The sequence below is a fragment of a genome, unplaced genomic scaffold (assembly GCF_019419815.1).
Source record: "Pyrus x bretschneideri cultivar Hongxiangsu unplaced genomic scaffold, Pyrus_bretschneideri_v1 Contig26, whole genome shotgun sequence".
NCBI classification, from domain to species: Eukaryota; Viridiplantae; Streptophyta; class Magnoliopsida; order Rosales; family Rosaceae; genus Pyrus; species Pyrus x bretschneideri.
Genome location: NW_025999568.1, coordinates 2,496,129 through 2,568,217, shown reverse-complemented (window position 1 = coordinate 2,568,217; position 72,089 = coordinate 2,496,129). Strand labels below are relative to the sequence as shown.

Below are 72,089 nucleotides of genomic sequence, written 5' to 3'. Positions count from 1 at the left end.
ATACTTGCGGGTGATAGAGTAGAGTGGGGAAGCTAACAATATGTCTCGTTGTGAATAAAAACACCAGGAAGCTGAAGCCCATTGCAATAGTTTGCCATGACCACTGCAAACCATTAAAACTTTGATGTTAGTGACACTAAATTTATAATAAACACAGTCAAAATTCAGAATTTGACCGGAAATGTTTTTGTACAAGGTGCTTTACTCAGTAATACTTATGGAGTATAAATTTTTTATTAAAAGTTAAGTACCTTTTAATATTCAAGAGAAAACAATTTCTCTCGAGTATGTACAAAGTCTACAGACACTAACGCCGACACTTATTTAATCGTTGGATTTAATCTAACTACTTAGTTTAACTAATTAAGTTAGATTAAATTTAACAGTTATTTCAACGGTTAAATGTGTACTAAAGTTGACAAATGAAAAATATATAAGAGAACATTAATAAAATGATGCTTTTCTAGGATGTACAAATTGACTTGAAATTCTCCCCCAACTAATGCAATGGAAACATAATGCAAACAAGTGACAGATTCTTCAATTAAATAATTGAAAAAGGTACTTGGTTAAAATAAAAGTATCATCCAGATATCTACCAATTTTATAACATAATCTAATTTACATGTATATATTTGAACCTTTGATGGCAATCAGAAAGTATATAGCCTTTTGTTATAAAAATATAGCACCCCACTTTGATTGATTTTTATTCCATGATGTTGCTTGCCATTAAGTCTCGAAATGTTAATTACACTAGAACAGTGAAAATGGTAATTTAGTCACATGGATTTTTTCTCTTCCTAAATATTTTTCGTCTTCATTTATATTATATAAAATGATAGTCATAAATAAAGAAGGACATGTAAATAGCAATTTTTTTTTTTTTTTTTTGTGATTATCGTTTTTCTAAAATAAATAAATACTTCCTTTTCTAAGAAAAAGTTGAGTCGTTTGCTATTGTAAAAAAAGGTGACCTCTCCTGTGTGGGTGATAACGGAGGACATGACAGAAACAAATTGCATTTTGGTAGTGAAGTGAACAGTTCCAAGCAACCCTTTGAAGACATTAAACTACACATAGATGGTAAACTTCCCTTCTCTCATCCGTGAAAGCCCTTCTCTCCGCCGTGAGAGTCCCACCTTTGTGTGGGTTCGTTAGCATCTCTGAGCCGTCCACCGATTATCGATCCATAGTTTCAAAAGTTGAACTCAACCAACTACCTGATCTCCATCTTTACTCCCCTTTTACTCCATGGGTACAATCCCAACCACCAAAGCGATAACCCCTTTTCCATTAACCTCTTTCCCAGAATTTATTTCTTCCCTACCAAAACCCTTAGGGTGTGTTTGTTTGAGCTCGCTAGCTTTCGCTGGCTTGGACTGGATTATGCAGTAATCTAGTCCCATGTTTGTTGACAGTTCGGGACTAAGTTTAATGAGATTAGAAGGGACTCGCGGGGACTAACTCCCTCGCTAGCAAACCCGTCGAGAACCATGGGATTAGCAGGGACTAACTCCCTTGCGTCTTCCGCTGCTTCTATGTTCACAAACTCCGAGAGCCATCATCATTCCCCTTCGCCAATTCCCCCTTCCCCTCTTCCTCTCTCCTCGCTTTCTTCTCTTTCTGCTCCGCCGAGATCCGAGCTCAGCTCGAACTTGGCCGCGACGACGACAGTTGCTCCATCCTGATGGTACTGTAGTTATGCTGCTGCGACGACGACTCAAAAGCAGTCGGCTTTTCCTGCATAGAAGATATTCTAAGCACGCTTGGGAATCGCTGCAGGTCGGTTCCGCCGCTCCAAAGACTTGCGGCTCTGATTGAATCCACAGAATTGGAAAGCTCCCCCTAGTTGGAATCTTGCACCAAACAAAAACCAGAGAAACCAAGCTCGATTCTTCGTTTTGCAGAATTTTTTTGGCAATTAATCAGAAAAAAAAAAAAAAGGAAAGGGAAGGAGAGTGTGGGACGGAGAGAACGAGGGAGATAAAGAGGGAGAAAAGGATGGACGCTTCCAGAGAGAGGGAGAGTATTATTAGAATAAAAAAGATAGAATTAATTAATATAATATTATTAGATATGAATTAAAAAATATAATATTGTAGTTTGTTATTATCCTTCTTTTTAGTCTGACACTGCACCAAACGCTTCATTAAGTCAGTCCAACTTAGTCTAATCTAAGCCAGTCTAGCTTAGTCCCTAAAGCTAATCCAGTCCGAGATAGTCCGGTGCAACAAACGCACCCTTTTTAACTTATTTCTCAGCTTCCTCTGCACTTATACCCTACTTATATCTCACCTAACCAATGCTCGTTCTCTGGCCCCTCCGTCTGATTTATCCCATCTGGGGTCAGAACTAGGTCTGCGGGTATTTTCGCAAGGATGATTGGAAGGCGGAGAAGAGGGACTCTACCTACAAGATGTAATTACACAAATAATTCGAAGAAAGATGGGAGATTAATCCCACAGTGGGGTGGGAATGATCATAAATTCCTCCCACCAGATCCTGGCAAGGGAACAAAGTCACAAAAGCCACTGAGGCAAGCTTCACCAACAACAAGAGCCAACTACCTAAGAATAATTAATGGGGATATTAAGGAAGAGGAATGTTTCAATACAGGGACTCTATTGAAAGAATAAGCCGTCCTCCAGCCGTCAAGCCGTCCTACAGCCGTCCTACCTTGTCCTACCTACACACTAGCCGTCCTACAGTCGTCCTACCTTGTCCTACAAGCCGTCCTACAGCCGTCAAGCCGTCCTACAACCGTCAAGCCGTCCTACAGCCGTCCTACCTTGTCCTACCTACACACTAGCCGTCCTACAACCGTCCTACCTTGTCCTACCTACACACTTGTATCATGTATATATATCCTTGTAATCTTGTAGAGAAACATAATGAGAAAAAGCATTCTCTTCCATATTTACCACATGGTATCAGAGCCGGAACCTTAACCGGCCTGACTCCATTGTTGTCCCTTCTCTTCTTCTGCACATTCGTTTCGATAATGGCAGAAGATAATCTTTTTGGCTCAGAAGCTGAAAGCTTCACAGCTCCTCGCCCTAGTTTTGCAGAAGCTGAAGTCAACCAAAACCAACGTTTGTGTTCTGTGTTGAAATGAGTTTAACTATCTTCCATGGTCCAAATCAATATCTCTTGCCCTTGGAGGAAGATCCAAACTTGGATTCGTCAATGGAAGTATTAAAGCACCTGACGTCGCATCACCGGAGTATGAAGCACCTGACGTCGCATCACCGGAGTATGAAGCATGGCTGTGCAAAGACCAGCTGGTCATGTCGTGGCTCCTCAACTCCATGAATCCTAAGCTGTCTGAAATTTTCAGTTTTTCAGAATCCTCTAGTGCTTTTTGGAAGGCAGTCAAGGACATGTATGGAAATCAAAACAATGCTGCTCGAGTGTTCCAGCTTAAGAGGAATCTTGCAAGTCTTCAACAAGGTGATAAATCATTTGTTCATCATCTCGGTTGCATGAAAAACATGTGGAACGAACTAGAAATGTATCGACCACACACTATCGATGCTGCCGTACTGTTAAAAAGGTCCGAGGAAGACAAAATCTTTCATTTGCTTACAAGTTTGGGTTCTGAATATGAAGATCTTAGAAGCCATATTCTAATGAATCCCGAACTTCCATCATTTGCAAGTGTTTGCACTACTATCCAGCAAGAAAAAGTACGCAGAAAAGTCATGAATGTTGACGTAAAACCTAGTGTGTCTGAGGCTAGAGCTTTTGTGACAAATCACAAGTCATTTGGAGATAAAGTATACAAGGGAAAAAGGCCAGATCTGAAGTGTCTACATTGTAATAATGTTGGACATCTAATAGATCGATGCTGGATATTGCACCCTGAGTTGAAGCCAAGGTTTGAGAACAAGCTTTTAAGAGATCATAAGGGCTCACACGCTAGACCACATACAAACAAGTACCATGTTGTTGCTGCTACATCCATCGGTGGGTCGATGAACTTTACAGCCAATCCGGCTGACTTGTTGAATAAGTTCTCAACCTACCTTCAAACCAGAAAAGAAAGCACAGGTGAAACGTCGACTGGGGAAAGTCAAACTGCTCTTCTTGGACAGTTTGCAGGGTTCTTAGCTGAATCTGGTCATGTACCTTAAGGAGACATTCCAGGTATCATGTGTGCTCTTTCAACTGCTCTAAATGTTAGTCACTCTCATGATTTTTGGATTATAGACTCAGGTGCCACAGATCACATGACAAATCAATATTCTAAGCTATACGATTTTGAAAGCCACACTAAACCATCACTAGTTTCTGTAGCAAATGGTAGAGGTGTGCCAGTTCTAGGTAGAGGGAAAGTTAAACTGATCTCAGAAACTGTTGAGTCCACAGCGTTATATGTTCCATCTTTTCCTTTTCAATTATTGTCCGTAGGAAGGATTACAAACTCTCTAAACTGTTGTGCAATTTTTTCCCCCCACAATGTTGTTTTTCAGGATCTAGCCACCAAGAAGCTGATTGGTGAAGGTCACTACCTAAATGGGCTGTACTATTTTTCAGATGACCTCAATGTTCCAAAGGGGTTCCAAGTCAGCTCAAACCTAGAACATCGGTTGTGGCATCAACGCCTAGCCCATCCCTCAGAATCTGTGTTGTCTACGTTGTTCCCTAGTTTATGCAAATCCTCCCTTGTATGTGAAATTTGTCATTTGTCAAAATCTACTAGACTCCCATTCAATTCTTCCATGTCTAGGACTAGCAAGTTGTTTGAGATGGTTCACTCCGATGTTTGGGGACCTGCACCTCTAGAGTTTTTTTATGGTTATAGGTACTACGTTATCTTTGTTGATGATTTCTCAAGAGCCACTTGGTTGTACCTCCTAAAATTCAAAAGTGAAGTTATGGATGCTTTCAAGGACTTTCATAATCTTGTCATGAACCATTTTTCGTCCCAAATCCACATACTAAGGTCTGATAATGGCACTGAATATACATCCAAAAATATGACTAACTATTTGAGCACCCATGGAATTATACATCAAACAAGTTGTGTAGGTACTCCTCAGCAAAATGGAATTGCCGAAAGGAAGAATCGGGACCTACTTGAAAAAACCAGGGCGCTAATGTTGCAAATGAATGTGCCTAAGAGGTTTTGGTCTCAAGGAGTTCTTGCAGCCACCTACCGTATCAACAGACTGCCTAGTCGTGTTCTGGATACAAAATCACCATCTGAGGTTATGCATAACAAAAAAATTAATCTTTCCCATCTGAGAATCTTTGGATGTACCTGTTATGTTCATATTCAATCCCATCACCGAGACAAGCTTGATCCCAAAGCTGTCAAGTGTGTTTTCATAGGATACTCCTCCACCCAAAAAGGGTACAAATGCTACAATTCGTGCTCCAAGAAGATGTTTGTCTCAAGAGATGTACGGTTTGATGAAAACCAACCATATTTCAACAAATCATCAGATCAAAATCGTCAGGGGGAGCATTTCCTAGATCTCTTCCCATTGCCAAATCCAGTCGAACCAAGTGACTGTGTCCATTCACTACCTTACAACCGGGACTCTCATGCAACTCTTAATGACAACCTGCTTATTGGAGACGACACTGAAGCCTCAGAAGCACAAGTAGTTCCCCATGACCATAACACAACATCTATACAAGAGAGTGGAGTTGAACCTATTGTGATCCCAGCTCAACCCCGCAGGAATCCGACTCGAGATCGACATCCACCATCAAGGCTGCAAGACTATGAAACTTACCATGCAAGGTACCCTATTCACAAGTTTGTAAATTACTCCAAAGTCTCTCACTCTCATGCAGTTTTCCTCAGTAAACTGTCCTATGAAAGTGAACCAATGAACTTTCAAGAAGCCAATTGTCAAGTTGTGTGGAGGCTAGCCATGGAAGAAGAACTCAAAGCCTTGAATGAAAATAAAACCTGGAGTGTAGTTCAACTTCCCAAAGGCAAGAAGGTGGTAGGCAGTCGGTGGGTCTATAAAATCAAGTTTAATTCTGATGGCTCAATTGAACGACACAAGGCAAGATTGGTGGCTCGCGGTTTTACTCAAACTTTTGGAGTGGACTATAAGGAGACATTTGCTCCCGTGGCTAAGATGAGCACAATAAGGGTTTTGTTATTTGTTGTAGTGAACCATGAATGGCCATTGTACCAAATGGATGTAAAAAATGCTTTTTTACATGGAGACCTCGAAGAGGAAGTCTACATGCAACTACCCCCGAGTCATCCACAAGCACAGAATTCAGGTATGGCTTGCAAGCTTCATAAGTCAATCTATGGCTTGAAACAATCTCCTCGTGCCTGGTATGCCAAACTGAGCTCGGTACTTGAAAATTTTGGGTTCAAGAGAAGTCATGCTGATTCCTCCCTGTTTGTTCGAATAGGATCAGTTGGCAAATTAGTTGTACTAATCTATGTTGATGATATCATCATCACAGGTGATAACATTGATGAGATTCACACTCTTAAACATTCTCTTCATCAACAATTTGCCATTAAAGACTTAGGAGTTTTAAAATACTTCCTTGAGATTGAACTGGCCACTTCCCCCAAGGGACTTTTTTTGAGTCAAAGGAAATATGTGATTGACTTACTTTAAGAAGTGAAGATGATGGATTGCAAACCAACTCGTACTTCTCTTGATAGCAAATTGAAGTTGGACTTGACAGGAGAACCTCTCAGTGATATCAGTTACTACCAACGATTGATGGGTAAACTTATATATCTCACCATCACCAGACCGGATATAACTTACGCCGTCAGTCTTGTAAGCCAATTCATGCATGCACCCACTGAAGCTCATTTAAATGTTGTTAAAAGAATTCTCAGATACCTCAAAGGCTCTATTGGTCAGGGAATCGTCATGAAAAACAATGGTCATACTCAAATCATTGCCTACACCGATGCTGATTGGGCAGGGAATGCTATTGATAGAAAATCCACTACTGGCTACTGCACGTTGGTTGGAGGAAACCTCAGGACATGGAAGAGCAAAAAAATAAATGTAATTGCTCGCTCAAGTGCCGAAGCTGAGTATAAAGCCATGACTTCCACTGCATGTGAACTTATTTGGCTTAAGGGCCTTCTCTCGGACTTGGGGTTCTCAATCAACACACCTATGTCTCTTTTCTGTGACAATCAAGCAGCTATGCATATTGCCTCCAATCCGGTGTTCCATGAACGCACCAAACACATTGAAGTTGACTGTTACTACGTTCGGGAACAAGTCCAGTCCAAGGTAATTCAAACCACATTCACTCGAAGCCAAGATCAACTTGCTGATATTTTCACGAAGTCTCTTGCTTCTCCTCAGTTTCAAAGTCTGCTCTCCAAGCTTGGATCAATTAACCTCCTTGATCCAGCTTGAGGGGGAGTATTGGAAGAATAAGCCGTCCTACAGCCGTCAAGCCGTCCTACAACCGTCCTACATGAAGGAATATTTGTGAAAAACATGTTCATTTAAGCAACATCAATAGCATGCAATTAACAATTAAAGGCGGAATCATGCTTGTATGCACTTAAAAACAAAACATTTACCCATGAAATTCAAAGCCTAGTAGATAGGTGAACCAAGACTCAACTCAAAACAAAGTGAGTTGAGAAATCAATACCTTTGTAGATTCCTCTTTGCATAAGCAAAGGCTAATCACCCAAAGAGAGGGCCTTCATTCCTTGCATCTTAGATCCATGGATTTGGATGGATGAAAAGGTTTCTCCAAGTTCCCAAAATTGAGAACCTTTAATGATTCATCACCAAGGCATAATGAAGAAGAAATGAGTGACCTTGGAGGAGTTTGATTGCTAGATGATCCCTCCAAGGTGGCCTAAATTTTAGAGAGAAAGGAGAGCTTGTGTTCTCATCCTTTCCCCAAAAATTACCATATGTAAATTTTAGGCTATAAAGTCCTTTATATAGTCCCTTCAAATAAGTGACCTAATGGACCAAAAGCCCTATTCTTCTAACATGGCAAGCCTATAGGGTTTATTGGGCTTTCAAGCCCTTTGTTTATTCAAGTTGTCATACAACTTGAGTTAATGGGCTTGACATTCAAATCCCATTGGGCCTTGCGGCCCAAAACTAACCCGAGGTCTTTAACGAACTTATTCGTTTGATTAATTAACATATTAATTAATCCTAGCCTTAGATAAATAATTAAACCATTTAATTATTCTTACTCATCTCCGTTGTTTCTTCAAACTCTACCTTACTCGGTGAACGATCCATTAGGTTCCTTTTAGCGAGGCAGTGAGCGATTAAAACTCTTTCTAATCGATTGTGAATTGAAACTTACTTTCAATTCTCCCGTTAGTGATAATACACTTTTAGGGCTTCCACAAACCATGGTTGACGCCTAGCAGCATGTCATGGTTACCCAAGCTAATCAGAAGAGGTGGAGAACCTATTCAGTTTTAGGATTACAAATGCAATACGGTCTTTCTCTAATACAATACTCTTGACCACATTGTTTGGTTTGATAGTTTATTCATGTCTACTATCCAATGTGAGTCTTGTGCTTATATGATTACCTTGAATGTGATTTGGAACACATTCCTAAATCTCATTCATACTTTGGCCAAAGATTCTTAATCATATCATAGAGTATTCTCCCTCAAACAGTTTGAAGGTTAGAGATCCCTTGTTGCGCATTCACTTGCCTCCATGGCTAAGTGGCTTAACCCCAACGATGCCATGGACACCCTCCTGATGGAGTGACTTTGACATAATCAAAAATTAAGGACCTAACCACAAGACAACTGTGATGCCTCAGGTCAAAAGACTAATTTGCATTATCCCAACCATGAGTTCTCATGTGACATGAATATGAGAACTCTTCGTTGATCGTGTTCAGTGAACTCATTCTCTATTGAGCACCTACGTACTTGTCTTGATGTCACACACACCAATGACTCGAGACTAGTCACTCTCCCTGAGAGAAGACGTAGCACGTACTGATCTTAACGGACTGTCAATGCCCAATTGACAATCCTATGATCAGGAACGTTTAGGATGTGTCAACGAAAGAATGGTCTCATGAATCTAACTTCTTTAGATCGCATTCTTCCAATCACATATTCCTTGGACTTATCGTTTAAGCATATAACATTTATATGAGACGGCTCAAACAATAATCTTTGCCCTTAATATTAAACTAAATTAGTTTAACATGTGAAATGTCCATAAAGTATCATCATATGATTGGTTTTAGGGCACATTTCCAACAATCTCCCACTTGCACTAGAGCCAATCAGCTTAGTCATCAGTGATGATACCTCTTCTGTAGTCATTTCATAAATGGCTGAGTAGTAGGCCTAGACAATGGATATCTATATGTTATCCATAGAAGCAACCTTGAGAATAACGACGTCACCATTATACATGATTCTCAATCATGTGGTTCAGTCTCTCATTTGAGTTCGGACCTTGATGAGACCTTGATTCCCTGGCTTGAGCTATCGCCCCATTAGTGTCATACACTTTCTGGTTGGAACCGAATGGAGAGTTCATGAATGAACTTTCCCATCCAAACAACAATGTTTTAAGCTTCTATATGGCAATATATTTTGCATACATGATGGAACACATTAAAGTCATTTACTTTTAACGTTTCCACCCAAATATCTCTTTAGTCATAATAAAGAGATATCTCATTATCACTTCATTCATAATGAAGAGATATTCTATGATGGATTAGATTCATAATTTAATACATTTACGCTTCCATTACGTTACTCTAATTCTTCCTCATTCTTGAGGAATCCATCCTTAGTATTTCTTAAATACCTAAGGATTCACTTGACAGTTGCCATGGTTCTGATCCTGGGCTTGCACTGATATCATCTTGTACCGTTCTAGGTACAACTTATATCAATGTTTTCATACAATATGAAATACATAAATCACCTTTCTGCGTATGCATAAAGGATTTTATTTACGCATTATTTCTTTGGGAGTCAAAGGGTACATTCCCTTTGAGAAGAACAACTTCCTAGTCTCACTAGAATTGTCATTCTAATTGAAGTTTATCATCATATGAGAAACTTCCTAGCATCTCATTGTCTATTTTAGGGATTGATATAATCCAATTATATCTTGAAATCTATCATTATAGATTTCCATCCCATGTATATAGACTATGTCTCCCATATACATTCTATCATTATAGAATGTTTAAAGTCATAACTTTAACGATGAAGAATTCCTTTCATTTTCAAAATTAATATATATCATGTATATATATTCAAATTTAGGAATATGATCAACTCCCACTAATCTTTTGTAAACCGAGTAAACAAAAGATTCATTTACATCTTTATGAGAAATCAAACAATTGATCTTTTCTCATAAGACGCTTATAGCTCCCACTAGCTTGCTAAGATCCATGATAGATGGATCTCTACAACTAACATGTCTTAGAAGTATATATCATATATATATGGGTAATTGATAATGTCCAACGAACTAAATCTTATTTATGTTCATTCTTCTCCTAATGGAGAAATTCATTATCTTACGATGCTACTTTCCTTGATATTTTTCAAGGAAATTAATCTAAAGTGTTACTTTTTCCTTGGATCAAATCTAAGGAGGTAAATACTTTAGACGTCTTACTCATCTACTTACATTTCTTGAATTCTTTGAAACCTTTTGCAAAGTATTCGGACTTGTGTTTATTCAAAATAAACTATAGTCCAACCGAGAGTGATCTTCGGTGAATGTCATACAACATGAGTAGTATTATGTTGTGGACAAGTGCCACTAACATCTAAGTGAATAACCTCAACAACTTTGTGATTCTTTCTTCTTTCCAAAAGAATAAAGATTCGAACATTTCGCCTCTATACAATTTTAACAAGAAGGTATTGGATCCGGATCTAACGATCCAAAGCATCCATCTATGACCAACTCGTAACTTATGTTTTAGAGGTATCACAACTCAGTTGGGATTAGTCACTACCTTGCAACCTTTTGGGTTTTAAGCATCGTTATATTCTTAAACAGTTAACAATACCACATCATCTCTACTACAGAGACAATTAATTAGATTACCATAATCTAATCATTCATTAATAAAGAACAATGTTTTGTCAAACAAAACATTTATCCATCTCTACTATAGTGACGGATTTAAGTTCCTTAAAATTGGAATGTAAAGACAATCTTTAGTATTTTCCAATTTCTTTGGTAGTTCATATGAGGAAGTAAGTACAATCCGCTTTCGCAGAGATCTATATTTTATTCACTTTCCGAATGTGAAGTACTTTCTCTTCTCTCATTAATTTTCTACTTCTTATTAGCACACTTTTACAACAATTGTAAAACATAGTTACTAATACGGAATCAAGCATTCAAGTAGAAGAACCAACTGTTTTGAACTATTTCAAGAACATATTACAACACCTTCGAAAGGTGTGTTCTTGACACTTGCAAGACATTTCTTGCAAATACCCCTTCCAATGTCCATCCTTTCATAAAGAAAGTTTGTTCCCTTGAAGTTATTTTGCCTTCTTCATTTGACTTCTCCTTTTGATTACAATAGTCATGGTCCCTAAACTCCCACTATCTCTCTTGAAACTTATTTCAAATGTGTTATACACATCAAACGATTTGGAGAGCGTGCGGTTATTGTTCACTATATAGTTTACAATAAACTTAGTGAACCATTAGGATAGGGACACAAAGGTGAAGTCCTTGCCTAGTTTCCGTCTCGTTAAGTGGTTTAATCACTTCAACACTCAATGATTCAAAATCATCATAAGTCCATATAAATGGACTATTTTTTCAACCAACCATTATGTTCTAAACATAATAACAAACTTTCAAGAGTTGTTCAAGGCAACTCTCATTTCTTCATACAACAATTTGTAAGTGAAGAATCATGGCACATAAAGCGTCCATGCCCTTGTGCTTACTTCAAAAGTTCCTTGTTTATGTAACAAAGAAACAAGCACTAAAGTTTGTGTTGATTAAGGGTTGTTCAAAGCAACTCTTATTTCTTCATACAACAATTTGTATTTGAAGAATTATGACATTAAAAGTGTTGTTCTTCTCATGTTTAGACTTATCTAACATATTCTTCCAATGATACATTATCAATAGGAAGATTGTGAGGATGAGACTACTTAGTTACATCTACAAGCCATTAAAGACAATCTATGGGATTGTAGAACTAAGTCCGGAAATTAAAGCATTTGGCTTTTCTTTGTCTAGTTTTGGATAGCGTTTGCAAATATATTGGTAAACAAATACATAACAAAAATAAATTGATTGATTTTAAGCCATTTGATTCGGGTCTTTAAATCAAATAGCACCACCCACTATTTTTGGCAAATTCCATATCCCTCATCGGAATTCGAGAGTTTTGTTAAACTCTTAGCGGGGTATGGGAGACTCACCATTACCAAGCCCACCTCAGAATTATATCATTTTGGTTAGCAAAAATAATGATGAGAGAATAACACTTTAGTCATTTACAACTCTTGTAATTACCCATCTAGTTTGGCCTCTAGAGAATGAATGCCTCAGAATTATATCATGTTGGCACCATTGCACTTAGTTAAGTTATTCCCACCATGCTTAGTTTATGTAGAGGTTCAAGCACAACCTCAGAATTATATTATGTTGGTCATACTCGTTGTCTACACTCACCTCATCATATGCGTATAGACTCCTCCTGAATGTAAGCATGCACTTTGTACTCCCCCATTATAGGGTGAAGCCGGTGTACAAGTCACAAACGATTGGAGCCTACCACGGTGGAAGGCCACGAAGAGATATTCAAAGCATCTCTCGCTTATCAACTTAATATTGATTTGGTTGAGGGTTTTTAGGTCTCATCACATATAAACATACATTTTAATCCAACTAAAACATTTTGGTCCTATTACAACTATTGGTCCATTTGATTGATTTAGTTGTATATAATACTCCCACTAAGCTTTTAAAACGGTTTTTAAAGCAAGAGTATATGATACTACTAACATAAGGTTTGCATTCATTGATGGACTATATAGTTGCCTTAGGGCCTTAGGATGACTATGAACCTTTGATTAGATCCAACACGAGCCTTGTGTTGAATCTCGGTCTATGGATGGTGATTGATTTTAGTTACGCGTTTAATCACATTAAGGCGTGTTGTCTTATTGGGCGTTGGACCCAACTACTCCATTTCATGCATATCGAATAAAACAAGAAAGGAGTACTTCAAAGTAAATAAGAGCTTATGCTCTTTTACAACAATTGATCAAATCAAATTACTTTAAAGTAAAGAAGAGCTTATGCTCTTTTACAACAATTGATCATATCAAATTACAACCAAAATTTAATCTACACATTCCCATGGTTCAAACAAATTTGAAACGGCCTTTCACATAGCTCAATTATAGTAGGCTTAGGTTCATAATCACCCTTTCTTTAATTAATTAACGCTTTAACTAATTAAACTTGAATGCAACATTTTCATTTGGTTTTTGTATCCATAGAATTGATTTAGATGGAGCTAAATGAAATGAAAATCCAATTCTCATTTAAAGAGACAAAACAATTTTGTTCTCTACCTAATTTGGGCCAAAATGCTATGACCTCAACTTGTTTGGGCCATAGTGCAATTAACCTCAACTTTTGGGCTATTTTGCAAAAACTTAAACTTTTGGGGTCACTTTGTAAAAACACAAAAGTCCACTACTTCATGTAATTACAACTAGAATCCAAAAATTTCCACAAAAAATAAAACTTCATTAAAGGAGCAAAACAATTTGTCCTTTTAGTGATTTTGGACCTTTACGTAAAAACGTAAACTTTTGGGTCAAAATGCAAATACATAAAAGTATCAAAACTTTATATAATTGCACAAAAGCCCCACAAGGACCCTAATTGAGTAGGGTGGCTGATTTTGAAGCAAAGTAATAAAAAAAAATTTCAAAGTTTTTTGTAAGTGGGGTGTGTGTAATGGAATAAATCATTACATACCTACCCACTAAAATTTCTTTAATTTTTCAAAACAAATATCTAATATATTTAAACATTAGAAATATTTCAAAACAAAAACTTTATGAAATAAATCGAAACTTTGAATCAAAACACCAAACCTTTTGTTCTTGGCAAGAACATATCAAGAACAATGAAGAACATCCATGAAAACCCATAAGAGCTCCATGAACATTCTTCACCCAAAAACATACCAAAACCACTCAAACTTAAGGGAAATAACATACAACCATACTAGGGTACATAGGGGTTCCAAAAGTCACTTTAAAACACTTTTAACAAGTCAAACAAGAACCCAAAAATCCACCCTTTGGATTTGGCCGAATTTCCCCAAAAACATGGCACCAAATTTTAGCTCCAAAATTCATGCTCATATGAACTACATCTACAACATTTGAGATGGCAAATTTTCTAACAAAATTTACATTCAAAGAAGCAAGAATAAAGCTTGTAACAATTACAACATTCAAATCACAAACTATGAACTACAAAACCCAAAAGGATTCACCAACTACTAGACTTAGGCTCTGATACCACTTGAAGGAATATTTGTGAAAAACATGTTCATTTAAGCAACATCAATAGCATGCAATTAACAATTAAAGGCGGAATCATGCTTGTATGCACTTAAAAACAAAACATTTACCCATGAAATTCAAAGCCTAGTAGATAGGTGAACCAAGACTCAACTCAAAACAAAGTGAGTTGAGAAATCAATACCTTTGTAGATTCCTCTTTGCATAAGCAAAGGCTAATCACCCAAAGAGAGGGCCTTCATTCCTTGCATCTTAGATCCATGGATTTGGATGGATGAAAAGGTTTCTCCAAGTTCCCAAAATTGAGAACCTCTAATGATTCATCACCAAGGCATAATGAAGAAGAAATGAGTGACCTTGGAGGAGTTTGATTGCTAGATGATCCCTCCAAGGTGACCTAAATTTTAGAGAGAAAGGAGAGCTTGTGTTCTCCTCCTTTCCCCAAAAATTACCATATGTAAATTTTAGGCTATAAAGTCCTTTATATAGTCCCTTCAAATAAGTGACCTAATGGACCAAAAGCCCTATTCTTCTAACATGGCAAGCCTATAGGGTTTATTGGGCTTTCAAGCCCTTTGTTTATTCAAGTTGTCATACAACTTGAGTTAATGGGCTTGACATTCAAATCCCATTGGGCCTTGCGGCCCAAAACTAACCCGAGGTCTTTAACGAACTTATTCGTTTGATTAATTAACATATTAATTAATCCTAGCCTTAGATAAATAATTAAACCATTTAATTATTCTTACTCATCTCCGTTGTTTCTTCAAACTCTACCTTACTCGGTGAACGATCCATTAGGTTCCTTTTAGCGAGGCAGTGGGCGATTAAAACTCTTTCTAATCGATTGTGAATTGAAACTTACTTTCAATTCTCCCGTTAGTGATAATACACTTTTAGGGCTTCCACAAACCATGGTTGACGCCTAGCAGCATGTCATGGTTACCCAAGCTAATCAGAAGAGGTGGAGAACCTATTCAGTTTTAGGATTACAAATGCAATACGGTATTTCTCTAATACAATACTCTTGACCACATTGTTTGGTTTGATAGTTTATTCATGTCTACTATCCAATGTGAGTCTTGTGCTTATATGATTACCTTGAATGTGATTTGGAACACATTCCTAAATCTCATTCATACTTTGGCCAAAGATTCTTAATCATATCATAGAGTATTCTCCCTCAAACAGTTTGAAGGTTAGAGATCCTTTGTTGCGCATTCACTTGCCTCCATGGCTAAGTGGCTTAACCCCAACGATGCCATGGACACCCTCCTGATGGAGTGACTTTGACATAATCAAAAATTAAGGACCTAACCACAAGACAACTGTGATGCCTCAGGTCAAAAGACTAATTTGCATTATCCCAACCATGAGTTCTCATGTGACATGAATATGAGAACTCTTCGTTGATCGTGTTCAGTGAACTCATTCTCTATTGAGCACCTACGTACTTGTCTTGATGTTACACACACCAATGACTCGAGACTAGTCACTCTCCCTGAGAGAAGACATAGCACGTACTGATCTTAACGGACTGTCAATGCCCAATTGACAATCCTATGATCAGGAACGTTTAGGATGTGTCAACGAAAGAATGGTCTCATGAATCTAACTTCTTTAGATCGCATTCTTCCAATCACATATTCCTTGGACTTATCGTTTAAGCATATAACATTTATATGAGACGGCTCAAACAATAATCTTTGCCCTTAATATTAAACTAGATTAGTTTAACATGTGAAATGTCCATAAAGTATCATCATATGATTGGTTTTAGGGCACATTTCCAACACTACAGCCGTCCTACCTTGTCCTACCTACACACTTGTATCATGTATATATATCATTGTAATCTTGTAGAGAAACATAATGAGAAAAAGCATTCTCTTCTATATTTTCCACAGACTCAAACCCTTGGTTGTCTGATTCTGGTTCTGCTGTACATCCATTTATTCCCAAACAGTTTGAAGGACAGTGAAAAAGCAACAAAAAGAAAAAGGAAGAATCAGGGCAGAACATCACTTCTCTTTCTGTGTTTTACTGGGTTAATTATTCTCTATGGTTGTAGAAAATGGCAGGAGAGGCGGTGGAGGATCTGGTGGTCCATTTGGAGAAAAGTATGGATCTATCTAATATGGAACAAGGAATCAAAATGGAGGGTACTGCATTGGCCAATAAAACCCTTACCAAATGGGGAGTTCGCAACATTCTCAGATCTTCCTGGAAGGGGAGGGGAGAGATCGAGATTAAATGGGTCAAAGATAATACTTTCATTATCACTGTCAATGATGAAAGTACGGCTGCAAAAATAATTGACCAGGTCCCATGGGCGGTTATGAAGCAAAATTTCTCAGTAAAAAGATGGCCCAAAGAGCTAGCCTTGGAGGAAATAGACATGAACAAAATTTCGTTTTGGATTCAAATCGGGGGGTTCCGCCATATCTAAGTACAGAGGAGAATATCAAGCGATTGGCGTCAAAGATTGGGGAAGTAAAAGCCATGGAAGATCCAGCTAAGACCAAGGGCTTTTTGAGAGTGAAGGTTGAGGTGGATACTGCGAACCCACTAACCACTGGGTGTTGGCTACCCAGGGGAAACAACAATGAATCATGGATTGAATTCAGGTATGAAAGGTTATAGGATTTTTGTTATAGATGTGGGAAGATTGGACATCCGAATACTGAATGTACGTTTGAAGCAGTGAGAGGTGGTATGGTTGGATACGAAGAGTGGACAAAAACAGTTCCTGTAAGGGATTTCATTGAGTCTCCAAGACCTTTGGCTATCACCTTGGGGGAACAGAGGCATGTGGGAGCAACACGAGTTGGCTATAAGAATCCGATTCAAAATCAATGGGGGGATGGCACAGGAGTGGGGGATCAGACAAGGGGAACTAGTGAGGAAAGAGTAAATGATGGGGGGAGCCGCATAAATAATATACAACTTTCAAGAAAGGGCAAAGCCACGAAAACTTGGAGTAGAATGCAAAGAAGCAGAGATAGACAGAATTTCATCTCGGCCTAATGGCTTAGCAAAGGAGGGGGGGCCGTTGGGGATCCAAAGTCTGGTTATGGGTTTTAAGCCCATAGAGTTTCAAGCTGAATACGGAAGACATCCTTCAGTCCTGATTGAGGAAATCTTGGAAGGGGGATTTATTCTAAGCGAAGGGGAGAAGAGAGAAGCACCTTGAACAAACAATAGGAAATTGCATAAAGATTGCAGAAAAGAGAAAAACCGAAGGCTTGAAACAGCCCCGATGCTACTCCGACGACTGCACGAAACCCACACCCACCACCACTGTACGACCCAAATAGAAGACAAGCTCGCCAGAATATGCTCGTTGAAACAAAGAAGAAGATCGGTGGCAAACCGAGAAGAAGCAAAAGAAGAAAGAAGAGAGATGGGACTTGTAACTGTATGTGAGGATATGTTGCATCGCATGTCCTATTTTCCTATTTCGAATTTGTAGCCAATCCAATACGCGTCATAATTTTCTCACTAAACATGAGTTGGGTTACAAATCCAATTTAATTGAAAATAACTCATCTTGTTCGGTTCATCAAACAACATCTTAAGGTGGTGTGCAAAAATGCACTCAATTACGTTGTTCACACTTCACACCAAAAGAGCTACCACTCGGCAATCTCCACCGTTCATTAATCCACGTACCGCGATCATCAACAACCTTTGCGGCCCTACACCGCGAACCGGTTTGCCCCACCAGTGGCACTATCGTAAAATTACTCACTTAACCGCAAGGCTTTTGCTCGCTCTCGTATTTTACAGACAGAGAGCTCTTTTCTCTCCGTATGCTAAAACACCGAATTCTCTCTCCCTCCCTCTCCCTCTCCCTCCTTCCCCTCCGTCTCTGAGCTCGGATCACCTGGATCGCTAGGTTTGTCCAACTGTGATCTCGGCCGGAGCTCTGCGAAAATGGTGAGTCTTTTGATCTCGTCCGGCTTCCCTGAAATCTGCCCACATTAGACTGCTTCTTAGATCTGATTCAAATCCGTTTCGATATGGTGCCAATTCCTCAGTGTTTGACCAAGCGTAGCAATTTCACTGAGACTCTTGCAATTTCGTCGACTCTGTTTGGTTGCATAGAATTTGACGTTTTCACAATTCTCTATTTTTCGTTTATCGGCAACCAAACGTGGCATTTTTTTAACTTGAATTTCATCGAGATCTGGTGTTCAATGTGGTTAAATATCAATTCTGCGTTGTTATTTTACTGTTCCATAATTCAGCATATATCAGAGTTTGTAATATTATTTGAGATTTGGTGTTTTAATTTTGCACTGATTGGTTTTCTTTGTTTTTGCGATGTGTTAACAGCCTCTCAGACTGGAAATCAAGGTAATTTTTATTTGAATTCCTTTGATTTCGTTTCGATATGTGGATCAGATCACGATCCTAATGTTTGTATTCTGAATTGTGCGGAAAATGGTCTAATTTTAATCTTTTGGTTCAGAGAAAACTCGCTCAAAGATCAGAGAGAGTAAAATCTGTGGATCTGCATCCAACAGAACCATGGTAACTACATTGTCTTCTGTATTAATATTCTGTTAAATTTGATATAAAAAATGAAATTTGTAACAGATTAGCAAGTAACAAGAGCAATGCCATGCACCCGAGCTCTTCTTCCTGATATCTCATATTTATTTTTTCTTTTGTACATCTTACAATATGATAATGCGCTTGCCACTCAAATTAGGATAGGATCAATTTCGTGAAACAATAGGCTATGCTATTGACGACTTGTTAGTGAGAGTAGTGGTGCCAACATAGTATTTTTCATATTAAGTGTAAGGATGTGGCCTGCATTTTGCATGAGGCAGCAACCGTTGGCTGGGGTGCCATGACAGTGCTAGGTTCTTTTATTTTTGTTTTCAAATTCCAAGATGTCTTTGTAGTTAATTTTATAAAAGGACTTAACTATAATTTGAATTCCCATTAGAAATGGAATTGGGATGAACACATTGGTTCTCTTGCCAGTTGCCACTTAGTTACGATAGGATCCAAGTTAATTTGGTGAAAACTGTAGTTTTGTGATTTACCACTAATGATGATAATTTTACTGCAGGATTTTGGCAAGTTTATATTCAGGAACTGTGTGTATTTGGAACTACCAGACGCAGGTATGATCTAGATCTATTACCACAAGTTACCATTTCTGAAAGTACATGTAAAGCTTGATCTTAAGGGGAATATGCAACTATCTTAAGAGTGATTGTTGTACTATAACAACTGAACTTGTTGGTCGGTGTTTCATCACTTGTTAAACAAGTGTTTTGGGTTGAACTGAAAGAGCTAGAAATGAAGTAATTGAACTTGTACAACTATGAGATCATACATGCACATCCTTAATTGTGTACATGAACCAAATGGCAAATTAAAGGAAGGAAGCAATTAGTGATTTACTGATCTTGGACTGTCCCATGACATGATTTGTCTACATTTTAGAATTCAATTTGGTTATTTTGTCAGCTGTAGCCTTAGACACTGAGCAGATATAGCTACCGGCAGAAACTTTATAATTACACTGATTATTTCACAAATCTTCTTCCTAGAGCTGTACATAAATGTCTTTTGATCTACTTAGAAAAAGTTCGTTTGTTGTGATTGGTACAGTATCTTTTGTGGTATTGTGCTATTCTGCTTTGAAAAAAAAATATATGTTTAGCATTCCTTCCTTGGAGAGTTGTCTTGAACTTAAAGTTAGCTTTTGAAATTTAGGTTTCTTTATTTGGTTGCAGTAAGCATTGCTAACTTGAATTTTCTTGATACTGTTTCAGGCCATGGCTAAGTCTTTTGAGGTCACAGAGTTACCAGGTATTTACTTTGCCTCTTTGCAAATTTTTATGCTCGTAGATTTTCTTTTTGGAATTTTTCTCAGTAAGATCATCATCATGCTTTAATGTCTAAGTCACTGGTCTGCAGTTAGGTCAGCCAAATTTATTGCTCGCAAGCAATGGGTTGTTGCCGGAGCTGATGACATGTTCATTCGTGTATACAATTACAATACAATGGATAAGGTTAAAGTATTTGAGGCACATACTGACTACATTAGATGTGTGGCTGTCCATCCTACACTCTCATATGTGCTATCATCATCTGATGACATGCTTATCAAGCTCTGGGATTGGGACAAGGGTTGGGTTTGTACTCAGATATTTGAAGGACACTCCCATTATGTGATGCAAGTGACATTTAATCCGAAAGATACCAACACATTTGCAAGTGCATCTCTTGATCGCACCATAAAGGTACGCTGGCATGGTCTGGATTTCCTATTCTACTACGTTTTTTGTGTAATGGTGCTAATTGTGCTAATGGTTTTTCCTAGATATGGAATCTAGGCTCCCCAGACCCAAATTTTACATTGGATGCCCATCAGAAAGGAGTTAATTGTGTCGATTACTTTACGGGTGGTGATAAGCCTTATCTAATTACTGGATCTGATGATCACACTGCTAAGGTCTCCCACAAGTTAACCTTTTTCTTCAGTAATTCTTTGATTGTATATCTTTGTTATGATTTGGAAAAATTCATGTATAATAATATGGAAACAGGTGTGGGACTATCAAACCAAAAGTTGTGTCCAGACACTTGATGGCCATACACACAATGTTTCTGCTGTATGTTTCCATCCTGAGCTTCCTATAATAATAACAGGGTCTGAGGATGGAACAGTTCGAATATGGCATTCAACCACTTACAGGTAATTCTGGTGCCTTGCAACATTTTGGAACCTCACATCCTAGGATGCTATACTTTGGGTTCATGTTCAAATTTTTAGGCTTTTTTTTTTTTTTTTTTGTTCTTTTAAAAAGTTGAAACAACTTTTTTAATGTTTTATTTTCAAACTAATTCCTCTATTTTCAAATCATTGAATGGCGAGGCCAATGATAATTTTGTGCTTCATCTACAGGCTTGAGAATACATTGAATTATGGGCTTGAAAGAGTTTGGGCTATTGGATACATGAAGAGCTCAAGGCGGTGAGTTTGGAAATCATAGATAGTTACCCTTTTATTGGACTAACATAAATAGGGGCCCCTTATTCTTTGTTAAAATTTTTATTATTTGCTTGAAGTTTGTGAGAAAATGGACGCATTTAGTTTGTGCAGTATGTTTTTCAAATTTCAATGATGCACGTGTAATGTCATACAAGAAAACTGTACTCAAAATGATTCTGTTATACTCATAAACTTGGTCAGGGTTGTAATTGGTTATGATGAAGGAACAATTATGGTAAAACTGGGCCGTGAAGTACCTGTTGCAAGTATGGACAATAGTGGAAAGATCATTTGGGCTAAGCATAATGAAATTCAAACTGTGAACATTAAGAGTGTGGGAGCTGATTTCGAGGTTTGAGCACATTCAGATTAACTCTTTTTCTTTGCTTCCTGTTCCCCCTTCCTCTTTGGTAGTCGACATCAGTCATTTATGTTTGCTATACTCTATAGGTTACTGATGGAGAGAGATTGCCTTTGGCTGTTAAGGAGTTGGGTACATGTGATCTTTACCCTCAGGTAAGGGTTTCTTTGATTCTTATGTTTCAATCATGTTCCTTTCTTGAGATCTACATCTTTCAGTTTCAATAGTTTTTGCTACAGCCTATCATTTTTACTTACTTGGCAAGGGAAGATGTGCTTGAATTGATGTGAAATTTACATACTGTCATCTTGACGGGATAGCCTATCGTTATTACTTACTTGGCAAGGGAAGATGTGCTTGAATTGAAGTGAGATTTACATATTGTCATCTTGACGGGATGTGTCTCCAGACAATCCTGTTTTGAATGGATGGTGATAGACTTTCAAATCTTCTATTGTAGTTTCCTCATACTGGCATCTTGTTTTCCTTCTATAAGTTGCTGGATGCAAGCTTTCCTGTGTGTTGGATGTTGTTTGCTGTTTTGCAGTTTTGTGAGCGTGCAATACATGCATTGGTTGATTTATCCGTGCTCAATTTTTTGTTTTACAGAGCTTAAGGCATAATCCCAATGGGAGGTTTGTTGTTGTTTGTGGAGATGGAGAGTACATTATATATACTGCTTTGGCCTGGAGAAATCGTTCATTTGGTTCAGCTTTGGAATTTGCTTGGTCAACTGATGGAGAATATGCTGTTAGAGAGAGTACTTCAAAGATTAAGATTTTCACTAAAAACTTCCAGGTTTGTAATTTTCTAGTTTATCAACTGTGCAGTATGGTCTTCATGTTAAAAGTTCAACACAAGATTTTTTCTTTATTTTTTTTTTCTGCTGGAAGTTGGCTTCCTTTTTGTTTTTCTTCCCTTTGTGTATCAAAATGTTTTTCTTGAATATACTAATAGCTGTTCTGTGCTTCTATTGTAATTTCTTTGTACTGCAACTTGTTAGTAATTACCGCATTTGGGTTATAGTTCTTATGGGCTCTTAGATGTCACCTTAAAACTTCTATTACTATTACTGTAGATCTTGATAACTCTGTTAGGGAGCATGTGTTTGTATTGATGGCAATGGCATATTTCAGGAGAAGAGGAGTATTCGACCTACGTTTTCGGCTGAACATATTTACGGGGGAACTTTACTGGCAATGTGCTCAAATGATTTTATTTGCTTTTATGATTGGGCTGAATGCAGGTTAATTCGCCGAATTGATGTAACTGTTAAAGTGAGTCTCCCCTACCTATCTCAAATAGCCTGTAATTGGTATTTTCATTTTTCTATAATTCTATATTTTGCAACTTGGCAGAATCTCTATTGGGCTGATAGTGGTGATTTAGTGGCTATTGCCAGTGATACATCATTCTACATCTTGAAATACAATGTAAGCATCTTCGCTAGTTGGGTTCTTCTTCCTTCCCCCGTTGTTTAAGTTTTCATCATTCATATTTATAATGATTTGTGAGATTGCATATGATAATGGTGCAGCGGGACGTAGTCTCTTCTTACTTAGATAGCGGAAGACCTGTAGATGAACAAGGTGTTGAAGATGCTTTTGAGCTTCTTCATGAAATGAATGAACGTGTCAGGACTGGTTTATGGGTTGGGGATTGTTTCATTTACAACAACTCCTCTTGGAGGCTTAATTACTGTGTTGGTGGCGAGGTAACCACAATGTTTCATTTAGACCGACCAATGTACTTGTTGGGTTATCTTGCCAATCAAAGTCGGGTGTTTCTGATAGACAAAGAGTTCAAGTGAGTGCACTTTTTTGTTTGTGAATCAAGATGGTCATCTATTAGCAACTTATATTGTGTTTTTTGTTTGTTCTTATTAAATTTAAACTGTGCAGTGTAATAGGATACACACTACTTCTAAGTTTGATTGAATATAAGACTCTTGTAATGCGTGGAGACATTGAAAGGGCCAATGAAGTTTTGCCTTCAATTCCTAAAGAGCACCATAACAGGTACCTATTAGTTTCTTTGGCATAATGGCATCAGATGTCCCCTTATTACTGGGCAATATTGTATTTGTGGCATGGGAATATAACTGCATTTCAGTCAATAGGAAAACCACTGGTTTGATACAACTTACCATGAAAGTGTTCCAAATGGATCACATAGAAGTATTTCAAAATTGTTTATGTATTAAATCTTTATAGTTTTATAGTTTTTAATTTAAGCCCTTTATTTGTCACTTGGTACTTCTGATACACAAATTTAGCTTCCAACCACTGAAATGAAATTAATAGTAATATCATTCGCACACCCTGGAAAATTCGATACTTTGTACTAAATTACAATTTCAGTAGTATTTCTTTTTGCACGCTGATTATGTTGTACTTGAATATTTTTTACTGTATAATAGAACTTCTGTTGCAATCTTTTTACTTATTTCCAGATTTCAATCGCAAAGTTAAATCTCAAATAGGATGCTTCGTTGTTAATATCTTAACACATTCTTTGGTGTTTCCCTTTTAACATTTAAACTTCCGGTTCTTGAAGTGTGGCTCGTTTCTTGGAAACACGAGGTATGATAGAGGAAGCTCTGGAAGTGGCTACCGATCCTGATTACAGATTTGAACTAGCCATACAGCTTGGTAGATTAGAAATTGCGAAGGTAAGTCCAAGGAGACATAACTTTGATGTTAGGTTTTTATATTTGTTGTAGTTGTTGTAGTGAATAATGTGGTTTATTTCCAAGTGAATTTTCATTTGTTTCTTGCAGGAAATTGCCACTGAGGTGCAAAGTGAGTCTAAATGGAAGCAGTTAGGTGAATTGGCTATGTCTGCTGGAAAGGTGTGTTGGTTATTTATTCTTATTCTTTCTTAATATTGTGCATATTAATTTCTTAACCACAACCACATTTGTCTTGTGCCCTTTTGATATTTCCCCCTGTTTAACTTGCACCTTTTGACTAAATCTCTTTGTCTATATTACATTTTGCAGTTAGACATGGCCGAGGAATGTTTAAAGTATGCCATGGACTTGAGTGGATTATTATTGCTCTATTCTTCTCTTGGAGATGTTGAAGGAATATCAAAACTTGCATCCCTTGCTAAAGAACAAGGGAAGAATAATGTTGCGTACCTTTGTTTATTCATGTTGGGTCGATTGGAAGAGTGCCTTGAGTTACTGGTGGAAAGGTAATTGCATATTTGTTTCCTCAAAGTATGACTACACAGAATAATGCGGTAAAGCTAATGATTAATAAAGCATTGTCCTCAAAGTATGACTGCACAGAATAACGCGGTAAAGCTAATGATTAATAAAGCATTGTCTATGCAGCAATCGGATACCTGAGGCTGCTTTGATGGCTCGATCATATCTTCCAGGCAAGGTTTCCGAGATAGTAGCTATTTGGAGAAAAGACCTGAGCAAGGTGACATTATGATTTTGCGTTGCTTGTCTTATTTTGACACTCCATGCTTATGTTTGCATTCCTTATTTTGGCTTCATTTGATGTTAAGAGAATTAGATATGGCAACTTGTATAGAAACCTCGCACCAGTTTATTGTTAGGTACGATAGTTATGATGGGTAGGCTGTCCATATGGCAGTCTCATAGATAGTTATGCTGGGTAGGCTGTCCATATGGCAGTCTCATATAACCTGTTAGAGATTTAACATATGAGAACCGCGCACCAGTTTATTGTTAGATACGATAGGTATGCTGGTTTGGCTGTCCATATGGCAGTCTCATATCACCTGTTAGAGATTTAACATATCAGAACCATGTTGGCATGCAACAGAACTTATTTTTCTTTTCTAACTATCTTGTTTTTCAGAATCCAGAAATTGCTACTGAAAATATATAGAAAACATTATCTTTGAATATTCTTTTTTTAGGAAATTTCAGGCGGCACTTCTACTTTTCAAAGTTGGAAAGCTAACTTGACTCATTTTTAAACACATATCTACAAACTTTCAAAAAAAATATTATTTCCAGTTTTTCTACATCTCATGTTTCAAAAAACATCCCTGTGGATTAACTTCCTCCAGAGTTGGTTAACTTGGTTTGTTGCATCTTTTGGCTTGGACCAGTTTGTTATGTTTATCTTGCAGCTTTGTATGTTTGCATCTGTCTATTCACAGCACTCAGTCTTTCTATGTTATTTCTTATGTTCCATTCCCTTTGGTATTTTATGTCGTTTTAAATAACGGAGTCACACTGATCGGCAATGATTTCACCATACTTTTTGCTGGTATGCTCAAGTATAATTCATTAGATGGGCTCCCATCTTCACTACTCTGCTCAAACGGTAGAAAATACCATACATGCACACGCACACAGAAGCACTCATATGCATGTGCAGATGCATATTAATTACTTACATATGTAATTGGATTGGATGCATACATATGCGTCCACTTATGTGTCCTTGTCTAATAACATAACTTTGATTTAATATCAACCTGCAGGTTAATCCAAAAGCTGCTGAGTCTTTGGCTGATCCTGAAGAATATCCCAATTTGTTCGATGATTGGCAAGTTGCCCTTTCTGTGGAATCAAAAGCTGCAGAGACAAGGTACCTCTGCAAATTGTGTATGAGTGTGTTTGTATGTGTTGGCACAAGTTTCTCAATATCTTCTTCTGAAAATGTTCTCTTTTGGCTTCACGATATCTCCCTTAGGATGTCAGTTGCTCTTAGTCATGTTTTATTATAGTAACTTAAGTTGGTATTAATTGTTCTCGGGTGATTGTTTTTAGGGGTGTTTACCCTCCCGCAGAGGAGTACATAAACCATGTTGATAAAGCACACATCACCCTTGTGGAGGCTTTCAGGAATATGCAATCCGATGAAGAGGAGCATCTTGACAATGGGGAAGCAAATCATGGGGTATAAATAGTGGATGCAAATTTAATACCAGTTTGAATTTTCCTTTTGCAAGAACAATTTGTTTTATGAATCGGCTTTTTAACTCTAGCACTTCATTTACCTTTTTTTTATCTGTTTTCTATACTGGTTTCTGAACAGGATGGTGAAGAAAATGGGGAACGGGCTGCTGAAGAACATGATGGAGAAGAAGGTAGCCAGGAGGAGGCTGTTGTGGTGGATGCTGATTCTACGGATGCTGTACTCATCAACGGGAACGAGGCTGACGAAGAGTGGGGTACGAATAATGAAGGAACCTCGTCAGCCTAAAAAGCTATTGGTTGGGCCAGTGTGAAAATCCAATTTTGTCTCTGGTGATTAATTGATTCTGAAGCGCCATCTCTGACTCCCATTCTGACTTTCTGCTTTCACTACTTCTACCACTTTCTCTACTAACTATTATTGGATATTATACGTACTTATAATTAGTTGGGGGCCTCAGTTTATTCTATAGGTAGTTACGGTGCCATTTCAGCTTTTTTTTGTAGAAACTTAAAAGAAAAAGAAGTTTCCATTGTACTTGTTGGTTGGGAGGGTGGTTATACAAGGAGAGAGACTAGGGAATCTGACATCTGAATTCTTTTCAAACCAAATACTCGATAGAATTCAGCGCTAAAGAGACAAATTGGATTTTGTGGAGCCTTTTCTTTGGTCATAAGTTCTCACGTAACTTGATATTCCTTTTGCTGTTTTGGCCTTCCCCTTGTTTGCTTGTGTTTTCTCTGTTCAGGTTGTTTTCTTGCATCCTAATTTTCTCATCTTTTATTGGTTGCAGTGCTTACACCACGCCACTAGGTCCTTATGAAGACTGCCGGTCCAGCTGTATGGATCCTTTACAGAGGTGAGAAAAGATTCATATATACTGGGGATATGCCATCAGATTGTTATAATAATCATAGTTTCCATTCTATAAGGAATGGGCATGTGTTACGGATAGGTTATGTTTGGCAAGTTACAGATTAAATTTCTTCACATTTTTACACAGTATTCAGGAGCCATTCACGCTGCTCTTTTCCATGCAATGTCAGCCATAAAACTGATGTGTTGTAGGAAAATTTAATTTATTAGTTTCACCGATCAAGTGTGTGAAGATTATTCGAATACAGTTGGGCTGTGTGTTGCGTACGCATTGTTGTTTCTGATGCTAGGGTAAGAATTGAAACAGCTCCATTTTTATTTGAAATAATTTCATAGCACCGACTTCATATGAAAAAGCCGTTACGTTTTGTAATAATTGTTCCGATGTGCCTGCTCATTATGGTGATCTATTTTTTCTATTTCCCTTGTTTTGTTACCGACAGGCCTCCCGGAAGAGGCTGGCGAAGAGGTGATGTAGCAGATCGGTTGTCTCTTATACCCGGTGGTGTGGCTTGTAACCGAGTTATATTTTGTCATGGGGCACAAGATAAGATTAGTTTCATAGCTGTAGTTAGTTTACTTTTCCGATTCCCTTTTTTAACATATTCTTTGAGCCCATCATAAAGTTTTTCTTGTGCCATTGTGAATGTAGAAAAAATTGAGCTAGGAATACGTCGACCGCTTCCATTCAGATTTTAGATATCTGCTTCCCCTTGAGACTTCTTTTTTTCTTTTCCTCCTTTTTTTCTCCTTTTTTGCATGTTTTCGGAATTCTTTAATGTGACTTATATTGTAAAACTGTATTCATAAGAGTATATACATTGTTAGCATATGATACAACCAACTTCGGCTCTTCGCTTCTGTTAGCATTCTACTTGTGATATTGTTACGGTTCCTTAGGGGACATCAAATAGGACCGTAACGATGTTGGTATGTTCATTATTGTGAAGGGGAATTATTTATGCACCGTTTTTCTCATGAACGTCCTTTTTCACTTGTTGCTGCTTGATCCTCTTTTGATTTGTTTAATCCAAATGTCATAAATAAACAATAAACAATGATGTGCATGAGGAAATGGTATCCAGCTAAATGCATTCATTTATTCGAGAAATGCCAGTGATCGTAGCATCTTGTTCTCCCAATGTTCGCTTTCTTTGCAATAAATGGTATCTGTCTATAGGTGTGATGACTGGACTTTCGGTTCAAGGTGGGTGTTTTGATTTTTGTGTTTTGTTCTTTATTTTTTTGACAAATGATAGCGTTAATTAGATTGTTAGTTGTTAGGGGGAGAAGGATCTGTGAGAATCGAACTTGTACCATGGTGCATAAGCATCAAGGTTCAAAGAGTGGTTGCTGTCAAGTGTTTGGTCTTTTGAGCCGACGCAGCCCCAAGAGTTTTACAGTGTATGTTAGCAATAACAATCCATCCCTTCATGTCTAAATTGAAAGTAGAAAGAATAATACTAGGGACCTTCAATGAATTCCAAACAGCTCTAGCTTTAGAGCACTCCCTCGAAAGTTGAATAAAATTTTTAACAGGACCACCACATATAGGACAACTGGTATTCACTGTCATTTTCCTCTTAAAACTTTGTTGATTGGTTAGAATTTTATTTTGAATGACCAACCAAGCAAAGACCTTTAACTTTTGGGGTATGTGCAGATTTAGGGAAATATATATGTAAACACGGAAAAAATTTCTGAAACGAGAAACAAGAATACGTGTACAAAATATATTTTTGTATTAATAATGATTTTGGGTTACAATCTCTTTGTAATTTGATCCTCTGATTCTATCTTCGTAGGATGTAGGTTTGTGGATGAGCTGTTAATTCAAAGGGCCGTCGGGGCTTGATCTAGGAATGAACAGTTCATGAATGGATCTTCAAGGGGCGTTGGGCTTGATCTTGAAGAATGGGTGTATGGGTTTGTGGAGGTTGTTGATCCAAAGGGCCGTTGGGACTTGATCTTAGGATGAATGAATGATGAATGATGAACACTTTCTTTAAGGGGCCGTTGGGGCTTGATCTTGAATTGGTGGAAGTTCTTCAAGGGCCGTTGGGGCTTGATCTCGAAGGAGGATTTGACGAAGAACGAAGAGTGCTTTCTTGATCTTTCGGGATTTTCTTGAGAGCTTTAGAGTTTCAAGGTTTTGGTGTGTATGTAAATTCCTCTTCCTTTTCCTCTTGATGGAGAAGGCTATTTATAGGCCAAGAGAGTGAATCACCACCATCCATTTTTTGGTGAAGTAAGTAGAGTCGGTAGGTGAAGTAGATGTGTAATGTAGGTGAAATGAATGTGTGATATAAGTGAAATGAATGGAGTTTGTAGGTGAAATGAATGTGTGATGTAAGTGAAATGAATAAATGTTGTAATTTTAATACATTGGTTAACATTTATTTCACTGAAAATTCGGTGTCTACAAATGCCCCCACTTCAAGGCGCGTTGTATACATGTGCTTATCATGTGTAGAAGATGCGTTTTGAAGTCCCTTAATGTAGATGTCAACCCAGGGGTCGTCGAAGCTTGATCTTGAATTGGGCTGGAAATTTCTTCAAGGGTCGTCGGGGCTTGAACTTGAATTCGACTAGAAGATTTTTTGGTTTCCTCCAATCGTTGATTTTCCACAGGCTTAATCTTGAACTGGGCTGGAGGGTTTTTTTTTTTTTTTTTTTTTTTTTTTTTGGGTCTCCTCCGAAGGTCTGAACTTACTCTTCTTATCTGGAGTTGAATTTGATTCAAAGGTGGTGAACACTTGATTTTGAATCGGACTTGTGATTTCTTCAAGGGCTATCGAGACTTGATCTTGAGTGAAAATAGGACCATGAGCGGTTTCAGGATTCAGACACACGGTAGGCAAGCACGAGGTGGAGGTGATGGCGTTGTTTCTTTGTTCAATCTTTCCAATTCATATTGAAGAGGGTTAGGGGATGAATCAGCATATGCAGTTGTTGCGTTTGCTGATGATCCACAAGATTGATGTTTCATTGTCACTCGTCTTAGCTGTTTTCCAGGCATATGTGGTCCCTTCTCTGGAAGTGTATCAATTGTTGAAGATGACTACTCGAGAGCAACACTAGGTAAGCAATCAGGGATTAGATTCCAGGCAGTCAGTTCCAGATCGGAAGACTGATTCCAAGTGCCGGTTGATTGCTCTCCTTCTCTTTGCCCTGTAGGTAAGAACAAGGACAAGGAAAAGACATGGAGAAAGCATGATATGAGATACTTTTGCTTTTGAAGAAGTATTGGTGATTTAATGGCGTCGCGCAGCAAGGCTTTGCTCTTTAGCGATGGTGCCAGCGGAGGATTGTTGAAGCTTCTCGAGCTCTTTGATTAGAACAATGATGTCGAGCTTGGATTTGACTTAATCTTCTTTGTCTGGATGGTTCTGTAGGGAAAGGCGTCGTGCTCCAGCAATTTGTTCCAACTCCTTGTACCGCATTCTTCTCTGCTTGTTTCTTTTTTATATAGCCGAGGTGGTGTGCAACCCTTTGCCTTTAAATGGTCTTTCAGGGCATCACTTCTTAGCAATTCATCCATGCTTGGCAGCTTCAGTGTAAAGAGCCAACACTCCGTCACCTGTCCTGAAGTATGCGTTGAGGGAATTCGAGACTCACCAATAGTTAAAGATGAGCACTTGAGAGCAACGCTAGGTAAGCAACCAGGCAAAGGTTCTGGGCAATCAGTTCCAGATCGGAAGTTTGATTTCGGGTTCCGACTGATTGCTTTCTTTCTCTTGTCTTGCAGGCAAGAGCAAGGGCAAAGGAAAAGACAGGGAAAAAGCATGATATGAGATACCTTTGCTTTCGCCCTTGATGATATGAGATACTTTTGCTTTTGAAGAAGCAGCGGATGAATCAGCACATATATTTGTTGCGCTTGTCTCCACGTACTTCGATCTACCGTTTCCTCCTGCCTCATCTGTACTCCAGGCATCTGGTATCTTCTTTGGGGGTACATCAACAATTGAAGATGAGTACTTGAGAGCAGTGTTGGATAAGCAATCAGGGAAGGGGTTCCAGTCAGTCGGTTCCAAACGGGAAGATTAGTTCCAAGTGCCGACTGATCGCTTTCTCTCTCTTTGTCTTGCAGGGAAGAACAAGAACAAAGGAAAGGACAATGAAAAGGCATGCTATGAGATACTCTTGCTTTCGACCCTAATGATATGAGATACGTTTGCTCTCGAAGACTTGGTTGAATAGGTGTTCTCAAGGGAAGAAGAAAACTGAGCATATTGGAAGGTTTGGTTGCAGCTACATTCTCGGCCGAGAAGAAGAGTCATGTGTTTTTGGATGTATGCCTTGCCATGAATGTTGACATATATAGGGATTTTAATGGCAAGTAGTAGTGCGGGTGCGGCTTTGTCACCCACGCTTGTCGGCAAAAGTGTGGTAGTTGGGATAATGACCTCCACGCGTTTTCAACTTTGTTAGAGATCTTTGACAAAGTTGCACGTGTTATCTGAAAAGCTGAGATTGCGTCTGAGATTGCGTCTTCGATTTTTTTTTTTTTAATTTTTTAATTGGTGGCTGTGTTGCCTCTCCTTTTATAGAAGTATCGATCACATCCAAAATGCACACTTTGAAGATTACCTACTCGTGAAAATCGTCTCCGGTGTATTTTTTTTTTAGATTTTACTTCATCCCACCCTTTTCTTTTAACATCTTTGAAAATGGCTAACCCATCTAACATTTGCTTAGATTTGAGTCTCAGCGGTGATACGGGTGCACCGCGTCAGGTAATATATGGTGCCCATCTTTCTTATCTTCTAATGACCCTCTTACAGGTGAATACTCCGTGATGAAGAATGCAACAACAGCTACGGTAGTAGCTAGGAACCTCCTCACTCCTAGAGATAATATGCTACTTTCAAGACGGTCCGATGAGTTGGCCGTTCAAGAGTCCCTAGCTCTCAGTGTTCAGTGTGTGGGCTCTGTGTCTAACATGGGCCAACGCCTACTTGCTCGAACCCGTCAAGTTGAATCATTGACGGCGGAGGTGGAAAATCTTAGACAAGAGATCAAACAGCTTAAGCGCGAGAATAATGATTTGTACATGCTTGCAAATAATTATTCGACGAGCATGAAAATGAAGCTTGATCAGTTGCAAGAATCTGAAGGTCAAATTCAAAGTGACCATCAAAGGTTTGTGGCTTTTTTTCAGAGACACCTTTTGCCTTCGTCATCTAGCGTTCAACCAAGTATTGAGGCCTCGAGTAATCTATCTTCGATGCCTCCTGCTCCTGGAGTTTTGCCAAGTAGTGGAGCTTCACGTGAGCAACCTTTGTGAAAGCTCCATCTTTTTCTTTTTCTTTTTATTTTTTTATTTTTTTTTACGCAATTGTAATTTCTCGGAGATCAATGGACACGCTTTACTTCATTCAGTGCATTGTGCTAAATACAGATAAAACATATATATCACCAAGATGTGTTATTTCCTTTTTTTTTTTTTTTTTTTTAATCACACTTTTGCAAGTGGTGCCGTGCAGTTTCCTTCCTTTTTTTTTTTTTTTTTTTTTTTATTAATCATACTTTTGCAAATGGTGCCTTGCAATTTCCCTTTTTTTTAAATCACACTTTTGCAAGTGGCCTTGCAATTTCCTTTTTTTTTTATTTTTTATTTATTTATTTATTTTTTTAATCACACTTTTGCAAGTGGTGCCCTGCAATTTCCTTTTCTTTTTTTTTTTTTTTTTTTTTAATCACACTTTTGCAAGTGGTGCCGTGCACCATCCTTCCCTTATTTTCTTCTTTGCAATAATTCTGTCACCACCACCTCTTTTCCTTTTCCTTCTTGGCTTGCTAACAGTAGCTTGCAATTTCTTTTTGTGTGCGTGTGCATTGTTCTGATGATGAGTATGACAGACTGGCACCACTGGGTTCCTGGCTGCACTGCATGTGGACCATTTTTTTTATTTATTTATTTGCAGTCATCTTATTATATTCTTCATTGCATGTGCATTTCTGTTTGCATAGTCATCTCATTACATTCTTCACTGCATGCAGATTGCTATTTGCACAGTCACTGCAACATTATTTGTACAGTCGTTGCACTTCATTCGCTTATCTGGGTTCATGTGCATATATATATATATATATATGTATTTATATGGGATCGAATCATCACCGCACAACCATTTCACAGCCACTGCATTGCCTGCCTTCTTGCATCCTAACTGCCCTGTCCTGCAATCCTGCGCTGCCGGTAACCGCATGCACCGCTTCCTTGCTACACTGCGTTCTCCACGTCTGCTGTCCGTTGAATTGGGTGCTAGACCAAAAAGGGTGGTTGCGAGCGTAGGTTTGAACTGCCAAGGCGAGTTGCTTTCCACTTCTTCAACCTTTGTAGCTTTCTTTGCTATTTGTGGGAGTTCAGTTGCTGTGGATGGGAAGGAGAGGAAGCAGTCACTTAGCAAGTTTCTTTGCACAGCCTTTGCTCTGTAAGGTTTATTCCTTTTAAGCTGAAGACAATTTTGATCTGTACATATGTGTATATATATATATATATGGATTTTGACATGCACTTAACTGATTCTGACATGCACTTATATATATATATACATATATATTGGTTTCGACATGCACTTTCTGACATGCACTCATATATATATATATATATTGATTCTGACATGCACTTTTATATATATATATGTATATATATATATATATATATATATATGTACGGACGTTGGATGTCCCATGTGTGTGTGCTTTATATATATATAAGGTGATTGTCTCATCATTGTGCGCATAAAATATGTAATGTGTGTACCCCACTGATGGATTTCCTTGTTGTGATGCTACGATTTTTTTTTTTTTTTTTTTGGGAAGGCAGAGCATGATGCTAGGACCCTCATGAAGTTTCCAAAGGTGTGGTAGCTGGTGGCAGACGGGCAGGATTGTGGGTGTACATATGCTTTTTTGCTGCTTAGTGTTTGTGCAAGAGACTGCAACGGGGTTCCGCTGTGTAGTGCCTTTTGATCACAGTTTTTTCCCTCGGTGGTGCGCTGCCGTGTGGTGCTGTGCAAGAGACTGCAGGGGGGCTTCGCTGTGTAATGCCTTTTGGTCACAGTTTTCCCTTGGTGGTGACGTCGCCATGCGGTGGAAGAAGCTGCTTGTGTAATCGCTGCAGGGTTGCGTAGTGCGATTGCATGACATTTTGGTTTTCTTTGCCACTGTAGCGTGTCTTGAAGGACGTTCTATGGCTGCCCTTTTTGCTGTGCTGCTCAAGTTTTGTGGCTGATTTTGCTTTGTTGCAGTCATGGTATTTTTCAAGTGTTTTAAGAGCAACACCATCACCATTTTTGCGAAGGAAAATGATTCACAAGATAGGGGAACAACACTGAAGATTTACGCCCCACTGACTGGCCCTAAGGCGCTTGCTTTTCCTACAAAAGACAACTCCATGCATATTAAGTCGTGGTCTTCTGAAGTATCTTGGGAGGTGGCAGACTTTGTTCGATCAAATACGGAGAAGAAGGCGTGCACACTGAGGATTCTTATCTTGAACCCTTCGCACCATGCTCATGACAATCATCCGGCTTCGTTTAAGCTTCTTGGTGATCACTTCCGCAGCGGAGCTATGGCTTGGAATAATGCCTTGTCGACTACTGGAGAGGCTGTTTTTGCTGAGTCTTATTAGGAGTGGCTTGAAGATGTCTTGGGCCGATCTAAACATGTGCTTACTAGCGTGGGCCTTTACCATGCCGTGCATGCATCCTTGTTCATTTATGATCTCTATCATTCTGTCCTTCATGCGTTCTTCGAGCATTGGTGTTCAGCGACTAACACGCTTCATACAGCTCAAGGAGAGATGTCAATTTCACTTTGGGATCTCCACAAGATAGGGGGCTTGCCAATCCAAGGTAAGTTTTATGACGAGGTCGTTCCTAGTGCGGAGGAACTTTCTCTCTGCAATAGCCGAGGATTGCCTGCGAGTTGTCGCTGTTTATTTTGGGCTTATCGCAAGCTTTCCCAAGATGCTCGAGGTAAATCAGGCGTGAAGATTTCTTCATGGATCCGCTTCTGGTATTGGGAGGACACAAGGTACAAGAAGTCCTTGAAGAAAAGAGGTTGCAACAAAACCACGAAGCCAAAGGGAGACCCATATCCGTCTGGTGCTATTAGTTCAGCTAGGCGCCGCTCCCCTGCCGAGTTGAGAACGTTTGAGGACCTTGGCATAGCATCAAAGCATGTGGAAGAATCTTACCTAGCTGCTTTCTTAGCTTGTTGGCTTTGTAAGTTTGTTTTTCCAACCAGCGACGTCAACTTTGTTTGTCCTGGGGTTTTCAAAGTTGATAGCAAGATGGCTGCAAGTAAATCTTTTAGTCTTGCTATCCCGGTCTTGGCCAACATTTATAACGGCTTAAGTGTTGTTTCGAACTCGGCAAACACTGAAGATCGTGATGCGGTTCTTCCTTACCATTACATGTATGGTTGGTTGGGTGAGTACTTCAGCAATCATTTTTTTTCTTCAACTCTAAACAAGTCGGGGCCTTTGATGACGAAGTATTCTGGCGTGCTTTCTTCGAAGAGCCTCAATGATTCCCAGGCGCAAGCACTGTTTAGAAGCTGTGAAGGCTTGAAGATGGACCATCTGGCGAGAGTTGGCTCGATGCGACGAGGCATCATGGATGATTCGCATCTTCGCTTCTCAGACTTATCTTACCTTATAAGTCTTCGCTCGGGGTATGTTTCTTTGCGACAAGAAGACCGATGCATTGTTCAGCCGTATAGTCCCCACCGTTTCAGCAGGCAATTTGGTTTTGTCCAAAATGTGCCAGGCAAACTGAAGGAAAAAAAACAATTAGACTCCTTGCAAGCCGTGTATATGCATTGAGAGTCTTGTACCCGTGCATATACAAATGCTTCTATCACCCTGCCGGCCAAAGACGAGTTCGAGAGTATTCCAGTAACCCGTGCTTACGTAAGTTGGTGGTCAAAGGTACATTATAAGAACTTGGGGATGGCAAGTGGTACCAATTCTTCTCTTTCATGCCTTGATGTATCGAGGAGGGTTGTTCTGTGGTTCCTACGCAACTGATACCTTTTGATTGCACTAGTGCTACTACTTTGCAAGATAGACCAGTGGTTTTAGTCCCTCAATGCCCACGCTTGTCTTCTTAACATCTGGGTGTATACGAAGAGGCCAGTGATGAAGTTGATTCGCACGAAGATGGATTTGTTTTGCGGCTCCTCAATGCCCACGCTTGTCTTCTCAACATCTGGGTGTATCTGAAGAGGCCTGTGATGAAGTTGATTTGCATGAAGATGGACTTGTTTTGCGACAGCGTCAACAAGTTTTAAACAAGCGACGACTTGAAGGCGCTCAGGCCGATAGCGATGTCAATTTTCGTCATAAGAAGAAAAAAGTGTTTAGGCTCCCTCAACTCGATGGCAGTGTGTCGTTTGAGAAAGATGTATGCATCTTCTTCTCTCTTATAACTTCTTCTGCTTTCATTGTTCTAGCTTTTGTTTCTAACAGCTTTCTTTGTTTTCTTTAGGTTGGGCCTTCTTGTTCTTTTGACTTGGCGACCACATGTATTTATTCTTATACGGAGATGCTATTTGGAGGCGACCTACCTACAGGCGGGGAGATTGGGGATCCACCTGGTACAGAGCTTGTCCCAAATCCGTCAAGTTTCCCAAGTTTGCCGTGTATAGGTGAAGGCATGCAAGATCCCGTCATGCGTTCTATACCTTTGCCAGCTAGCTCTGAGATCTCTCTAAGAAGGCCAAACCTTAGTGGTACTGAGTAGCTTATTCATCGCATCAATCTTCGTGCGGCAATGGATATCAAGAGCTATATTGAGGGGAGGATTTCAAAATGCCCGTTGGAGGACCTTGTGTTGCTTAAGGAGGATTTGTCGAAACTTGTTTCTGCAATTGACAATCTTAACATTGATTCTTCATCCTTGAAGATCAAGATTTCCGAACTTATGGCCACCTCAACTGAGTATTCTTCCTTGCGTGCTATTTCCTCGAAGAAGTTGAGTCCAGATGTTAGAGCTCACCAGCTTGCTGCAATAAACTTGTCACTAACCCAAGCCCGGTCTTCTCAGGAAGCTGCTTCGGGAGATTATCAATCCACAGAGACTTCTTTAGCTTCCGTCCAGGTACGTCTAGATATGTTGATGCAAGAGTAAGAACAGCTAGGCATCGAGGCATCAAAACTTGAAAGTGTTCTCGGGGAGCAGGGAGCTACACTTTCTCAATGCCAAGAGGAGATTTCACGCCTAGAACAAGAGAAAGACATGGCTATGGAGTTGCCCATCCTGTCTCTCACTGAGGTAGAGACTTTGAAGACTTTGGAAGGCTTGCTTGAAGATCGCCTCCGTAGTTTTAGGGACATAGTTTTCGAGTAGTGTCTTCTGCCTTTTTTTTTTTTTTTTTTTTTTTTTTTTTTTTTTTTTTTTTGTAATAGGACTTTTTTTTTTAAAGAAATAAAATGCTTGCATTCTTGAATTTGCTCTTTATTCTTCAAGGGTGTTTATGTTTTTTGTTGATGATGTGACTGTACTTGAAGTTTTGAAGTTTCAAGTTGCCTACGTACCCCTGGTTGAGGAGGGATCAAGTCATGACGTAGTTCAAATGAGTGATGGTTTTTTTTTGCTTTTTTTTTTTTTTTTTTTTTTTTTTTAATGGTGATTTTGATGATGATTTTGCCGTACACAATTTATGCTCTTGTGGGCCAGGAACGTGGCGCGTTTGCTTTAAGGGTAGTAGCGCTTCAAAAATCTGCTGTTGATGGGGCCGATCTTCAAGCCGTCTTCTGCCATAATTAAGTAGGCGCCGTTGGTGTAGACCTCTTGTATTACATAGGGTCCGTTCCACTTTGATGTGAACTTGCCTTTTGTCTTATGAGTTGTGATGATAGGTCTACGCAATGCCAGCACGAGATCTCTGGCTTGGAAAGACCTTGGGCGGACTTTCTTGTTGAATGCCTTGGATAACCGTGCTTGGTAGCATTCCAAGTGTTGTTGAGCTTCGAGCCTTCTTTCATCCAGTGCTTCCAACTCTTGAAGGCGCAACTTTGCATTTTCTTCATCAGTCAAGCCTTCTTGTATAACCATCCTTAGTGAGGGGATTTGACTTTCGAGCGGTAGAACAGCTTCCACGCCATATACGAGAGAATAAGGCGTAGCTTGGGTGGGAGTCCTATGTGTAGTCCTATATGCCCAAAGTGCTTCACTTATTTTTTCATGCCAGTCTCTCTTTATTCGACCAATTACCTTTTTCAGGAGGTTGCACAACGTCTTGTTGAATGCTTCCGCGAGGCCGTTGGCCAGAGCATGATACATGGAAGAGTTGTGCTGCTTGAACTTGTATTTATCACAAAGCTCGTCCACGAGTCGGTTGGAGAACTGCTTTCCGTTGTCAGTGATAATGTAGCGAGACACACCATATCGGTGGATGATATGCTCCTTGATGAAACAAACAACAGTTTCCTTTTTGACTTCCCTTAAAGGTATGGCTTCAGCCCACTTGGAGAAGTAATCTGTTGCAGCTAGGATGTAAGCTTCTCCTGCAGATGACTTTGGCGTAATTGGTCTTACAACGTCCAATCCCCATGCGTCAACGGCCATGAAGCAACTGTAGGGTGTAATCGTTCAGGCGGTTGATGTATGAAGTTGGCGTGGAATTGGCAGGCTTGGCACCTTTTGGCATGTTCCAGGCAGTCCTTCACCATGCTCGGCCAGTAGTAACCCATTCTTTTGAGCTGGAAATGTAGCTTTGGTCCAGACTGATGCGCCCCACACACACCTAAATATGCTTCTTCCATGGCTTGATTGGCTTCTTCCTCACCTAGGCATCTCAGGAGCACTCCTTCAAAAGAGCGTCGGTAGAGTGTTCATTTGTAGTAAAGGAAGCGAGGTGCTCGTCAACGTATTTCGGAACGGTGTCTAAGATCATCTGGAAGCTTTCCGTGCTCTAAGTAGTCGATCAGCAGCTGTCTCCACTCTTCAGCACCGACTGGAAGTACTGAGATGACATTTGTATCATCCAATGACATTTCATTAACGAGCGAAATCACCCATCTTTGGCAAACTGGCACGTCTGCAGCTTCATCTTTTCCTAGTGTCATACTCGAGGCCAGATTGGCGAAAGCGTCTGCCATTTGATTTTTCTTTCTTAGCATATGTTCTAGTGTCACGGCTTCGAACTTTTGTAGTAGTTGAGTCGCCAGCCGGAAGTATGGGATGAGATCATCTTTCCTCACCTCATATTCAGTTAAGAGTTGATTGATTATGAGCTTGGAATTGCCATATACCTTAAGAGCTATGATTTCCATGTTAATCGCCATTTGGAGCCCGATGATCAATGCTTGGTACTCAGCAACATTGTTGGAGCATAGCTCACTCAGTTGGAAGGACTAAGGTAGTATTTGCCTTTGTGGCGACATGAATACTACTCCTGCCCCCTTTCCGTCTGCTCGTGCGGATCCGTCGAAGAACATCGTCCATGTCGGGAAGATGTCGATGTAGAACACCTCCTCGTCAGGCAAGTCGTCTGAGATTTTCCAATCAGCCTGGATTGGATGATCGGAAAGGAAGTCTGCTAGCGCTTGTCCCTTGATGGCTTTAGCTGGGATGTAGATGATCTCATATTGATTAAGAAGCAAAGCCCATTTAGCGAGTCGCCCTATCAAGACTGGCTTGGACATGACGTATTTGACAGGGTCGGCTTTAGCAACCAGGTGGATGGTGTAAGCATGCGTGTAATGTCTGAGCTGCTCAATGGCAAACACCAAAGCGAGACACATTTTTTCTATTGGGGAATAGTTCAACTCAACACCGGTGAGAGTTCGACTGAGGTAGTAAAGTGCTAATTCTTTCTGGGATTCATTCTCTTGTGCCAAGAGTGCTCCGATTGAACTTTCTTGAGCAACAATATACAATATGAGCGGTTTCCCAGGCACAGGTGCCCCCAGGACAGATGGACTTGACAAATATTTCTTTATGCTTTCAAAAGCATTATGGCATGCTTCATCCCGTACGAATGGAACATCTTTCTTCATAAGGCGACTAAACGGTTGACAACGCCCTGCGAGGTTGGAGATGAAGCGTCTGATGAAGGCTAGCCGTCCTTGTAGACTTTTCAGCTCGTGTAGGTTTCTTGGCTCGGGCATGCTTTGAATGGCCTTAATCTTTGATTGGTCCACTTCAATACCACGATGCTTGACGATGAAGCTGAGGAATCTTCCAGAGGTGACATCAAACGCACACTTTAACGGGTTCATCTTAAGGTTGTATTTTCGCAGCCTTTCGGACACTATTCGCAGATCCTTTAAGTGGTCTGATCTTTTCTTTGTCTTAACCACCACATCATCTACGTAACATTCTACGTTTTTGTGTAGCATGTCATTGAAGATTTTCTGCATTGCGCGTTGGTACGTAGCTCCAACGTTCTTTAGACCAAAGGGCATCACCTTGTAGCAGTAGATACCTTTTGGAGTCCAAAAGGCTGTTAGTTCCTCATCTTCGAGGGCCATGCGAATTTGATTGTACCCAAAAGAGCCATCCATGAATGATAATGCCTCATGGCCAGTGGTTGCATCCACTATGATTTCAATGATTGGCAAGGGGAAGTCATTCTTTGGGCAAGCATCATTAAGGTCCCGAAAGTCTACGCAAACACGTATTTGTCTTGATTTCTTAAGGACAATTACAATGTTGGAGATCCATTTGGGGTATTGCACTTCTCGAATAAAGGCTGCTTCTATTAGCTTGTCGATCTCGACCTCGATTAGTGGGATAAGCTCGGATCGATAGCATTGTAGACATCGAAATTTCAGTGAAACAAATGTTCACAAACGTATTAAAGTTTTGACGTGTCAGGGCATACATGGCATACGCCACGTGTCGTACAAATTGTACACATGGCATGTGACTCAACAAAATAGGAAGAAATACCCTTGGATGATTAAACAAGTTTTTCTTCTCAATTTGGGCAATGACAAGGTAAGCACATTTCAATCCATTACGGATCAAAGCAAGTTTTTCTCATTTGGGCAATGACAAAGCAAGCACATTTCAAGTTTAAAATTGTATTAAGTGGGAAATTAGGCCATAAATAAGACCACTTCAATTTCAATATTGCATTAAGTGGAAAGTTAGGCCATTTGTTAGACCACTTCAATTTCAATATTGTATTAAGTGGGAAATTAGGCCATAAAGAAGACCACTTCAATTTCAATATTGCATTAAGTGGAAAATTAGGCCATTTGTTAGACCACTTCAATTTCAATATTGCATTAAGTGGGAAAATTAGGTAATAGTGCTTGGGTGGGAAAATTTTGTGGTGGTGATTCACTCTCAAAGCCTATAAATAGGCTTCTCCATCAAGAGGAAAAAACACCAATTCACAAATACATTTCTCTACAACACACCAAAACCAATTCACGAAAACACCAATTCACAAATACATTTCTCTACACACACCAAAACCTTGAAGCCTTAAAGTTCTAAAGCTCTCAAGAAAATCCCGAAGGATCAAGAAAGCACTCTCCGTTCTTCGTCAAATCCTCCTTCAAGATCAAGCCCCAACGGCCCTTGAAGAACTCCCACCAACTCAAGATCAAGCCCCGACGGCCCCTTGAAGAAAGTGTTCATCGTTCATCCTAAGATCAAGCCCCGACGACCCTTTGGATCAACAACTCATCCACGAGACACACACAAACCAATTCACAAATACATTTCTCTACACACACCAAAACCTTGAAGCCTTAAAGTTCTTAAGCTCTCAAAAAAATCCCGAAAGATCAAGAAAGCACTTTTCGTTCTTCGTCAAATCCTCCTTCAAGATCAAGCCCCAACGGCCCCTTGAAGATTCATTCATCATTCGTTCATCCTAAGATCAAGCCCCAACGGCCCTTTGGATCAACAGCACAAACAAATCCACACATCCAATCATTCTTCAAGATTAAGCCCAAAAGCCCTTGAAGATCCGCTCATCCACCATTCTTCAAGATCAAGCCCAAAAGCTCCCTTGAAGAACTTCCACTAACTCAAGATCAAGCCCCGACGGTCCTTGAAGAAAGTGTTCATCATTCATCATCAAGTTCATCCTAAGATCAAGCCCCAACGACCCTTTGGATCAACAACATCAACAAATATAGACACCAAAACCTTGAAGCCTTAAAGTTCTAAAGCTCTCAATAAAATCCCGAAGGATCAAGAAAGCACTCTTCATTCTTCGTCAAATCCATTCTTCAAGATCAAGCCCAAAAGCCCTTGAAGAAACGCTCATCCATCAACCTTCAAGATCAAGCCCCGAAGGCCCTTGAAGAAACTTCCATCAACCTTCAAGATCAAAGCCACGAAGGCCCTTGAAGAAACTTACAACTGTTCATCCAAGATCAAGCCTCGACGGCCCTTGGATCAACAAATCTACATCTTACGGAGATAGAATCAGAGAATCAAATTACAAAGAGATCGTAACCCCAAAATCATTAAATACAAAAAATATTATTTTGTACACGTATTCTTGTCTCTTGTTTTCAGGAATTTTTCGTGTTTACAAGCATCTTTGAGTTTGCTTTATCGGTCGCGTTCCAGGCTTGACCGCAAGATGATGAACAGCGATGATAAGGTCCAGGCCGGGCATTTCTTTGTAGGTCCAAGCAAAGACATCTTTGTACTCTAACAATAGCTGATAATACTCTTCTATCTCATCCGTACTTAATAATGCACTTACGAAGATAGGCTTTGGTTCCTCGCTTGTACCTAAGTTGAGTTCCTTGAGATCATCAACCGTGGCTTGCCCCCCATCTTCGAGCTGTGGTGGTGCAGCAGTGACATCTTCCTCGGGGATTTCGTCTTCTTTGCCTTCTTGAATCGTGATGTGGAAGACATCTTGGACCTCCTCTTCGGTGCTGTCTTCTCGAGCTTGTTGGCATGAGGATTGTCCGGTGTGGATGATAGTACGCCTTCTTACTTTCAATGGTCCATTTGTGTCAACCTCTAAGATTGCTTGGCGCTTTATCCTTGAAGGAATCAAGCTTCGAACGTCGCTTTTTTCTGCTAACCCATCGAGCTTTTCTTCCTTTGGTGTTGTCTTCCTCTTTCTAGAAGGCTTTTCATTATCTTCAAATCTTTCCAAAGCTGATCGTCGCAGAGGAGAGATAGTTGTGTTGCTTTGCTTCTTAGGCTTTAACAACCTTTCAAAGACAGAGCTTTGGGATGTTGGTGCGTTAAGCTTCTTGAAGATAGAGGTTCGGTCTTGACCACCAATGCGATTAAGCACTAAAATTCTGGGGTTTGAACGGCTCATCCTATTGAAGACCGACGTTCGAGAGACGGGTTTAGGTTATTCTTGGTCTTGTTCAATGCTCACGCTGACGTATTGAGCGCTAGTTTTTTTTCGCTTTGTTTGAAATCATCACAGGTGCATTTGGTGTGAAGCCAAGTCCGGCTTTGTTGTTGTCAACTCCATAACCATGCTCCTTCAACTTCTTTTGAGTTCTGGTGAGGTTACGTTCTTTGTCATTGATAGTGTTTGAAACCTTCTTTCCAGCCGTAGAAGAGGAAGTGAAGTCGTACCTGGCCTTCGACATGAGTTTGTAGGCGTTTGGGTCGAAACCTTCCTCGGTCCTTTTGGTTGGAAGAAAGCTTGATTCTACCTCCTCTGATAGAGCTTTTATGAAGCCTTGTGGTAGTCTTACGACCTCAGCACTCCCTAGCTATGTTAGAGGCAAAACTGCATTCGTTTTAAGCAACTTCACATTATCCTTGTGCCACCGTGTGTCGGCTTTTCTTGTTCCAGTTTCGAATGGAGATTGACCATTCTTTCTTCTTGACATCGGGATATACTGGAATATTGGCGTGTTCGGTCTTTTTGAAGGCATCCTAATCCCTTTGGTTGTTGCAGGTTTAGCAAACTCGTCATCATCTTTGCTTAAAGATGGCATGGCTTGCTCTTTTTGCTTTTTAGGCATGGCTTGCCACTCTTGCTTTTTAAGTGTTGCTTTGCTCGTGGATTTGATCTCTTTCGGAAGAGCTTCGGGTACCATGTCTTCGTCTATGTAGAACTTGGCGTCTGCAAAGGTTGATTCGGCTTTAGTGAATGGCTTGGTGTCACCTTGGATCACCTTCACTCCTTCTCGGTAAAATTTTAGGCATTAGTGAAGGGTGGACGGTACTACCCCATTTGCGTGGATCCAAGGTCTTCCTAGGAGCAAGCTGTAGGAAGTTCTTGCATCAATCACTTGGAATATCGTGCTTGATTTGAGCTCACCAATGGTCATCTCTACTCGGATCATGCCCATCGCCCTTTGTCCTCCTTGGTTAAAACCCTGGATCAGCAGACGGCTCAGGGATAGTTCATTCACCTTGATGCCGATTATGGTCATTGTTGATTTTGGCATGATGTTTATGGCCGACCCACCATCCACAAGCATGCGGTTGACTTTGTGTTCCCTTACGTACCCCGAGATGAAGAGAGGACGGTTGTGAGGCTTTGATCCCAACAGTAGGTCTTTGTCAGTGAAGTTAATTGTGTTATGGGTGGCACAACATGTGGCACATTCATGTGGCTGAAGCTTCGAGCCTTCGTCGTTACTTTCTTGTACTTCGTGGTCGCCGGGACTTGCCAAGACTGCTGTTAGTGCTCTTCGCATCTTTTTTGGCAATCGTAGCGCTTCCTCGATGCTAAAGTGTGTTGGTAGACCTTCTTCAGGTGTGAGGGTTTTTTCTACCTCAGTGGCGATAGCTTTGCCTTTTGAGGGCTCTTCTATTTCTACTTTAACCATGTGACAGGCAACGGTAGTGCACTGTTGGAAAAAGTCATTCGGAAAGTACTCCTGCAAGGAAACGGGAATGCGTGGCTCCTACTCCATGGGTTCCCCAGCATATGTTGTCTTATCAGCCTTTATGTTTCTTTTAGGCTTTCCATTGTTGCGGCCGTGGTGATTTCTTCTTTGTTCCACCTTTGGCTGTATGACTCGTGGTCTTGGCTTCCTTGTCTTTTTGTAGGTTACCAATATCCATCCTTCTTCATCATCGGTATGTGCATCTTGGTCGCTTTCCCTCAGTGATGGTTGTGTAGGAGGTACCATGCCGCTTGAGCATTCACGAGAATGGTCAGGTGTCGCTTGGAGAGGCACGGGATTGAACGATCCAAACGCAATTGTAGTGGTATGCGTTGCAGCCGTGTCCTCAAGGTCGAGCTCAAGTTGCCCTTGTTGTGCTGGCTTCATGATGAGTTCTTTAAGAACGAAGCACTTGCTAACAGGATGGCTCACAATACGATGGTACTTGCAGTACCTAGGATCGTCTATGCGATTCATTTCTTTAGGACGCTTGCATTCGGGTAGCTCAATCACCTTTATTTCCAGCAAGTCATCTAACATGGCAGCCATGTCAGAGTCAGAAAAAGGGCACGTTTTTTGTTCCAACTTTCTCAAGGTGCTCTTGTATCTGTCTTGGGTGCGAGAAGGCTCACCTTTCTTTATCTCCTTCGCTTTCTTTTTGGAGGAGATCTTGATGGGCACTGAGGAGGTCTTAATGGGGGTAGTGTTGATGGTGAAAGCTTCCTTAGCGGGCTTCTTCCCAGTCTTGTCTACATTTGGGGCGAATACTTTATCCTTCTTGAAGTTAGTAATCGGCTCATTTTTCCCGTGATTAGCGATACTCAGCTCCATGTCATGGGAACGAGTTGCCAGCTCTTCGAATGTTCTTGGTTTTATGCCTTGGAGGATGTAATGTAACCCTCAGTGCATGCCTTGAACGCACATCTCAATGGCAGAGGTTTCAGAAAGTCGATCTTTGCAATCCAGACTTAAGGAGCGCCATCTATTGATGTAGTCGACGACAGGTTCATCTTTCCACTGTTTAGTACTGGTCAGCTCTAGCATGCTTATAGTACGGCGAGTGCTGTAGAAGCGGTTGAGGAATTCCCTTTCTAGCTGGTCCCAACTATTGATAGACTCGGGTTCGAGGTCAGTGTACCAGTCAAAAGCGTTACTTTTCAGCGAACGCACGAATTGTTTGACGAGGTAGTCCCCCTCTGTCCCAGCATTGTTACAAGTTTCAATGAAATGGGCGACATGTTGCTTCGGGTTGCCTTTTCCATCAAACTGCATGAATTTTGGGGGCTGATAACCCCTTGGCATCTTCAAAGCATCAATCTTCTTGGAGTAAGGCTTTGAGTACAGTACGGAGTCATGTGAGCTTCCTTCGTACTGTGTCTTGATAGTGCTTGCGATCATCTCCTGTAGCTGCTGGACAAAGATAGACCCTATGAACGCCGTTGCTTGGTCTAGCTTCGTCTTCTCTTCAACTTTCTCCGCTGGAGGCTCCTCTTCTTCGTCGACTTCTTTCTTTAATAGGCCAACATTTGGGTCAACTTTCACCTCGGGCAGTGCATCTAGTTGGTTGACAAGTGCGGCAATCTGCAAGTCATTCTCTTCCACAGTCCATGTGAGCTTTGCGATTGCTTCATTCATCTGAGCTAGCTGCTCCTCGATTGAAGTTGCTCCAGTGGTCATGACTTGCATGGTTGTACTGCCGCTCGAATCAGCATCGGAGAGTAGGGACTCTAAGTATTTCCTCGGGCTCTCTCCTCTTGACGCCCTTAACGAGGCTAGGGTGATCACAGGCTCATGCCTCAAGTGCTCTTGTTCCTTTGACAGAGTTAATGCAGGGGCGGAAGCTGCGGCAAAAAGAGCTCTTGCCTTACTTCGGGTTGTGATGCCCGAAATATCACCACTTGCGGCGATGATGTTCTTGTTCTTTGCTTTGATTGCAGGAGCAGCTTGATCCTTTCTTGATGCCATTTGCGTTTTTCGATGATTTGAGGATAGAGATGAGAGGTAGAGATGTCTTACTGGGCGTGCCAAATTTGTAAACACGGAAAAAATTTTTGAAACGAGAAACAAGAATACGTGTACAAAATATATTTTTGTATTAATAATGATTTTGGGTTACAATCTCTTTGTAATTTGATTCTCTGATTCTATCTTCGTAGGATGTAGGTTTGTGGATGAGTTGTTAATCCAAAGGGCCGTCGGGGCTTGATCTAGGGATGAACAGTTGATGAATGGATCTTCAAGGGGCGTTGGGCTTGATCTTGAAGAATGGGTGTATGGGTTTGTTGAGGTTGTTGATCCAAAGGGCCGTTGAGACTTGATCTTAGGATAAATGGATGATGAATGATGAACACTTTATTCAAGGGGCCGTTGGGGCTTGATCTCGAAGGAGGATTTGACGAAGAACGAAGAGTGCTTTCTTGATCCTTCGGGATTTTCTTGGGAGCTTTAGAGTTTCAAGGCTTCAAGGTTTTGGTGTGTATGTAAATTCCTCTTCCCTTTCCTCTTGATGGAGAAGGCTATTTATAGGCCAAGAGAGTGAATCACCACCATCCATTTTTTGGTGAAGTGAGTAGAGTTGGTAGGTGAAGTAGATGTGTAATGTAGGTGAAATGAATGTGTGATGTAAGTGAAATGAATGGAGTTTGTAGGTGAAATGAATGTGTGATGTAAGTGAAATGAATAAATGTTGTAATTTTAATACATTGGTTAACATTTATTTCACTGAAATTTCGGTGTCTACAATATCAAGGCATAACATTTTAGCATGGATAATGTTAAGGAGGTAGAGAAACTATGGTTTCGCTAGCATTAGCTTAATATAGACAGAGAAACTACATTTTTTGGTTAAACAATAGATTTTTAGATTAGCCATCAACGAAGTTCGAAACCACGCTATTATGCAAGGATTCAACACATTTTCATCAGTGATCTTTACTAATTTAGTGTGAATTAGTACTTTATATTAAAAATAATCAAAAAGAGGCCTTCCAACACATGCGGATCCCGGCCCAGTAGTTTCCGGAAGCCCAAATAGAAAATCTTCGGACCAAAAACTTAGCACCGACCCTGAAATCACATGCAAGTCCTACAAAACCACATGAGAGAAAGAGGTCTCCACGCACAATAAAATCCCTTGGGTTCCCACTTGAATCAAAAAATTAAACCCTTCGTATCCAAAATTTTCCCAGTAAATCTCTGCAATACCACATTTTATATACACAAGCAATTCGAAAAGCACAAAAATTAAAATCACCCATTTATTTCTCTCTCTCTCTCTCTCTCTCTCTCTAGGTTCTGCTTCTGCGTATCTTTGCCTCCCGGTAAGTCCAAATCCTTGTATTCCCAGTTTTGAATTCGGGATTTTGCAATTTCAGTTTGATATACTTAGATTCTGAGTAATATTTTGGGATTTCATATGTAATTTCATATTTTTTGTGATATTTTGATTCATTTTTCTTGGTGGCTCATATGGCTTGTTTGTGGTTTTTTTATTTCGATTTGCTTTGTTTTTATTTTCTCTGGATTTGATTGAATTTGCTATATAGGGTTTTGTTTTTGGAAAGTTGTGGGAAAGTAGGGTTTTAGCTGTTAACTCCCTGTTTGGTGGCTGAGGAAATTGTCGGTAGCTAAAAGAGTGCCAAGAAATGATAGAGATTTTTTTTTAATTCGATGTTGTTATTAGCTAGGATTTATGGTATTTTAATAAACTGTTATTTTCAACCTAGGTTTTGGAATTATTTATTATTTGGGAACGAACCAAAAAATTGATTAGTACCAAATTAACTGTATTTTTTTTTTCTTTTAAATTTTACTCTTGAGTAGAGTACCTTACGGGCAGTTAAATGGAGTTTTGGGGACTTTTTGTTTAGCATTCTCGCACCGTTGTTGCTATAAGAATTTGTGGATGTATTCGATTCATTTGATGTTTTGTTGCGTTTTCCAAATTTCAAATTCCGACGTTTCAGTTGAGGGGTTTGGCTTGATATCTTAATATATGTGCACTTGTATTCTGTTCTGACATATGTTTTCGGGTTCAGTTATTAGCTTTCAGTTTGTTTCGTCCATTGCCTGTATGCATATGATAAAACAATTTTGGATAAGAAAAATGTATTGTTTTGTAATCACATATGTTTAATGTCTTTTGCTTCAAGTTATATGCGAAGGGGAGAAAAGTCGCTTCTCCGTTATTAAGTTATTGGAAAAAATTATAAAACATTATATCCCAAGCTGTCACGAGCTCTGTTGTTCTGATATGAATTTCTTTTGTAGCTGATTGCCCTCTTATATGGAGTCCACTGTTGGTGGAACTCTGTTATGAAAAGATTCTGGTGTTCTGTTGATAAATGTGGTTGACTCTTCAGATGACATGGAATTTTCTTTCCTTTGTTTGTCACTCCTTATAATCGGAGCTTTCTTTGATTAGACACGGTGTATTGCAATTCTTGGCAGTTTTACTCAATGCTGTTAGTTCGTTCAAATAAATTTACCCGTTTAGTTTTATCTGCATTTGGTAGTAAATGATCTATGAGTTTAGTAACTTTGGTTTTCTGTTCATCTGGGTTCTGTGAACAAGTATAATTTATGATGATTTGCAGATATTGGCTTCCCAAATACTCGTTATCCTGGTTCGTTAATCCTATTTTCTTAATTCATTTGTCAATGGCTGATTCGGGAAATGGCCTTCCACTTAATAAGAAGCGAGCTGCTGGGAGGGAACTCTCTCGGGATAACCCAGGCCTTGATGACGAGGACGATGCTTCTGAACCAGAGACAGGAACTTTCAAGAGGGCCAGTGAGGAGGTGCTGGCAACCAGAAGAATTGTCAAGGTTCGTCGCCAGCAGACTACATCGGCCCCCACTTCTAATACTTCCAATCCTTTTGCTAGTATACGCTTGGTTCCTCCAACAGAAGAAAGTCCAGCCCCTGCTGAAGGTGCAGCTAGCTCACCACATGCCTGTGAGACACGAGTTTTAGATGAGGATAATAAGCAGCCAGAAAGTAAGGTCGAACAGGCTGGTCAAGTTGGGGATGACTCTGCAGCAGATAAGGAGAACGTTGTGAAGGAGAACAATGAAATTTCCAGTGAGGCAACGGAACCTGAACCAGATGTGGGTGAAAATAAGACAAATGGGGGTGAGACAGTAAATGAGGAAGAGGAAAAGGCTGAAATTGAAGATAAGAAAGATAATGAAGATAACAAAGATAACAAAAGCGAAAATGTAGATCCAAGCCCAGAAGGTAACTCGTTGAGCTCATTCCAACAGCTTTCGAGTAGCCAAAATGCCTTCACAAATATCTCTGGAACTGGGTTCTCCACATCCAGTTTTTCATTTGGGCTTATTTCAAAGGATGGGCCCACATTGGGTACTGGCTCTGGTTCACTTTTTGGATCAAATATCGATCAGCCTTCTGGTTTTGGTCTCTCGAGTAATGGAAGTTCTTCACTCTTTGGCACATCAGGCCTCTCGATCGTACCCAAGAGTGATGGTGCTGCCTTCCCGCAAATGCAAGAGGTTGCAGTTGAGACTGGGGAAGAAAATGAGAAAGTGGTTTTCACTGCTGATGCTGCGTTGTTTGAGTTTATTGATGGAGGCTGGAAGGAACGCGGAAAGGGAGATCTGAAAGTTAATGTATCTGAATCTGAGAAAGCCAGACTTGTTATGAGACTCAAGGGAATTAGAAAGGTAATTCTGAATGCAAGCCTTTACCCAGACATGAAGCTCGCGAACATGGAGAAGAAAGGTGTTACATTTGCCTGCATGAACAGCATCGATGAAAAGAAGGATGGGCTTTCCACCTTTGCTTTGAAGTTCAAGGATGGTTCCGTAGTCGAGGAATTTCGCGCTGCTGTTACAGCACATAAAGATAAAGGAAAGGCACCTACAGCCATGAAGACTCCAGAAAATTCTCCCAAGGCATCAGATGATTGAAAAGGTAGCTTAATGTCAATGCTTGCTGAGTTTCATTTCCTGTCGTGACTTTGCCCTGTTGTTGTCCTTGCCCCATTTTGGGAAGAAAGCGAAGTTGTTTTAGAGTCCGGCGGTTCCGAAGCCCTTTTGTAGCAGAGTTATAGAGTCCTGCCCATTTTGTTGTAGTTTTAATTTCAGTCTAGTATTCGGAAGACCCGTATTAACACATTCTGGATAAACTTAAGACAGACTGTGTTAAGCTCTTTGGGGCGTTGAATGCTCGACAGAGTTTTATAGTTGGTTGGTCCCTTCATATGTAATGTGCTAAAACTGCTATGTCTGTGAGATACCCTTACCGTTTTACCTTGTGCTATTGGAGATCTATGATCACTCCTACCACCCTCCTTTCTCTTGATCCACTCTTTCATTTTCCTTTCTAGTGCTTCTCTTTTTTATAATTATAGTCTCGTTGGTTTGGTCACCCGTTGGCCAAGGAACACGTGATCGTTCATTATTAAATTTGATCTAACAATAAAGAATAAAATGTATATGCATTATTTTAATCTCAACACTTGATATCTAATTCAAAGGTAGATTGTCATAAATCCTTAATAGTTAGGTGACTAAGAGAACGTGAGTCTAGTTTGTAACTAAAAGACGCTAGGCGCTAGTCAGGCGGCGGGCTAGGGCCTAGCGTCTAGGTTGGTAAACGGGGTCTAGGCGGACTAGATGAATTTAAGTAAATTTTTTATAGTTTGTTTAATAAAGTGTCTACTTATACTTAGACTTGACAATTTCTTACATGACCCGTTAACATAACATGTAAACGACATGAAAATAACGGGTTTCGGGTCAACACGATAATAACCCGTTAATAACGGGTCATTCATAGGTTTATACGAGAGTGACACGCGGATAAACTGTTTCGACACGATAAGAAAAAAGTTATTTTGATGATTGTAATTTTTTAAACTACTAAAAAAAACTTACTATAAAATACAATAGATATAATGAATATGTATATATTGTTTATTAATTATTATTCTATATAAATTTTAAAATTTAAATTTTATTTATTTATTTAATTTTATAGTATATTATAGGCAAAGATTGAGATTAAAAATCATAAAACATATTAAAAATAAAAATATCAAGTAATTTAAAAATATTAAAAAAATTATAATAATTAATTTACATGTATGAAAAATATGAAAAAAAAAAAAAATGCAAACGCTTGTAGTCGCATCCTCTACGCTTTGAGGATGGGTATATGATCATTTGAATTTTTTAAACCATACAAACTCTCATGAATAGTATGTTTAAGGGAGTTCATGAATAAACAAAATTCCTAATCATTAATGTGTAAGTCTGGAAGATGTGAAAACATAATAAACGTTCATAATTGCATCATCAACGCTTAGATGATGGGTCCGTGGTCGTTTAGATTTTTAAAACCCTCCAAATCTCACGAACATTGTTTTTTATTTGAGTGCAAAATTAATAATAATTGTTGTAGAAGTGTGAAAAATGTAATCACTCGTAATGAAAAGCTTTACAACTTTCGTGAAAGCGTCAACTCCGATATTTAGTATGTATATACTAATTTAGTATTATGTTTTACATTTTTTTGGGTCAAATTATGTTTTTCATTTTCAATTTTATTGGTTTAAAATATATTTTCTTAACGAGTCGGGTCGGGTCATATTACCTGATAATATTAATGGGTTGATTTCTAGTCGGGTCATATTACTCATTTACTTTAACGGGTATTACACGACACGACCCGTTAAGCTATCGGGTATGATACGAAAACGACACGGGCCTGAGAAACATGACACAAATGCCGGGTCTTTTCACATCTCGGCCCGAGCTCCCACAACATACTGGGTTCAACTCCACCGTAGCACGATACTGTATGTTTTGGGCCCCGATCATGCCCTCACGGTTGTGTTTATGTGAACCATGATTGGCTTGATCCCTGTTTAGGATATGTAGGCAGTCTAACGATACATTAGATGCAGACATACAAAAAAATGAGATTAAATAATCGAGATAAAAGCCTTGTTTGGGGAACTGAGCAATGTGAAGGAAGTTGATGTAAAGGTGAGATTTAACCTTATGTTTTTGGTGGTTAAATGTTGGTTATAAATCAATGTGTGAAGAATCACGAAATCAAAGCAGGGAAACATAAGTAATGTTAGTTAATTAAACTAGTGTCTAGTTGGGTTTATTACTGATAATTATTCCTGAAAATAAATAGTTTGGATAGGTGGTTTCGACTTGTAGGTGACCCGCGATTATTCGCATAGTCTTCATGTGATCGTAGCACTTAAGCGTATTTATTTACACCCAGTCCTGTCGTATAGACCACTTTAGGTGCTTTCGACTCGTGTGCAAGTATATTTGTTCAGATGTGGATTTCAGCCATACAGGTCACGTTAGGTGACTCTGGCTAGATGGATGAGCTCTAGATTTAGCCGTACATATCACGTTAAGTGACTCTGGATGACATATCATTTGCATTGATTTATATCATCTGGCTTACATATTTTTATGCTGAGATATTCGACATGGCATATTTGTGAATTTTGTTATTCTGAGCATGGTTGTGGTATATATATTATTTTTTGGGAAATTATACAGGTTTTACGGCGAGGGGTTAGAACTTTGAGAAATGAAATGATTTTGAAAAGCTTTGTTTTTGCCCACTCACACTTTCTGTTTTGCGCCCCTCCAGGTTCTATTTAGGAGTGCTTTTTGGTGCCTTGCGAGGAATCTATGGCAGCTCTGACAGATTATCACCATTGTATGGTCACCTTTAGGTATTGTATAATTAGTTTTCGTCCTGCTGGACTGCACTTATGCTTTGGCTGTGAATTCACACTTATTTCATCTTGCACTTGTTCTTATTTAGTGCTTTAGTTAGTTTGGTTTTTATTTATTCGTATTTTTATATTATTTTTGGTTTCGCACTGTACACATGGCTACGTCACCCCGGCCAGCACGCCTTGATTTCGGTCGGGGTGTGTCAGGTCTACTTATACTTAAAATATATATAATTTCATTATAAACTACAAAATAGAATGACAAATATATAATGAAGTATTGGAACATAATGAAAATATAATGTGTGTTTGTTTAAGTATACAACAAATTTCTTACAATTTTATTGAAAAAATAAAATGGAAAATGAAAGTGATCTATTTTTTGTCAAAATAAGTTGCGACCTAGGCGGGTATGAGCGGGCTAGGTGGGTGCCTCAATAGGTCTAAACACCATTTCTTAATTTTTAAACGATCTAAGCATTAATCGGGACGGTGGCCAGCCGTCTAGCGTTTAGACGGATCCTAGATGGTGCTAGGCGAAAACTTTTAGAACAATAATCATGGAAGACGCGCATTCAAATAAATCTTGCAAATGGTAGATTCGTTGTAAAGGCATCACAAGCAAAGACCACACCGCCTTATGATGATCTTGCAGTCACTGATAGTTATCTCCAATAAAGATCAAGCTTCTTTCTTATTGTCCTTTGTCATGTGCACAAACTTCAAGAAACATAAAAACCATCACCTAAGCTCTGAACAACTGCCACTCAAAAGATCAGAGAAACTATTTACTAATAGAATTATGATTTTTAATTTTAACGAAAACCCCACGGTACTGTTCACTTTAATGAAAAACCACATTTTTACACTAAAAAGTCAATCCAGGTACTATTTACTTTACCCTTTATTTTGTCCTTATCATTAAAACTCAAAGTTTTCAAGCCATTTTCATTAGTTTTCTTTTTCTTGTTTTTTGTTTTGTTTTAAAACGGTTGTTGGTGAGGCATGGTCAAATCTGAAAAGTTAAACCTTTTTAATTAGTGCATTAAAAATATTTTTTAACATGTAAGAGGCGAAACACGTGATACAATGATATGAGAAACAAAGTAGCGCATTATCTATATGTCGCTTTGCTGTATTTTAAGATGTTCTCACTTGATTCGAAGAGTCTCCTGATTTCATTTGTGCTGTGTGTCGGGGGAAATAGGAGGACGCTTTATCGAGAGGTTAATTGGTTCTTTTTAATCGCTTTGAGCGGAAAGAACATAAGCTACTTTGGCAAGGTTGTCTTCAATCTTCTAATCTGCTTGACTTCAATCTTCTAATGCTTTGCTGATGTAAGAAAGGCACAATATGTTTGATGTTGACTTTTTTTTAATGCATCATGTCTTGGTTTGGTCGATAAAATGTAGCATTGTCTTTACAGATTGTCATTGGAACTCAATGATGGATAAAAAATCGTAGGTATTTCGATTTTGCTCAACAAGAGCTCTCAACCATATCTCTTACGCATGGCGTAGTAAGGTGCAGTGAGCTTGAAATGATTCGAAGATTTTGCAACTAAGACCTATATTGTGGACATCCAAGATATTGTAGTATCCCTAACAGTAAAAACATAACCATTTGGGAATGTGCCTTGTGCATGTTTGATAAGTAATCATCATCAGCATAACAAGCAAGGCAAGCATCATTCTGAAGATCAGAAGGGTTGGATCCTCTCAGGATGTGTATGGATAAGCCTAAATCCATAGTACCTTCAGGGTAGTAAAAAAATTTAGTGGTTCGTTTAGGCGCAGTGATGTATCTTGTCAATAGATCAACAACGAAGGACATGTCTTGTTGATGCAATGAGCTAAGTACAACAAAGCGCAAAGTTGAACTTACATATGAAACTTCGGGTTCCATAACTTTTTCAAAGGTCTCCTTTGTATCTAGCGTGGATGATCATGGGTATATTAAGAAGGTAACACCTTTGGGGTGTAGTTCAATTGATGAACCAGAATACCGTTTGAACAATGAACTTCAGGTCAAGGCATAAATGAGTTTTCTCATGAACCTTTATCTCAAATTTCGTCTTCAGGTGCGGGGCAGATTTCTCAAGCTCTTCCGAAATTTTAGTGAAATTTATGTCATCTAGACAAAAAATATAGCAATTCAGAATACTTCTTAATTTAACACGCAAGGACATAGTTTATTATTATATCCCTGACTAATCAAATGATCAATTAGATAGGGTATACCACATCTGCCAACCCAGTAAAGATCCCTCAGGCTACTAGGCTTTTAGGCAACGAAAGAGTTGATTCGACCGAGTCTTTATGAAAATAGGACCATGTTAGGATTAAGATCAGATATGGATAAGTTTCTAAAAGATGCTAGCCAGCCACTAGTCGGGCGGCAAGCTGGGGCCTGACACTTAGGCGGCTAAGCGGGGGCCTAGACGGATTTAGTTAAATTTATTATATAACATATAAATAGGTGTCTACTTACACTCTAAAAAAATATATTTGTATTGAGAATTTAGAAAAGTTAAAACTTAAGCCATTATGGTATTGGCATTGTCACAGATTAATGCAGCACAAATAAGAAAAATCAAAAACCAAATTCTAAAATTCAATACTTCGTAATCTAAAATTGACAACATCTTTCATGATAGATTAATCAATGATTCAATGAATCAATATATGTAAATAGGATCGTGCGGAAAGACATGGAGAAGAGAAATACGAAAAGGCGAGAGAAATAATATGGGGTTGGCTACCCAGAAAACCCTTTAACTTAATTTTTTTTTTTTTTAAAAAAAAAAAAAAAAAAAAAAAAGGAACCTTAAATCTCAACCACCTAGCCACACCTAAGTCGCCTAGACCACCTACCCCCTAACCCATTGTTCTTCAGCTTTTGGCTTAAATCGATTCGGTCCTCCACTGTCCAACGCCTAGGCGGCCGTCTAGGTCGATTTTAGAATAGTGGATATGGACCAGATGAGTCTAGGCAAATTGAAATTGCCAAGGATCAGAATAAAGTAATTAAATGTTGATTGTCCCAAGGATCAAAATTCATTCTTGATTAGATAAGAAGGAATTAATCACATAATGTGTCAAGTTTAGAATCCTAGTTGGAATCAAAGAAGCCAAGACTAGATGAAGATGAGTTTAGGCTATGCAAGGAATTAAAAGGGATAAAGAAAGAATATTCAGGCAAATGATGAGTGACATGATCCCATTAGGACTCTACCTAGGCATACTTGTTTTTCACGAAGGTATCCTATATATAGAAGAGGTTTTGCAACTTGAAAATCCCTTTCAATTCAATAAGCAACTTAAACGATTTAAGTGAAACCCTCACTCTATACTGAACTTTTTCACAACCTAACCCCTCATTCGGCACATATTCAATTCGTTAGAACATCACTGGAGCCATAGAACTAATCGCTCTGGACGTACCTTTAGTTAGGTGGAACATCACTTCTAGTTCAGTTGGTTACCTATCCAAGTTTTAGTTCAGAGGAGAATCTTTGATTCCTTCGCTGAAAAAGGTCACTTCATTTGCTTCCCATCGGAGTGAAGTTTTCTATGATTGGTTACTCTCAAGTGCATTTTTTAGTTCGGCATTTAGACGGCCGAACCATGTTCATCATAAAATGATCATCTCCTTTGATTATATGTGCCCCTATAGCTTGATACCAATTCAGCTCATTTATATTCTCACAAATATAGTTGAGGTAGCCGAATGTGGTACAGGTCATCTTGAACTTCACAGTGAACTAGGCAACCTTGTCTTCAAGTTCTAAAACCCTAGGGGAAGAGATGTTCCTTCATCGGCCGTAGTCGCTCAAGTGCAGCAGCCAGCACCGCATTCGACACCACCACCACATTTATTCTACTCACCCGACCAAACTTGGTTGTGAATTAGCATGTTCTCATTGATAAGAATGATGTAGGATGATGTAGGCTTTATAATTTTTATGATCAACAAACTTATACCAATGATTTAATTAACACTCATAAATAGAAATTGGCTTTTTGGGGTTAGAGAGGGATGGAAGATTGGAGGGTAATTGAAGAAGGCTGGGATCCGTTGTGCTATTGTTAGATTATTTTGACTTTTGCCTAACCCAATGATATAATACCCTAGTAAAACACTATCATCTATAAATAATGACTACAGATTCCGGACGGGTCTGCATCCTCACATGTTATCATCTTGTCTCGACCTTAAAACCAGCTCACGGGCTATACTACTGTGGTACCACTTGTCCCCACCTTGGGTGTGTATTTTCAGAATATCGGTGAATTTAGTTTGTTTTGGAAGAAAAAAATTAATAATAAATCAAGGTATCACTCTTACGTTGGTTAGTTCAGTTGATCATTATAGTGTGTTCACTCTCCTTATGACTTTGAATCTCATCTCTCGAGTTAAAGTAATTTAAAATATCACATGTTATAAAGCATAAAAATAAAACAACTTCAAGTAAATATAATGATCCGTTTGGCCATGCCATGAATTTGGGGAAAATATATTTTAAAAGAAGTAGTTGATCATTACAAATAATGAACCCACATGGGTATTAGTAGTAGGTAAACCCGTGAACTTATATTATGTTTGGATGAGGGAAATAAACTTGGAACTTGGGTAAAAGTTAGAATTTATAAATAGACATGCATCAGTTCTTTTGTTTGGATTCATAAACATAAAAATTTAGAACTTCCGCGTGGAAAAAAACTTGGAATTTGGGACCTCCAATTCCCAAGTTTAAATTCTATGTAAATAGGTGTTTTTCCTAATTTCTGTGATTAAGAGTCTAAAAATAAAAAATTCTGTATTCAATTCCATTGTTCTTTTAAGTTAACCAAACAAGAAAATTTACAAAATCTAGAAAATAAAATCCTGTCATTTCAATTTTTGTTATTTTAAAATTCCTTAGTAATTTTAAATTTCTTCATCCAAACATAGTGTTATAGATAACACTTTTCAAATAAACAAGTCGGATCCAGACAAATTATACAAAGTGCAGGTAATCTATGGTTTTTAATTTCAATTTAGCTTCCCATAATATTTTATCAATTTATGACCCATATGCAAAAATAATACCATCAATTAACCAAACCCTAATCTTCGATGCTTCGATTTGGATCCTATTCTCCTATCCGTTCATCGTACATTGTGGGATCAGAAATCACTTCAATTTTTTTATTTAAAATTAAATACAAGCAGTACCTAACTAAAATTATGGGGGTCAGAAATCACTTCAATTTTTTATTTAAAATTAAATACAAACAGTCCCTAACTAAAATTGATCGTACAATATACGATGAACGAATAGAATATAAGAATTCCTTGGATCCTCACAAAGAAAATCAAGAAGGAATCCTCGTCCGGTCTCAGGTATTCTTGATGGTACATGTCTCTGAGCAAGAATCCACGCAGCCGCCTACCTTCTCAACCTCTACACTCAAATGAGAGCTCAAAGTAAGAAAATGAAAATAAATTACATTAAGAAAATTAAAGAAATTAAAAGGGAATTGCTTTTTTTTTTTACAATATCAAAAGATTTCTTGCACTCATCTATGAATACTTTCAAATTAAATCTGCACACATATATATAGGGGAAGGGAAAAGTTGTTTCTAAAGAATTGTTGTATATAATTGTATGTTTATTTTCTTTACATGCTAAATTAAATAATAACAAAAATTGACACATAATTATATATTATTGATTGTGGAGAAGAAAGTATTCGTAGTGAGGGCTTCGAATATTAAATATTGGTACCTGGGTTTTCTTTAGTGCTGAGATTGGAACACAAGGAAGAAGCACATCCAAGTTTGCAGAAGTAGACATTGTCTTTGTGGATATTGCTATGATCTAAAGGAGATCTACTTGGTATGATGCAATCTTTCAAGCACTGAAAACTGCAGTAGCTAACGGAGTGGTTTGGAGTGATGACACAGAGGATGAAGCAACTCTCGAAGCAGCTTTTGAAAGAAGCACTGGACTGCCCCGCCAGCATCAACATCCCCAACACTAAATAAGCCACCGGTACTGGCCTCAATCCCTTCTTATCCATCTTACTATTATTCTCTTTGCCTAGTGAAAACCAAGATATGACAAATGAAACCAAGCTACATGGCAGAGGACATGTCTTGACGCCTATTTGTAAGGATTTTTATCCCAAACAGATCCCTTTAATTGGGCAAACTCTTTATTTTGGTTCCTCAATTTCAAAATCAATCAATCTCGTCCTTAAAATTTTCCACCGCACATCAATTTGGTCCTTCCATTATAATTCCGTAATAAATTCTGTTATTATGCACATATGGACAAAAGGGGGACTCACTTCTTCAATAATATGGTTCCATGTGGAACATACAAAAATAAACTTATTAAAAATATTTTAAACAGGAATTAATAAAATTTGATATAAGTTCAATTTTTTAACGAATATTAGGAATACTTATTCTTATCAAAATAAGTCTCATCACTTGAATTAAAAATTATTTTATGTATCAATAATTATATCTTTAATGATATAATTTATTATAGAAGTAAAAGCACTTCCTAATAATCTATGTAATTATTTTTCTTTTTGTTAATTTTTTTCTCCCTGCTCCAAATCCCATCTGTATATTTTATTTCTATTATAAACTTCTTATTTAAGTGTGATTGTGTAAATCCTAATTGATTCTAGTTATTCTTCCCTATTAGGACTTGTATTCCTTCGAAGAGAAGGATTTCTTCTCTCTCTTATTACTATAAATAAAGGCACTGGGTAAAGGGAATAACACATCCTCTACACAACCCTACAAACACATCTCTCTCTATATTCTCTCTGTGCTGCCACCCCCTTACCTTGTCAGTTAAATATAGGCAACAACAAATTACTAACACGCTCCTATTGCTGCACCTAGGAATCTGACGTGCAAATTTTTCTGCATCAAACTAGTTCACCAATATCATCACGCGATTAGGTTCTTTCAAAACAACGTTTTTTTTATCTCGATATTTTTGCAGCCCTGATAGCCTGAACATTCACCATAATGCATGACCCAACTTTACGTTTTTCAAATTTTAGATTCTACATAAATTGTGTATGCATTATATCCAAGATTGTTGAATTATGTGAATTTGATATTGCCATGAATTGCATCAAATATATGTCTATGCATTAAATTATTTATTTTAGGGTTTGTCCAAATCAAACCCAAGCTCATGCGAGCCCTTTTAGCTGCGATGCATTGAAGCAAAACCCTATGCTTCATTTGAGACGACGCCATTTTGGCATCGAACCCATGAGCCCAACCGCCACTTGTAGTTGGCTATAGCCTTATGGTCGTCCTTGGGACACCACGACCTGCAGTCGTGTTTTTGGGACCCAACCATCATCGGAGACAATTATTTTCTCGAAAAATCCGACAACCAACTTTTTGAAGGATTCTTTGAATCCTCACGGTTTCCCAGACCTTTCCCTTGACGTCAAAACTTAGGTCTCCGTCCAAAACTAGGGTTCCAATTGAACCCTCGTGCATTGTTATACCGTGACTGACCGACAGAAGTTTCCTAAAGCGACACTTGAGATTTTTCTGGTTCGAAATCCCACACCCAGTGCCGCTAGGGTGTCCTAGGTTTTCTAGACCCGAGCTCTAGTGGGCCTCGGACCCTCGAGCTTGCATCGCACAACACCCTCTTTTAGGTTACTGGTTGTCTTTGCCGACACAGCCTAACTCCAAACAGCCTATTAGGTTGAATTGGACCCTCGACCCATGAACACACCAGCCCAATTAGGCTTTGGTGTCCCCGTGCACAACGCCACACACAATCCCAGCTTGCTGCTGGAGAATCGATACACCACACCGCGTCACACCTAATCCACATCCATCTGGGCCTCAGGTATATTGGGCACACTGCCTATATCTACTTAACCTAGCCCAATTCTTGAGTCTGGGCTGCAAGTTTAAACGTTCTTAGCCCACCCGTGGGCTTTGGTCCAAATTTTTGGGCCTCGAGTGTTAATTGCCTATTTTTTAGGTACTTTTGGGTTTTATAATTTTCACCCACACTTTAAATTTGGCCCAAAATTCAAAATAATTAATTCAATTATAATTATAGACCTGAAGTTTTATTTGCATATTTTCTTGTTCCATATTTCTGTGTGTGTGTGTGTGTATATATATATATGTATGTGTGTGTGTGTGTGTGTGTGTGTGCGTGTTAGTCTGCAAGAGCATATGAACCTGAAGTTCATAATTATTTCGAAACCTGAAGTTTCTAGAAATATGCCTTGTTTGAAAACCTGAAGTTTTCCTTAAAAACATCACCCATGAAAACCGAAAGTTTTTCATGCAAATTTAAATCAATACATGTCTATTAGAACTTGAATGTTCTACTCCTATGTGAATGGTTTGATTTTTTTTTTTTTTTATCCATTACATTAACCACTTCTTGTAGGTCTTCGGAAGAAACTACCTTAAGTGGGTCCAAGATGTGAAATTCCACATAACTACAAAAAATTTGAGTCCAACCATTGAAGATGAGATGGACAACCCGGTTGACGAAGCTGAGAAAGCCATTGCAATGATCTTCATTTGAATACACATGCATGATGCACTGCAAACCGAGTACCTTGTTGAAGAAGATTCACGAGCACTCTAGGTCACTTTGGCTGATCACCAAAAGGACTTCTCTTACCTGAAGCAAGACATGACTGGCAACATATGCGATTCCAAGACTTCTAAGTATGTGAATGAACATAATTCTAATGTTTGTCAAATCCGATCACTTCTCAAGTTATGTAACGAGACCTTGACCGAAGAGGATCTCCTAAAGAAGACCTGTTCAACCTTCTCTGCTACTAATATTGTCTTGCAACAACAATATAAGGCTCATAAGTTCACTAAGTTTTCGGATTTGATCTTTTTTTTTTACTTCTCGCTGAAAAGCAGAATCAGCTGTTGATGAAAAATCATCAAGCTTGACCTACTGGGACGACTGTTGTGCTTGAAGCACATTATAGCACAAACAAACGCCTAAAATGTCAAAATACAAGTGGTAGGGGCGGCCAGAAGCCACCTCGTCAAGGTCAACAGAGCCAAGGCCTATCCAAGAGAGGAAACCAAACCCATAAGTGCCCTAACCTTGCTCCCAAGGCTCCAAACTTCAAGAATAAAGGCAAAGCATCTGAAACCATAGATGCAAACATGTGTTATCGTTGTGGTTCAATTGACCATTGGTCCCGTGTTTGCTGAGCTCCTCAGAAGGTTGTAACTGAATATCATTCCCGTCGTAAGGAGTTTGAATCAAACTTTGTGCAAGTGGATGAACCGGAGAATACCAAGATGGAGGTTTCTGACTTTTAAGAGGCTATTAGCCCTATGGAAGATTAGAATCATAGACATAAACTATTTTCTAGTTGAAATTTAGACAATGGGGCCGAATTCCACATAGTGGCCGAACCTCCTTGTTTTTGGTTTAATTTTTGAACAATTTTTCCTTTATGTTTGGATTATTTGTTGGTGATTCGTTTTTAGATATTAAGTTTTTAATTAATTACCATCCTTGAATACTTAAATTATTTTAAATGGATATTCATTTTTAGAACTTTTATGCATGTGACCTATTCAAATTAATTTTTATTCTAGGTATGACTAGTGGGAAAGTTAGTTGTCTAGCAGATAGTGCAATCATGCACACCGTTTTTTGTGAACACATCTATTTCACTAACTTTATACCTAAGAATGCACCTCTCACAACCCTCTTAGGCTTATCCAACTTGATTGAAGGATACAATAAGACACGTATAATGTTGTTCAATGGTAAAATTTTGACCATGGATAAGACACTTTATTCTCCACGTTCCGGAAGAACGTTGTTAAGTTTCAAGGACATTAGAGATAATAATTACCACGCTAAAACCTATGTAGACAATGGAGTTGAATTTCTATGCATAACTTCCTACGAATATGGCCAGAAGCGTATTTTAGAGAAAATTGAGCGTATGCTAAGTGGTCTATATACTACGGCCATAGGCCCTATAGAAAGCCACTATATGGCTAGCCCTACCTCTGGGACCATGCACAAAATTACACTTTGGCATGATCATTTGGGACACCTTGAATGAACAGCAATGAGCCGTATCCTCAAATCATCACACGGGCATCCACTAACCCGAAATTTAGGTTCGATTCAAGGAATCACATGTCAAACCTGCTCCATGGGAAAACTTATTATTAAACCTTCTTATGAAAATATTCATTTGAATCCTCCTATTTTTCTACAAAGGATTCAAGGGGACATTTGTGGACCAATTCACCCTTCCTGCGGACCATTTAGATATTTTATGGTTTTGGTTGACGCTTCCGCACGTTGGTCATAAGTGTGCTTGTTGTCCACTAGGAACGCTGCATTCTCCAAATTGTTGGCTTAGGTTATCAAGCTCAGGGCTCACCACCCTAATTATCCAATCAAATCTATTCGATTGGATAATGCTGAATAATTCACATCTAAAACTTTTGATGACTATTGCATGTCGATTGGGTTGAAGTTGAACATCTAGTACCCCATGTTCATACCTAGAACGGCTTGGCAGAGGCATTCATTAAGTGCTTACAAATGATTGCTTGATCGTTGGTCATACGTACTGTGGAGCCAAAAATAATCACAAAGTGACACGTTGATTTTTGGATAGAAGAGGACAAAGATACCCTTGAGGCATATCAGGATTCCTACGCGCGAGCAGCGGGTAATCATTCCTCAACCAAGTCAAAAGTGCCCAAAATAGGTAACAAATTCAAAACTATTTCATCAACCCTCATCCTATATTCTCCAGAAGGTAATTATTTCATAACCCCCAAAACATTTTTTTTAAATTATATTAATTAGTCAATTAATGGATTTATTACCTAATTATCTATTAATGGCTTATTAACTACAAATTACACCCAAAAAAATACCACAAATGGTAGGTCCCTATTCTTCTAATAGGTCCGGCCATATCCCCATAAATAGCTCTCCATTCTCTCCAAAATCTACTTCCAAGTCTCTTGCAAAACTCTACAAAATTCTCCAAACACTATTCCCTCAAAATTCTAACTTTGGCATCGGAGGTGCTTCGGCCAAAGTCCCCCCTTCGTAAATTCATTGTGGGCGCGTGAGGCTTTTGGGCCTTGACCAAAGGTGTGATTTGTTTTGTAGGTGCAATCTTGTCCAAGAAGGAGAAGGTGGAAATTTGCAACCACAAATTGGTCTTTTCATTAAGAGTTGAGTCCTACACTTATAGAACACTATTCCATCCAAGGTTTTCTATTTTCTTGTCCATTTGTAGATTTTTGTATGTTCTTATTCTTAGAATTTTTTTTTTTTGCAAAAATTCTTTGATAAAATGTAAAAGAGAAGTACAATGGTTAGAAATTTAGAAAATTCAACAAATGAAAATTTCAACACTCAAGAGATAGGACCATGGCGATCCACGAGGCTAAATGTGACAATAGGTGGAGTGGGACCACCACCACGAGTTTCCACCACGGGAACTACCGCGGTGGCTACCAAGGTAGCCACCCACAGCGAGGTCCATAGTGTCACAACCACAGCCCGAGTCGTGCCATCCAAGGCGGCTCACGGCACTAAGGCCACGGCCCAAGCCATGTCACTCCACGCCCAACATGAGCCCAACGAGTTGTCAAGTCGAGCCTAAGCCTCGCACCCACGTGCATAATATGCTGAGCACCCCACTCTCGTGGCCTAGCCTGCTCCCACCGAGTAGCCCACTTTCATGGCCCAACCTGCTCTCGTGGCCTAGCCCACTCTCGTGGCTCAACCAGCTCCCGTGGCCTAGCCTGCTCTCGCTGAGTAGCCCACTCTCATGGCCTAGCCTGTTCTCGTCGAGTAGCCTATTCTAGTGGCCTAGCTGCTCCTGCGGTATTCCAAGCAGCCCAAATTGGCCCAAGACTATCTCAACCATTCGGACCAACCATCGAGCCGAGGGTATTTTCAATACGTTTCTCCACAGATTTGACATTTCCCAATTCAAATCTCATGCCCAGAGCCTACCAAACTTCCACTGCTCAATGAGATATATTCTTTCCAAGCTCTTCCAATCCAAATGGCGAACAACACTTGTCTCAACAAGTCATAGAGTTGACGAGCGCCCTTGCACAACAGACAACCTTGGTGAATCAACTCTTGCAACATACCGAGATCCAACGTGCCCCGGATGAGGTGTCCCGAAGAAAGACAAAGGCAGACGAACCTCTCAACCAGCATCCCAGCAAGCAGCCACTTGACCAGTCACGAACCGAGTGTTCTAACGGAGTACACTCCTTACTGGACCTCTGAGATAGCGTATATTCCGGTCTTAGTGCATGAAGGAGCGTGTACTTTCAGTTAGGCTCACGGACAAACATGCACTCACGGTTGGTGCCATACTCTGATAATCAACATGAGCAACCTTTTAGGCGAAGTGTTCATTCACGGTAAGGCCTGCAAGGAGCATCCTCCACCTTACATCGGAGTAGGCATCATAGTGGACCGAGAGAAGCAGTCTCTCAATCTGTTTCAAGTTCAACCAATAACTTGCGAGTTACCCGTTTACCTACTAGGAACATACCACACCCATTGCAGCCATGACATAGATGAGTTGAACACATGGAAGAGCATCCTAGACCAGCAGGTCACGACTGGGGGCATCCAAGAGCTCTGCCACCCCCAACAAAGGCAAATTTAGGAAGAAGTAGAAAGACTCCTGACTGAGGATTGGCAATTTCTTGTGCAACGAAGCTATTGACAAGGTGCTTCGATGAGACATAACCAACTTAAGCGAGTCATCTTTCAATGACAAGATCGAGCAAACGGGACTACCCTATATAGATTGCTGGATATAAAGATTACTTATGTTTCGACAAATGTAGCAGCTCAGCCTAATGGCACGACGGGGGTAAGACAAGTACCAGAAGGACATAGCAGCCCAACTACCAAGAACCGAGGGCAGGCTAAGGATTATTTTGATTATCCCAGCAGTCCGGCTTTCCTCAGTTGCACTCACGACAATGATTTCCATGGTTTCCAGTGTGAGAGGATAAACTAATTGCTCTCCAATGTAAGAAGGTAAACTAATTCCCTGACACCCAAAAGGGTCTGCTCTCCAATGCGAAAGGATAAACTAATTGCTCTCCAGTGCGATAGGGTACACCAATTCCCCAACGCCCAAAAGGGTCTGCTCTCCAGTGCGAGAGGATAAACTAATTGCTCTCCATTGCGAAAGGGTAAACTAATTCCCCGACACCCGAAAGGGTCTGCTCTCCAATGCGAGAGGATAAACTAATTGTTTTCCAGTGCAAGAGGGTATTCCCCGACACCCAAAAGGGTTTGCTCTCCAGTGCGAGAGGATAAACTAATTGTTTTCTAGTGCGAGAGGGTAAATCAATTCCCCGACACCCATATGGGTCTGCTCTCCAACGCGAGAGGATAAACTAATTACTCTCTAGTGAGAAAGGGTAAACTAATTCCCTGACACCTATATGGGTTTGCTCTCTAGTACGTGAGGATAAACTAATTGCTCTCTAGTGCGAGAGGGTAAACTAAATCCCCGACAACCATTTGGGTAAGCTCTCTAGTGCAAGAAGGCCACATAGCTCAAAAGATCGAATGCTTGAAGATTAACTAGGCAACAAATGGTTAGGGGGCAGCATCCACTTTTACACTTAACAGTTCGCTCATCTGACACTTTATCTTGAGCAACTCCGATCTTGGCAGCTCCATCCTTGACTGTTCCATTTACGGCAGCTGAGAAATCAAACTCAAGTAGTTTCCTCATTTTTAGCAAGCAGCCCAGATGTGGCAACCCAAGCCGTTGCCCATACCACGTCACTTCCTTGGTCCATGTCGAGCCAATCCTTGGCTTCAATTAATCCGAGCAGCACAAGCAATGACCCATGCCAAATTACTTCTTTGGCCCATGCCAAGCCGACTCCTGGCCCCTGCCAACTAACGTGTCGCACCACCCTGATGGCTGCCCCGCGACAACACTATGCACGAAGAAGACAAGAAAAATGAAATTTTTCTTACATCAGTGTGGCATGGAGAAAATGAAGAAAGCAACGAAAGACGGTCCTTTGCACGGGCAAGATGTAGAAGATTGCTAGAGGAGGGGGAACAAATATCCTCTAAGCTTTCTCTCTCTTTCTTTCTTTCTCTCTCTCTCTCTCTCTCTCTCTCTCTTGTAGGGTAGAATAAATTGCTCTTCAAAGTTGATTTAATAACCCACTTAAGGTGGACTTAAATAGGCTTTGAAAGAAATTTATTTCCCTTTCCTAGAAGGATCTAATTTCCTATTAAAGAGGGAATCTACATCAAAATAGGAAGTAGTCCAAAGTTTCCTAAAGCAAGAAAATCTCTACACCTGTTGCCCTTTTTTCTGCGAGCAGCCCGCCCAACAGGTGTAGGGGCATTTGTGGAGCCAAAAATAATCAGAAGGTGACACATGGATTTTTGGATATAAGAGGACAAAAATACCCTTGAGGCATACCGGGATTCCTACGCGTGAGCAGCAGGCAATCATCCCTCAACCAAGTCAAAAGTGCCCAAAATAGGTAACAAATTCAAAACTATTTCATCCACCCTCATCCTATATTCTCCACAAGGTAATTATTCCATAACCCCCAAAAAATTTCTTTAAATTATGTTAATTAGTCAACTAATGGATTTATTACCTAATTAATCTATTAGTGGCTAATTAACTACAAATTACACCCAAAAAATACCACAAATGGCCGGTCCCTATTCATCGTGGGTGCGTGAGACTTTTTGGCCTTGACCAAAGGTATGATTTGTTTTGTAGGTGCAATTTTGTCCAAAAAGGAGAAGGCGGAAATTTGCATCCACACGTATCAAGCTCCCGATCGCTGCTTGAGACCATACAATATTGCACATAACCATGTTGGTTCGCTTGAGGCCTGTTACAACCCAACTATATAGCGCCCTTCAGTTGGTTACCGGATACGAACCCGACATATTGCATCTGTGCAGTATTTGTTGTGCGGTCTATGTGCCGATTTCGCCGCCCTTATGTACAAAAACAGGACCTCAGCAAAGGATGAGAATCTATGTTGGATATGATTATCCTTCAATTATTCATTATTTAGAACCTTCGACATGCAATCTGTTTACTGCTCGTTTCGTGGATTATCACTTCATGAGACAGTCTTCCCGTTGTTAGGGGGAGATAAAAACGTCAACGTTATGGATGAACGACTCGAATTATCGTGGACGACTCCCACTTTGTCTCATTTAGATCCCCGCACCACTTAGTCTGAGATTGAAGTGCAGCACATATTAGATCTTCAGAGTGTAGCTCAGAGCATGCTAGATGTTTTTAACAATCTAGCGTGAGTGACAAGATCACATATTCCAGTTGTGAATGTACCTGCAAAGATAGATGTACCAAACGTACGACTAACTTCCCTTCTGGAGGCCCGGGATGCCACTTTGGTTGATCCACGTACATTAGTAGCTAGCCAATCATTTGCCCCTACACATAAGCGTGGAAGACCTCTTGGTTCAAAGGATTCACACCCTTGGAAGAGGAAACCCATGGCACAGGTACCTAAAGAGCCTACCATGAATCCGACTGTCACTTACTTATTTTATCCAACTTATGAGAAAATTCTAGATTACATAAGCGTCTTTGAATAGACGAATCTACCTCACGAGAATCATGAGATTTCGGTCCATTATATTAGCTTAGATGATGTTTGGTGTAAAAATGAGATGATCGTTGATGCATTAGCATATGCAGTAGCTATTGAGATCATGTTACGCGATGACACTAAACCTCATTCCTTTGATAAATGTCGACGTAGAACTGATTGGTCAAACTGAAAACAAGCAATCCAAGTCAAACTCGATTCGCTTGCGAAATGTAAGGTGTTTGGATATGTAGCTCCTACTTCTTCACATATGAAGCCTGTTGGCTACAAGTGGGTTTTCGTTCAGAATCGTAATGAGAAGAACAAAATTGTATGTTACGAAGCTTATCTTATTGAGCAAGGCTTCTCACAACGCCCCGGGATTAACTATGATGAAACTTATTCACACATTATGGATGTGATTACTTTTCGCTACCTTATCAGTTTGGTAATTTCTGAAAAAATGAGTATGCAGCTGATGGACGTAGTAACTGCGTATCTCTATGGGGATTTTGATATGGAAATTTATATGAAAGTTCCCGAATGACTTATATTGACTGGATCAAATATTTCCAAACCCCGAAACATGCTTTCAATTCGGCTGAGGCATCCACTTTACAGTTTGAATCAATCCGAAAGAATGCGGTATAACCGCCTTAATGAGTATTTGACCAGTTAGAGACATGTGAACAATGAACTATACCCTTGTGTGTTCATTAAGAAGTTACATTCCAATTTTGCGATAGTTGCAATATACGTTGATGACATGAATCTCATCGAAACTCCTGAAGAGCTCGCGAGAATTGCCGCCTACCTGAAGTCGGAATTTGAGATGAAAGATCTAGGAAAGATTCGATATTGTGTTAGTCTCGAGATAGAGCATCGTTCGAATGGAATCTTAGTACATCAAATGAACTGCACCTATAACGTGTTGCGCCACTTTAACGAGGATAAAGCGAAGACTTCGAGTACTCATATTGTCGTTCGATTGCTAGATGCAAAATTAGATCCCTTCTGTTCGAATGAGGATGATGAAGAGATTTTAGAGCCTGAAGTTCCTTATCTAAGTGCGATAGGCGTTTTGTTGTACTTAGCTCAATGCACTAGACTCGACATCTCATTCGTTGTTAATCTTTTGGCAAGATATAGTAATGCACCAACAAGCAGACACTGGACTGGTGTTAAAGACATTTTTCGCTACCTTAAGGGTACTATGGATCTGGGCTTGTTCTATCCTTACAGATCCTTGAGTAATGCCGCACCTCCTTATCTCGAGTCGATTATCGCCTTGTTGGTTATGCCAACACAGGATACTTATCTTATCCGCACAAGGCGTGCTCTCAAACGGGTTATGTATTTACCTTGGAGGCACTGATTGGAGGTCAACTAAACAGACCTTAGTTGCCACTTCGTCTAACCATGCTAAAATTCTCGACTTACATGAAATAACTCGGGAATGTTTTTGGCTGAGAGCAGTTGTGGGCTATATTCGAAGCTCATACAATCTTTACCCCATCATTAATGTCCCGATGACAATCTATGAAGACAACAGAGAATTCATTGAACAACTTAAGAAGGGTTACATTAAATGAGACAACACCAGGCACATTGCGCTGAAGTTCTTCTTCTCACATCAACAACAAGAGCATCAAAAGATTAAAGTCATGCAAATCCGTTCACAAGACAATCTGGCCAACCTCTTCACCAAATCACTATCGAAGGCGACGTTTCAGAAGCTTGTTTAAGGAATTGGTATGTGTAAACTTTATGAGTTGTAACATTGCTAGTTCTCTTTGGAATTATGTGAAACTCAGGGGAGTATCATGAAGTATACTTGCTTGATCTTAATGTACTCTTTCTCCTATGATTAGCAGCATTTTTCCCACTGGTTTTTTGCTACCTAACGAGGTTTTGACTAGGCACCTGCCTTGGGTTGATCATATCCTTGATGACGTCTCGTAGACGTTTCATTTGATTTTGCATCACTCACGCATTTTCCCTTAGACTATGGGTTTTGTCCCTACTTGGGTTTTTACCATAGTAATAGGGTTTTTTGTGAGACTTAATTCCTTATGCAAGTTCCTACCTTATTGAGAATAGCATGTTCTCAGAATCAGTGCCGATGAGTCAACTTCCTTAACCTCTACATGGTGCTGAATCTACTTGAGTATTTACACA

General features: G+C 39.5%; 4 protein-coding genes across 8 annotated transcripts in view; 2 read left to right on the top strand and 2 right to left on the bottom strand.

The window, feature by feature from the left end:
• Positions 1–1,409, bottom strand: part of LOC103948878 (probable sulfate transporter 3.4) — a 4,454-nt gene extending 3,045 nt beyond the window's left edge. The window contains exon 1 of the mRNA XM_048587134.1: positions 1,263–1,409. Within this exon, the coding sequence (XP_048443091.1) occupies positions 1,263–1,409 (147 nt within the window). The remainder of the gene's footprint in view (positions 1–1,262) is intronic.
• Positions 1,410–18,312: 16,903 nt separating this feature from the next.
• LOC103948847 (coatomer subunit beta'-2) lies at positions 18,313–28,547 on the top strand. Of its 4 annotated transcripts, none has more exons than XR_667453.3 (25): positions 18,313–18,466; positions 18,866–18,886; positions 19,002–19,063; positions 19,614–19,668; positions 20,326–20,362; positions 20,471–20,796; positions 20,877–21,008; positions 21,103–21,251; positions 21,462–21,530; positions 21,750–21,900; positions 21,999–22,064; positions 22,519–22,707; positions 23,046–23,186; positions 23,268–23,342; positions 23,447–23,715; positions 23,811–23,927; positions 24,466–24,580; positions 24,689–24,760; positions 24,911–25,107; positions 25,250–25,343; positions 26,383–26,489; positions 26,672–26,801; positions 26,928–27,117; positions 27,613–27,678; positions 28,139–28,547. XR_667453.3 is itself a non-coding variant. In XM_009359926.3 (25 exons), exons 1-24 carry the CDS (start codon positions 18,464–18,466, stop codon positions 27,630–27,632), a joined length of 2,745 nt encoding a protein of 914 aa, XP_009358201.2. In that variant the 5' UTR covers positions 18,313–18,463; the 3' UTR covers positions 27,633–27,678; positions 28,139–28,547. The 4 variants fall into 4 exon arrangements, 1 of the variants encoding a protein (XP_009358201.2); XR_667451.3 differs by having other exon boundaries at positions 26,928–27,151; XM_009359926.3 differs by having other exon boundaries at positions 26,928–27,075.
• A 19,968-nt stretch (positions 28,548–48,515) lies between these two features.
• On the top strand, positions 48,516–51,829 carry LOC103948848 (nuclear pore complex protein NUP50A). Of its 2 annotated transcripts, none has more exons than XM_009359928.3 (2): positions 48,516–48,824; positions 50,100–51,829. In XM_009359928.3, the coding sequence occupies exon 2, from the start codon at positions 50,164–50,166 to the stop codon at positions 51,433–51,435; it is 1,272 nt and encodes a 423-aa protein (XP_009358203.2). In that variant the 5' UTR covers positions 48,516–48,824; positions 50,100–50,163; the 3' UTR covers positions 51,436–51,829. The 2 variants fall into 2 exon arrangements, with proteins under 2 accessions (XP_009358203.2, XP_048443160.1); XM_048587203.1 differs by having other exon boundaries at positions 49,774–51,829.
• Positions 51,830–59,331: 7,502 nt separating this feature from the next.
• LOC103948849 (thionin-like protein 2) lies at positions 59,332–60,377 on the bottom strand. The gene is made up of 2 exons (XM_009359929.3): positions 60,010–60,377; positions 59,332–59,685 (listed from the first exon to the last, which is right to left on the bottom strand). The coding sequence occupies exons 1-2, from the start codon at positions 60,302–60,304 to the stop codon at positions 59,621–59,623; spliced, it is 360 nt and encodes a 119-aa protein (XP_009358204.2). The 5' UTR covers positions 60,305–60,377; the 3' UTR covers positions 59,332–59,620.
• Between the last annotated feature and the right edge of the window lie 11,712 nt (positions 60,378–72,089).

Excerpts from the sequence above, each read along its gene's own strand:
- LOC103948847 (XM_009359926.3), top strand. Across the intron at positions 18,887-19,001 it reads CTCTCAGACTGGAAATCAAG|AGAAAACTCGCTCAAAGATC; the intron begins GTAATTTTTATT and ends CTTTTGGTTCAG. Across the intron at positions 23,716-23,810 it reads CTGATAGACAAAGAGTTCAA|TGTAATAGGATACACACTAC; the intron begins GTGAGTGCACTT and ends TAAACTGTGCAG.
- LOC103948848 (XM_048587203.1), top strand. The coding sequence starts at position 50,086 with ATGATGATTTGCAGATATTGGCTTCCCAAATACTCGTTATCCTGGTTC.
- LOC103948849 (XM_009359929.3), bottom strand. The coding sequence starts at position 60,304 with ATGGATAAGAAGGGATTGAGGCCAGTACCGGTGGCTTATTTAGTGTTG. Across the intron at positions 59,686-60,009 it reads CAGCACTAAAGAAAACCCAG|AGGTTGAGAAGGTAGGCGGC; the intron begins GTACCAATATTT and ends ATTTGAGTGTAG.